We start from the raw sequence: 72089 nt of genomic DNA on the forward strand, positions 1-72089 counted from the left end.
TATGTTTTCTCTCTTACTTCCCTATCCCCCTCACCCATTTTCCCCTGACATGATCAAGTTGGTTCAGGTTTTGTTTGTGCCTAGCTTATGAATCTCTGTTGCCGGAGGATTAGTGGATCTCCATGGACTCCGATTTTAACACCATCCAAGGGGTGGCTCAGGCTATTAATAAGATACAAGAAGATCTTGGGTTGCCTTACAAGAAGGAAGCCTTTTGTTAAGTAGAATAAGAAGATTTTGTAATGGTAAAGAATATCCAGAAATCAGTAGCTCCAGTATAGCTTTGGTTTTGGAAATTTCCATGAAATCCAGAGATATTTTGGCAACTCTTAACATAGGAACTGGTATACCCAATATAAGGACATGAACGATTCCTCCTTAGAAGTATGCATGAGGTCTACACATGGTTCAAGCATTTTTGGCTCAATGTCACCTACATTTTTTGAAGAAGCCACAAGCCATCCATGTTGACTTTACAAACGCTTTGTGTATTCTCTCGAATGTAACCGAAGAAACTATTATCTAGGCCATTCTTTGATTAATATAAAGAGACTCCCACTGTCCAATTTACTGAATTTTTGACTAGCTTCATTAAGATGTTTTATCAGTGTCAGGCTACTCAGTCAGCTCATTTAGGCCTACTGACAATTAGGCAAGGGAACAGAGACATAGGGCCATATGTATCAAGTTAATTTTTAGTAGCAAACGCTGCGAATCGCAAAAAACAGCGTTTGCAAATAAAAAATCGCTATTTCCAATGCATGAAGCAAAATCGCATCACAAAATGAGAAATCGGCAATTCCGTTTGTTGCGAGACCCAGAATTCTGTGAATTCCCTAGCGATTCCTTATTTAGCAATTTCTCAGTTAGCGAAATTCGCAAACAAGAATTCGCAAAATAAGAAATCGCTATGGAATGTATGAAAAAATCGCAATTTGCGAATTCACGAAAATCGCAATTTAGAGAATCGCAAATACCACCAAGTAGGAGCAGGTGGTAACCAGGTGCAGACTATTTAAGAAGTCCCTGAATGCAACAGACTCTTTCCACAATGGCTGGGCTGTACGTGATAGCCAGGAGGCTGTGAGCCAGAGCTGCTGCACAGAAGAGGAGACGCCAGGAGAGGATATTCAGTGCGCGCATTACAATGTTGCAGCTCACTGAAGAGGAGATCTATACACACTACAGACTGGATGAAGAGAGTATCCTTGATTTAATTGAGGAACTCAAACCCTTCCTTGAACACCCCACACACAGGACACACTCCATCCCCACCCACATCCAGGACCTGTGCTCACTGCACCTGTTGGCATCAGGTAGTTTCCAGGGGGTGATAGCCTCAGCAGGAGGGTTATCACAGAGTGCAGTTGCGCGCTTTTTCCACACGTTCCTTGATGCCATGGTACAGAAGCCTCATCACATTCACTTCCCAAGCACCCCACAGGCACTAGACCAGACCAAGCAGGAGTTCTATCAAATAGCCCAATTTCCCCACGGCATTGGAGGCATATATGGGACACGTGTTGCAATACCCCCCTCCCAGAATGAGTACATGTTCAGGAATCACAAATCCTACCATTCCCTGAACATACAGGTGGTGTGTGATGCCAAACACATCATCACGGACATTGCTGCTAAATACCCAGGCAGCATGCACGACGCTTTCCTCTTCCGTCACAGTGGGATACACCGTAGACTCACAAGTGGGGAGTTTGGCGAGGGATATTTACCAGGCAAATGCATTTGAACAGAGGCCACACTTGTTAAGTATAGCATGTGCAGGACAGTGTTTAACCATATTAATCCCACCACACAGATGACAGTGCGTATGCGGTCCGGGACTTCATACTGATGCCCTACCTGAATCCAGCCAACGATGGGGAGCGGCGGTACAACAGCGCCAACATAGCAACCAGAGGCACCATTGAGCGTACATTCAGGATACTCAATAGCAGATTCAGATGCCTACACAAGAGTGAAGGGGCACTACAATTCAGCCTCCAGACCTTTTGCAAGATAGTGGTAGCATGTGCCATACTACACAACATCGAGACCAGGAAAGGCACACCGGTGGAGCTCAGAGAATCGGATTCATCAGATGTGGAGGGGCCTGCTCCAGGACGTATGCCATCTGGTGTAGCTGGTGCAGCTGCTGGGCGCCAGAGGTGAGATGAGATTACACGCAACTATTTCTAGGTAAGAAAATATGACACATTGCTAGATATCATTTGTTAGACTGTTTTATTCCTTAACTTCAGGATGAATGATGTCACACAGCCTGAATGACACCCAAGGTCTCTCCCAATGTCCAGCACATGTTATCGTCACAGTGCAAGTCTTACATCAGGAGCAAGTGTACATGTAAAGTGGGTAGCTGCACCCATCCAGTGGTCACATTTGGTACACCTCAAATGCGGCGCTATCGTGAGGAAGCCCCTGTTTGGGGTTGCACAGTGCCCTCCTCACTAGGCCTACTGGTACGGCCACCATGGCGCCTATCCATGGTGGGCGGGGGGGTGATGATGCTCCTTCCTGACTGTGCATCCTCATCTGTGGGAGTCAGGACTCCTGGCCCAGTAGTGCGAACTGCCCGCAGCTCGTCTACTGCAGATGTTATTTGGACCAGTGCCCTTGCAACGTCCTGGCTGCTGTGTGCCACCTCGCGCTGCATGCAGATACTGTGCCTTGATAGAACATTGGTGGCAGAGGACAGGTGGTTCACCGCTCGTGTGTACAGGTCTAGGCGCTGCATCTCTCTGCGCCTAGCACCACGGTCAGCCTTAAGTTCCGCAAAGAGTGCCTCCAGGGCCCCCGTCATGCCCCTGGAGCCTGCCAGGACTTCCCTCTGTAACAATATTATATTTTTTGCCTGCAGGCGCTGTACCTGCAACATGTGCATCTCCAGTCCGCCAAAGACTGTGTCATCCCCTGGATCTGCAGCACTGCTGGATGTACGAGACCTGAGCCTGGTTGGCACTGGTGGGACTGGATCAGCACGTGCACAGTGTTGTCGCTCTGGCTCTGTTGGCTCAGGTTGCACATAGCCATCGCTGTCCTAGGCCTCGTCCTCCAATGGGGTAGTGGTGGGACTACATGTCTCCTGCGGCACTTTGGAGGGTTGACTGGGCTGTTCTCCTCCTCTGTGTCCTACTCTTGCCCTGCTGCTTCTCTGTTTGGGGAATCACCCTGTCTTCCACTGCCTTTGGCTGTGTTCCAGATGGTGCTGTGGACGTAAATGCACACATTTATTTACTGTTCTGACTTGTACTTGTCAATTATTAAATATCACTGTTTGGGATTACATGTGTCTTGTATTTGCCTTTCCTGATGTGCACATGCTATTGGGGACTGACTATTTTTTCCCCCCTAGGTTTGCAATCCTAAAATCACCCAATCACAGGTTTAATGAGACAGGCAGGCAGTATTACTCATTCTTCTTGTCCGCTTGTCTGTTTTGGTTAATCATTGCAAGGACTGGCTAGTATGCTAAATGTTTTCATGCTTTAATTGATTTGTGTATAGTCCAGCTTTTGGTGTTTCTGAATTTTGAGTACTTATTGTGTACAGTTTCAACACTTGTATATATTGCGCACACATTTTTGTCTGAATGTTTACTTGATTGTTTTGATAAATGTGCCCTTGAAAACATGCTGATAAGACCACCAAATTTTGACAAAAAATAATAAAAATGTTTTTCTAACAAACCTTGTGTATCACTCAGTACAGGCAGGCTGGGTGTCCTCCAAATCATTAGATAAGTAATCCTGACTGGCTATTTTGTTCTGTTTTCGAGAGAAATTCTTTTCACCACTGCAGAGTTCCCTCTCCACCACTCCTTCTCTCTGACTGTGCTCCAGAAACTCATGTGCAGCATGGGTAGTCACACATCCTGGTTGTGATGTCATCAAGCTGCACCTGAGTTTCCGATTAGCAAATTTGGGAAATTCGCAAAATTGCGATTTTTTATGTTATGGAATCGCAAATTTGCGATTTTTTACCTTAAGGAATTGCTATTGAGGGTATCGCAATGAAAATAGCAATTTTTACAGCATTGCTTTTTTATTGCGATTTTACATACATACCTTTTTGAGATTCTGAATTTGCGAGTCGCAAAAAAATCGCTAATTCAGAATCGCAAAAGGAGAGCTTGATACATATGGCCCATAGTTAACATCATTAATTTCCAACAGCCCCACACTGAAGATAACTGAACAAATGGGTCTACAATTCTGTCATTTTATAATAGGCCTCTAGAGAAGCCAAAAGCTGGTGGTGAATCGCCCCACCGATTGAGAACCAAACAAGCATGCCTGTCATTAAAGAGCAAACCCCGGACACACCCCTGCTATCAAAAATTCTAGTTTTCACATATGGATTACGTATAATACCCCTCAGGGATTTTAAATACTACTGCACTGACAGATTGCTGAGCATCTGTTTGCTTCAGTGATAAAGCTTCTTGTAAAAAGCAAGAATTTCCACTTCTAAAAAAAGACTGGTAGAAGCTATTGTTGGCATTGATGGGACAACGCTGGGGTCAGACGTACTGTGTGAAACAAGCCTCTTACTTGCAATGGAAAACGGCAATTTAGAATCTTTAACTTCCGACGTTTTCACCGCCCCAATATTTGTATTAGTTCTCTGAACCACTTGGCTATAAACACACCATCCTGAGATCAACGGAAGGAGGAATACAGGATTATGGGAAGTTAATATTTGAGACAGAATTGTTGGCTAACATCAGAGGTACATTTCAACATATCATTATTATGCTTTGCCAATTATGCTCATCAGAAAGAACTGAATATTTCCCCTACTTATAGGGACTTATAAGTAATTTCAAGACGTATTTAGCAAGAAGAGAGTACATGAATTCCCTCCACAACTAATATATGAAAGTGCAATTGACCTTCAACCAAGTGCTCAGATTTCACATGGCAGAAGCTATGCATTATCACCAAAGGAAGATATTGTTTTAAAAGATTATTTTGAAGAAAACCTGCCTAGAGGATTTGTCCACCATCGGGATTCTCCTGCAGGTGCTGCTCTATTTTTGATACCAAAACCAGATGATGAATTTCAGCAATGGATGGATTATAGATTTAAATGTGATTATCATTCACAATCACCATCCTCTCCCCCTCATTTCTGTCCTCTTAGATGTAGTAAAAGTAGCCAAGGTGTTTCCCAGCTTCGATCTCAGTGAAGCCTACAGCTCGGTCCATAGCAGGGAGGGGGGTACAAGGAAGACATCTTGAAACAGCAAGTGTAGGCATTATGAATATCTGCCCCACTGTCCTCCAGCATTTTGTAAACAACATATTTCAAGACATTCTAGATACTTGTGTTGGAATATTTCTAGATATATTTTGGTATTATTCACAAACTTTGCAAGACCCTAGAAGATTTCTCAAGGAAGTTTTAAATATCTAAAGAATTCCTTATATGCTAAGTTGGAAATGTGCATGTTTGAAACCAACTCAGTTTTGTTTCTGGATTTTTTCATTGTAATAATAGAATTCAGATGGATACAGGAAAAGCACTGTCCAGCTCCGAAGGCAATTAAACAGGTATAAACATTTCTAGGGTTTGCGAAGTCAGATTAATAAAAAATTATAACTACGTTACACAGCGATTTTGTAAGCAGAGTTTCACCTAAAATATCCACATTATGGCGAGAATTGCCATCATTATGTCACAAGTGCACTTCATCAAGCCAGAGATGGTTCAAAACTAACTGGCACCCCCTGCCTGGAGATTCCACAGGCCATTGATAAAGCCAGGAGTGCTAAAGAGACTGAGATAAGGAGGGCGACAGGGATAGGGAGGGTGACAGTGATAAGGAGGGAAGGATGACATGGATGGGGTGGTGACAGACACAGGGACAGTGAAAGTGATTGTGAGTGTCACAGGCAGGGAGTGGGTGATAATGATTGGAAATATGATAGACGTGGGGATGGAGACAAGGACTGGGAGTGGGACGGGGTGCCAGGGACGGGGAAGGTGTTACATATGGGTAGAGTTAAAGGTAATAGGGATACTTAAGCTAAAACTGGAATGTAAGTGTGACAGTGATAGGGAGCAACAGGGAAGATAGGGTGGCGGCGAAGAGGAAGGTGCTAGGTATGTGGCAGGTGACAAGGAAGGGACGGGTGATAGAGTTTGTGAGTGGGAGAGGAATTGGCACAGTGCTAGGGACTGGTGATGTTGTGAGTGTGACAGTGACTCGATTGGCGAAAGGGCCTGTGAGGGTCAGAGGATGGGAACAGTTACAGGGTGTGGGGGGTTGATAGGGACTGGGTTCAGACAGTGATAAGGAGGGTGGCAGTGATAAGGAGTATAAGCACCTGTCACTACCCAGGGAGACACAGGTGACAGTGATAGGGAGGGCGACAAAGATGAGGCGAGTGATAGGGATGGCAAGGGTGATAGGTAATAGGAGTGTGACAATATTTGGACGGTGACTTGGAGGGAAGGGGTGACTGGAAGAAATTGGAATTGTGCAGAGATGGGAGCGTGACAGTTACTGTAAGATGACAGGGGCTGGTAAAGTGACAGGGACTGGTAAAGTGACAGGGACTCAAAGGGTGACAGGGACTGTGACAGCACAAGGGACTAAAAGTGTAACATGGACAAGGAAGGTAACAGAGAGGGAGAGACACAAGGGCGGTGGCAAGGATAAGGTGGGTGATGGGGACTGGTGGGTGTGAGATGGGGAGGGTGGCAGTGATATGATTGTGATTGGCCTGAAGACCTGACTTTTTGATAAATAAACTTTTTCTTTTTCTAGCTATGCATTAGGGAGAAGTTACTAGTGCCTGGACACCTCCAGGTAATCGTGCGCTTTAAAATTTGCCTTAACATAACATAACATTGGGTTGCCTAGGAGTGTGACAGGTATTGGGATGACAAAAGGGACTGGGAAAGTGATAAAGTAAAATGAAAAGGGTTACAAGGATTGCAAGAGTGGCAGGGATTGCAGGTGTCAAAGACAGATAAAGGAACAGGGAGAATGGCACGATTTGGGGTGAGATTGGGACTGGGACTGTGAATGAGGGAAGGTGATAATGGTAGCGAGAGTGGTAGTAACTGTGTGCAGAGATGGGGAAGAGTGGCAGTGATGTGTTATGACAGCGATTGGGACGGCAAAGTGACAGGGACTGGGAGGTGACAGGGATGTAGAGAGTGACAGGGACGGGGAGGGTAAGAATATCCAGTATGGTGATAAGGAGGACAACAAATCCTGAGAGCATTAGAGGTGGGGATGGTGACAGGGATGTGACTGTGATAGGGTTCGAGAGCGAGGCGGGTATAGGGATGGTGCCACAGGATTGGGAGTTCGATAGGACTCAGGAAAATCCACCTGATCCCACTGCAGATGTATCAGCCAAACTAGCCACACGCTCCCTAAAGCCCCCCTACTTATTAGCGAAATCTCTTTTTCCCCTACCCCCTATCAAAGCCCACCTGCACCCAGCTCCTTCACCAGCCACCTTGTTACTTACCAGAGCCATTTCCCTCCACACACCCCATCCCACCCACTAGTAGCTGACTGGCACAACTCCCCCCACAACCCAGCCCACACCTCATTCACTAACCACCAGCTCCTACACCCATGGACTACTTTAGCCACTCGCCTACCTCACCCCTCACAACCTACTTGCTTCCACATCCTCTACCAGTCTTACCTCTACACCCCTGCCTCACCTCAGTAACAATCCACCAGACTCGCTTCAGTCACTACTCACCTGTACCAAAATGTATTGCTAGCCACCTCTTACTTGGTGACTGGCTGTCACAGCTCTATCTCATATCAGTCACTACCCAGTTGCCACCACACCCCCTGCCACCACCTCAGACACTGCCCACTCCAAGCCCCTACCCTACCAACATAACCACCACACCCCAATCCCACCGGCCGCCTGCACTCCTGCCCCCACCAAGGCTGCAATATAGCTGCCCCAGTGGGGAAACACAGGCCCTTGCAGCCCCAGTAGTGCGGGAAAGTGGGGGAGCTCCAGGTCCCCCTTCAGTGCAGTATCCTGGCCTGAGATCTCCTGAGTAAGTCCGGAAGGGTGCCCCTCCATGCACTTTGCAATGGGGCACCCTCAAGTTTCCTTACGGCACTGTTTTCCGGACATAGAGAGAAAATCACCCCAGCCCTGCTGGCCCCAGAGACACCATACAGCAGTGTACAGCTACACTTCTCCCTCGCTGTGCCCCTGGAGATGCCAACACATGTTCCCATCCATCCCCAAAACCCGAGATATCACCTTATTTCCACTTTTCTTAAGCCCCTCTAACCCAGAGGCCCTCAGATCACTGAACATCCAGCATTACCCCCATGCACCGAGCCAGCCTGCTGTGCTCTCCTTATAACTTACACAAAAGGATATTTGCCTGACCCCTTTCCTAGGGGTCTCTGTTTGCCTGTCGGTAGCAGCCCAGCCCCAGAGACACTGCACCTGCTGCTCTATCGTCTTCCGGATGACAGTACCTAGCCGTGCCCTGGTAGATCACGATGCGGCATGCACCCGCACATGCTGGGGTAACCAGTAAGACGACCCACACATGCTGAGGTAACGCAAGAAAACGAAACAGTGATTTGCACAGCATTTCCTTTAATGCGCAAGTAATACATTTGCAAAATGTAAGCTAGAAAGATAAGGACTGGGTCCACTTTTGCAAGGTAATTGCTGACATTTTAGTCTTACATGCAATTTATGTTTGTGTGAATTTTCACAACCCCTCCCTTCTTCCCTCATACTTCGAAGGACACAAGGTTATGGTAAAAGAAAAGGCCGCAGTTTATTGCGTATCACATAAAGCATGGATCAACATCTCACAACGTTCATGGTTGGTCGTTCGGGACCCATGTTTTGTCATAACTTTGCATCTCTTGGTGATCATGTCCCACTAGTCCTGTTCGTTTTAGCAGACAGCCTAAGTCCTGAGCAGAGGTCAGTTCCGCAGGTAAACCAGTGATTACGGATTCTAGGCTTCTCTTGCTACCGACCTCATGGGCGGCTGTTAGACCTGGCCCTGGCTGCAAGTGGAATAATCTTTGACCTCCTTTTAAATCTGCCACTGACATGACACTAAAATAAGTGGTGCAAGCATGCCTAAAACACAGGGCAGGAGACACACACATGCTTTCCAAGAACCGGAAATTCAGATGTCCACATAGGTTTATTATTTAGGAATGTTGAGTATGTGCTGAACAAAGACAGCGTGTCAGCAGATGCAAAGTCCAGTTCTTTGAAGCACTTTTCATCTTCACACCCGCAGGCTTTAGAGTAGAGTTCTTGAATGCGTCCCTCTAGCTGCAAGAGGGAAGAACAAGGAGGTTTATTAGGTTTTACCACTGCATTGCTTTTGACATTTGCATGGTGAAAAGATTTTACCAAGCTTCAAGTCACAGTATGGGCAGCAGCCGCAGGGCAAGCTTCCTTCATACACAGACAGTACAGTACAGCACCAGTACTGCAGACTTCCCTTGCGCGTACCGAACAATTACAACGGGTGCGATGGCAGTACAAGCCTTCCTCCTGCCCACTGCACAGTCCCAGTACAAGCAGCAGCTCTACACGCTTTTGTTAGACAGACAGAAGACAGAGAGCACAGGCAACATGTGCTATCTTCCCTAGCGCACACTCAGAACAGTCACAGAACAAGCAGCATTTGGGAAAGCTTCTGTTAAGCAGAGACAAGACTGAGAGCACAGGCAACAGTGCCAGTTATGCTTGCGCACACTCATAACAGTCACAGCACAAGCAGCAGCTGTACACGCTTCTGTTAGACAGACAGACGACAGAGAGCACAGGCAACATGTGCTATCTTCCCTTGCATCACACAGAACAGTCACAGCACCAGCAGCATTTGTGCAAGCTTCTGTTAGACAGACACAAGAGTGAGGGCAAAGGCAACAAGTGCTAGCTTCAATTGTGCTCAGATAGAACAGTCACAGTTCAAGCAGCATTTGTGCAAGCTTCTGTTAGACAGAAGACAGAGAGCACAAGCAACAGTGCTAGCTTCCCTTGCATCACACAGAACAGTCATAGCACTGTAAGTGACAGTGCACACCCCCACGCAAAGACCAGTCACATCACAGGCAGCAGCACTGCAAGATTGCCTTGCTTTTGAGTATTTTCAAGATTGAATGTAGGATGACCTCAAAGCAGGTAAACAATATGACAAGACCTTGTGGAAAGTAGAAGGAATTTTAAAATGTAAAGGGAGAGAACAAAACCTGCAGAAAAGGGAGGATGCGTTACAGCTGTTCAGTGTACATCACAATATACCTGGCTATGGAATAGACAGGGATGTGGAAGGCTTTCTATACTCTAACGAGAATATTAAAGGTCATATTTACAAGGGCTTATCGCCACAGGAACATGGCTTTTTGCGATGTTCCTGCGGCGATAATCCCTTCACTTTCTTTACAAGGCGGTGTTGAACTACATTAAGTGGCTTAACACCACCTTGTAAATAAGGCCCCCTTCCATGCGACACTTTGCGTGAAAGGGGCGGGTAATTCGCATTGTGGTGGGAATCCCACTGCAACACTAATTGATTTTGACGCTGCCCCCTACTAATGTGGTGTAAATATGGGGCAGCTCCAAAATTAAGACCAAGAAAAACTCGGTCTTAACATGGCGAATTGAGGTAAAAAGTTTAATTTCTCCCCTTTTTTGCTGTTTCTATGTGTGCTGCATTGTGCAGCACACATAGAAGCAGCAAATAGCCATGAATGAGTGTTTATGTGCAGGAAGGTGTCCTTTCCTGCACATAAACAATCATTAAAAAAATGATGATTTGCAACTTGTATGTGTGCTGCACAATGCAGGACAGATAGGAGTTACATATCACCATTAGTGATTGTTTATGTGCAGGAAGGAGCACCTTCCTGCACATACACAATCATTCCCTCAACGCAGACACCCTTGCACTATGGTACAAGGGAGCCGGCGTTGGCGGTAGGCAGCTGAGTTTAGTGCCAGCACTAGGGAAAACGCAGGGATGTGTTGTAACATTGTAAATAAGGCGCGTCCCTGCATTTTCAGAATGGCGGAGCATGGCGTTAGCAGTTTTTTCCTAACACCACGCTTCGCCATTCACTTGTAAATATGTCCCATAAACTCATGAACGCAAAGGGAATCAAAGTATACATTTCAAGTAGGATCAGCATTGAGTTAGTACAGAGCTGAAAAGTCATGCAAAATGTGAACGCTGCTCTACAGATAAACCATAAAATAACATGACGTATAATATTAGCACCAAGGGACAATGCTGGGTACACTAATAGTATAATACTGAGGTATAAGGAAGGGACACTCCCTGGGTGCCTCCAGGTATTACAGTAGTCCCCACACCATTCCATAAATTACAAAGCAACATAAACTACATGAAGTGAGTCGCTTATGACGCACTTGTATACTTACAGCAATACAACCTGTTGATCTTTGTGATGTCGGTTTCGGTGAACTGTCGAGATTGCCCAATAGGGACATTAGGATCAGGCTTGGCCAATATGGTGGGCATTCCATTGCGTGAGAAAGCATCCCTGTAACAAGACACAAGTATGAGCAGATGCAACGCAATCTTCTACTATTGTGCCTTGTCAACCTAGAGGCAATAACCCCTCTGTGAACACTCTAAGTGAAAAGGCTGGTCATCTTGCAAATACATTACAAGAGTATTTGACAAGACTGCATGTTGATGGCAGCGTGTGGGCTGGAGTCAATGTTAGTTTCCATTAATCATGACCACCAATTGTGTTAAATCTTAAGAGCTAAGTACATCTCCATAAACTATAGCAAACTCTCTGCATTGATTTCAAGATGGGGTACAGCTTTCTACATCCAGTAGCAAGGGTGTCCAATAGCCTGATCTCAGATATGTTAGCTTCAGACAGAACTTGATGTCTTTTTGGTAAAGCATAATATTGACCACTCTTTCTAGTAGGCTTTTCCTTGATTTCATCTTCGATTTACCTAAGTGAGATTGCATTTCCTGCACCATTTTCTGTATTACTTCAGGAGACAATGCAATAGTTTGTGACTCGAAGTCAAAGAAAGCTTTATTTGATTGGTGTATCAGACAATCATAAAAGCACATGAAAAAGTATTAAAAAACATATCCACGAGTACATAAGTTAATAATATCCTACAAATGTACACATAGTCTCTGGTATGGTACATGGTTAAAAAGAAGCAGTGTTAAATTGAAAATATTAAAAAACATATCAGGCAATACATTCTTTACAAAATAAATAAACCTACACATAACCAATAGTATAATACAACATTTAAGAAACAGTATTTAATTAAGACAATATTAAATTGAAATCTTTATCTGATTAGAATCGATTAAATATGCATGCTTTTCCTTTGACTCGGAACTTCCTTCAGAAAGATTACAATTCGAAAAACACTATGCTCGTTATCTAGGTGTTGTAGTGCAAGAAGAGCAGGTCGACGTTGGTGGAGCCCAAACAGTTTTAAAACTGGTACTAAGTACATTTTCCTTACATGGGTACAGAATCTACAAAAAAGAACCACATGTATTGTAAATAGGCTGGAGTTATTGTCACAGGGGAAGGGTCGGAGGTTACGAGTCCAATAATTTATTATGGGTAAAGTAAATAGTCTGTGGAATACCTCCATCCTGAATCTGGTTAGTAAAAACCTATTATATACTCCAGGTACAAAAGTCAAATAAAGTTGAAGGCTAAAAGTGGATAAAATCAGCTAGTGGTGCAGGACTGTTTATTTCAGTATCTCGGAGGACAATCTAATAGAGTCCAGCAACACAAGGCCTTCCTTTCGTAATTCTTTTCTTGTTATTGTCCCAATAGTTTTGGGGTTTTTAAAGCAGTCTATAAGACCAAGATCTTGTAAGAAGTTGCGGACCTACCTTATCCATGGGATCATTAAGACCCCTTCTAGTTTCAGAAAATCTAGTAAAATGTCTCTGTTTCATTTAGTCTCATCTTTGGTCCAAAGCCTGTGCCATAAAAGCACAGTCTCAAGCTTTATTAAATCAGAGATGAAGGGTAGTTCCAGCTCTGGGTGACATATACAAGATGATATACTGTTTGGGACAGATAAAATGTACCTTTGAAAATGATTTTCAATACGTTGAATAGACCCTTGCGCCATACACTGCTGAAGAGAAACACGTTGCCTTATTTTAACAAGCTTCGCAGGTGGCTTTTTCAAAGTTTCCTGGCAAAGTTAGTAAGGGCAGATGTTGTTCTAAGGAGTACCAATTTTTTCGCTGCCAAAGTTTGTGCCCAAATATCATTATGAGCAAGAAGGCTTCCCAGATATGAGAACCTTTTGGTTACCCTGATCTTCTGACCTGCCACAAACATATCTTTAGATTTCTTAACACCAGATCCACATTGAATAATAAAAGTCTTAGAGGAGTTTACTCTTTACCCTAGATCTTTCATAAAATGGTAAAAACTGTCTAGCACTCTCTATAGACCTACTTGTGGGCGGGACATCAGCACCGCGTCATCTGCATAAAGAAGGGCTGGAATTGGACTTCCTGCTACCTGAGGAAAATCATTATTATCCTTCAGGAGGGCCTCTTCCAGGCCATTGGTATAAAGATTAAAAAGGAACAGAGCCAGGACGCAACCTTGCCTGACCCCGCTCATGATCGGGAATGCAGCCGAACGCTCAGCCCATTGCAGACGCACGCCTTGGCATCACAATAAAATCGCTTAAGAAAATCAATGATCTAGACATCAACCCCAATAACTTTTTAAAATAGACCAGAGTTTGATGTGGACGACACAGTCGAAAGTGGCTGTGAGATCCACAAATGCTAAAAATAGGTTCCCCTTCTTTGCCCTCGTGTACTTCCCCACCAGGATAGACAGATTTAAACCCAGTTCCACCGTCCCAAATCCTGCTCGAAATCCGTATTGCAGGTTGGTTAGGACGGAGTTATCCTCTGCCCTGTCCTGGCGGCATTCTAAAATAATTGTACCTATAACTTTAGTTACTGCGTCCAGCAGACAGATTAGACGGTAACAGCCGGGGTCCTGTCTGTACCCCTTTTTAAAGATAGGGGCAATAGTAGATTCTACCCAAGTCAATGGGAAGGTGGATCTGTAGCTTGCGGTAATTACCTGAACCAGAATGGGTCCCCACAAGGAAATGTTTGATTTGAATAGATCTATGGGGACCCCATCTGGTCCAGGAGCCTAACTACCCCTGCTTAAGGATAAGGCCCGCTCCACCTCGTCCAGGGTAAATAACAGGCCAGAATAGGGTGGAGGGGACTTCAAGTTACAATCTTCCAAAGTAAAAAACAAATCACACCAGGGTTACCCTCACCACTGTATACTCTAGAGAAATGTTCGATCCATTCTTCATCAGCGATTGCAATTTCAATAGAAGGACCAGCCTCACTTTACAAGACAGGAACTTTAACTACCTTTCAAAAAGCTGAACTGTCATTCGTTATTGAGGCCTTATGTAAGGTCTCCCAGGCCTCATTTCCAGGTTAGTTTTTCTGGCCTTTATAGCTTTTTTATATCCCACTCTAGCACTCCTCACATCATTTAGATTTCTGCGAGTTTTATGTAACGCCTTTTTTAAGAGGGAGTCTGGCCGGGTACACCTGGAATCAAACCATCCATTTGAGTGTCTCCTGCTGCTAGTACGTTTTAGAAGGGATTCTTTTATTTATTTGGATATCACTTAGAATGAGGCCATAATATTATCTAGGAGAGCTGACTCATTCAAACAAGTCCCGATGGCAGATCTACATCTGTCCACCACTATCTTTGTTGTTGCAACCTGGTCCACCATAGCCCAACGCAGGGAATACCCATTCGATCTTCTGATCGCTATGTTTTCTAAAAGCTGGTCATTTTTATCAAATCTAAGTGTTCTACTGAAGGTAATATCACTGACAAACACAGTGGAAAATGATTGCTGAGAGAGTTATCTGAGACAGTTAATGAGTTCAGCCTATGCACATAATTACATGATGTTAAAATGTAATCTATGGTGGTGGGAAAACCGCTACTATTAAATGTCCAAGGCATGGGGATGGATGGCTGACATAATTTGTTTACAAAGCCCAAGTTAAGGCTAAAAATGAATTCATTAAGTTGCTCTTCCAACACAGAATGTCGAAAGTGGGATAAGCATGCCCCTTCTTCAATCAGAACACAACATAATTTATCATCGTTGGTGCACAGTTAAAATCCCCAGCTAGTATTACCATCAAATCTTTTGCCTTATTTTTACAAGCAGATTTCAACAATTTGATCATACCTTTTACTACATTTCCAATTTTATCAGATGGAATATTATTGTAAAAGTTGGTCAGGACTATATAGTGTTTTGTATCTAATTCTAGAATGACCATTTGGATCACTAATAAACATTCTTTATTACCTCTACTTTTAAGTGCATGATATGTATTTGCATAGCCCACCCTTAGCCCTACCACTTACACTATCTATAGCTGGAGTGTGGTACGTCCTATAACCAATAAACAAAAAAAGAGAGGTTCATGTCTCTCAAAAAACCACTTGGATGGAGCCACCAGATTCAAGATATCCGCCGGGGTTTATCATTGTCCTGACGAATGCCTAGGTAAAATCAAACCAACACTAAGGCTGAAACATGTTGACATATTAATTTAATGCTATATCTGAATTAAACCAACCATTACCTTGGCTTTTACAATTCAGACACATAGCACCTTTATATCTGTGTCCTAGGGATCACTAATAAAAATTTTTTTAGATACCCTTTAGACACTTCTTAAGTTTAAGTTTATTCATCCTCACAACACTCCCGTTACACAATACCAGCTCCGCAGTCTTCTGGCGTCGCAGCACACCGAAGAGGCACTAGGTCTCTTCGGTGGGGCCCGATGATGAAGCATGACACTGACTAGGTCGGTGTGTGAGGGCTTTCCTTCAAACCCAAATAGGGTGCGAATATCTTGAATCTGGTGGCTCCATCCAAGTGGTTTTTTGAGAGACATGAACCTCTCTTTTTTTGTTTATTGATATATAACTGGGGATTAAGAGAGTGTTCCTACACTTCCCTACCTCTCCCATTGTTTTTGAACGTCCTATAACCATTCATATGTGTCGTCTCCCTTGACCAGGTTTCTTGAAAGCATAAAATCCTTGAATTGCAGTATAAAGTCTCACCACAAAGAATTATTTAGCTTGAAAGAGATGCCCACAATGTTCATGAAGCAATATTACAAATAAATAGTTTACTAATGTCGGGATGTTAGTAGGGGTTTATAGCCTCTGTGATTCCGTAGGTGTGTTACTATGTAGATGGAAGTTTTCTAAACAACCAACTGGATCCATTAGGACTACCGATTTCGGAACTGTTGTCCCTAAGTCCTCATCTGTATGGCCTTCACCAGTGAAAGTGGGCAAGGGAACAACATTTCCTGCCTTAGCTAACCCTCCATTGCCCCTAACTTCAGACCGAACGGGTAGGGTTTTGGATTGACCATACTCCAATGGCTCCAGTCAATCAATCTCTTCCAGTGAGCTCAAGACATTAAAATGGTTGCTTATTGGTACCAAATATCTGGGTTCCCTGTTACCCTTAAAGTTTTAACCTACAGGCGCACGCCATCGTGGTTTGAAATGGTTGGGCGGTTGGTAGTAAAAGCCCAATGGTAGGATGTTGATGTCATTAGGATTCACAGACTCATTACCTCCCCTCTCCAGGATTGTATATACCAGAGCTCGCAAACTAAAAGTTAGAACAACACAGTCTCCCTTCAAAGTTTTTGCCGAGGTGCCCACCCACCCTATTCTACGTACCATTTTAAATTTTGAGAAAAGGGTATTACTAATGCCAGTCCTTGAACTTAGGAAGTGCAATTATTTATTTTTTAAAGTTGACCAGTGTTTGTAACTTAATTGAATGGTCAAAAGTCAGAAAGGTAGCTAATTAATTATCCGGTGGCCACCTGCGGTCTAACAAAACCAAGATTTTAAGAAAATAAATGCAGAATGAGTTTTTAGCCCTGAGAGAAAATTCTATTTTTCAGTGTCCTGAGGAATTTCAAGAGGAATATTTTCAGTGTTCTTTCTTGTCCTTAGGAGCCTGTGGGCTACAATGGGGATGTGGAATGATACATGACACTATTCTCATTTGTTCACTGTTTACCCTTATACAAGCTTGGTATAGCAGTTGCACCAGAGCGAAAGTGGCAGATACCCCAAGCCCGCTTTTTGTAAAACCCGGTAGTGAGATTTAAGAAGCTTGCTTTACATCTCATTTCCATACTTTATCTGTGCCGTCTAGAAATGTTAGAATGACAGTGAATAATAGGTTTATCAGTTTAGGCGAGTCGGTGAAGGCATATGCAAGTGATATTAAGAGTAGCTCTGATGTTGAGAGAAATTTCGTAACCAACGCGGATTTGAACACACCAGCCATCACCACGCCACTATGGCTCTCTCCAAAATGCCGATGTGACGGTCTACAATGTATACAACCGTTTCATCTATCTTCATGAGCCGCTGGCGTGATAGTACAGCTTAAGCGAAACTGCCATAAAAAAGTCCCCTGATGAAGCGTTAAGCCCGAAATGCATTGGGCAGAAATGAATGAATAATTATGAAAGATGTGCATACTATGAAAAGAATAGTATCAATTTGAAACCAATAAAAAAAAACAACTTCATGAACAAAGCACACAGAAACTTGGAATTTATTTGAAATGTATTGAAAGGTGTGGCAGTTGGGGACGCTTCTCCTACGGGAGATAACATTTTTCGCGGGTAGCTATCAGGAGCCATATTACACAAAGTGCATTGGGTGTGCAACGGGCGTTTGCGCCTGCTTTGCAAGCCCTGGGGCACTTTGGTATTACGTAAGGGGGTGCAGATGCTTGTGCAGCCCAATGTAATACCAATAGCACTGGCACTTGTTGGTGTACATAAAACACCAGCGCTATCTTCAGGGGGCCTTCCCTTATTTGCCTGGGGGCGTGCCCTATGCAAATGAAAAAATCAATTTGCCTCTGTGCCTGTGTTGTATTACAAACGCGAGCACAGAGACAAAGAAGCTGTCAGGAGGCGAACTGACAGTGTGCCTCCAAAGAGAAGCTCTCTGGAGCAGCAAAGGGGGTCCTATGGACCCCTAGACATCCCCTTTGAAAGTACAGGCGGGTGCCGCCTGCACTCGGAAAACACGGAGCGGCTTCAAAGCAGACGCTTGGTTTTTCACTTGAATGCACTGCCCCCAGGGCATCACAAGTTTGTGGCTGCCCTGGGGTGAGCCCATTAATCATAATACTGTGCATTTTCCTTCATTGCACAAGGCAAACTTTTTAAAAGGTGCGCTCAGGGCAATGAAGGAAAATGCCCTGCATGTATAATGCGGCCCCTGGTGCCATATCCAACCCAAGATTCCCAAGATCCGATAAATCATTTAGGTAATATTTCATGATGCAAAAACCGCTGTTCTCTGTTAAGCAATGGCATCTTGAATTTTGTTTCACAAAACGTACCTTGAGTAGTGCATAATTGAAGCATAGTCATAACGTGTTCCTAGATTATTGGTGTTCAGCTTCTGAAAAGCATGTTCGAAGCCTAAGAAAAAATAATTACAAGCCATCATTGTTCATGTTATTAAAATACAAGTTAATCAAGTCTCAGGTTCAGTTTCCAATGATATCATGACAAATAGTAAATGAAGGTACTAATAAGAAGAAGTGTACTTCCACACTGCATATAGTAAGGAATGAGACAAGGAAAGCTGGATGAGGAGGCCTCTCGTTCTCAAGACAACTGAAGAATTCTCTGAAGCAACTGAAGGTCCTGTGCAACTTGGAGTAACCCTTAGTCCCCTTAATGTGGAAGAACATGGGAGGCACAGAGAGAACAAGGAATCTGTTTGCATTGTCGGTGCCATCTTTCTGGGAACATCTTAATCATCTTCAGGAGCGGCTTGTGTTTAGGAAAAGAGGTGAGACAGGGAGGGTGCAGGGGGATGGATGGATGGGGGCACGATAGAGACAAATAGAAAAATTAAACGTACCTGCCGCCCTCCAGGATTGCGATTAACCTGCTCCTCTCCTCTCCACTGCAGGCAGGCACAGGCTCCCAGACTGTCCTGCGGCCAATCCTGAAGCTTCTCTCTTGCATGAGAACAGCTTCCCGAATGGCCTTGGTGCCGATGATTTTCGCTCCCAGACAGAATGGGAGCTTGTGCCTGCTCTCTCCAACCCGGCAATGAAACTGGGATGGCCGGCCAAACCCACATGCACAGTGAAGGCAGTGCAACCCCCCCCCCTTCCCCCCCCCCCCCCACACACACACACTCCCACTCCAGCCTGTCTTCACCCTGGCCCCGCCCCCAAGACTCCGCACAAAAAAAAGAAAACAATAATAAAGTGGGTTATGGGGTGAAAAGGACGAAAAATGGCAAACTACATACTTTGCTGATATCGTCATTCGTGTACTGTTGTAAAACTAGGTTTACACCTACACCATTATGCTGCAATTCATGCTTACGTTTTTTTTTTAACCAGGACCTGAGCTTGCTGGTCCAGCACTACCAGTTTATGTGTCATTGTGGCCGTTCTATTTGTACCTTTTATATTTATCTATCCAATATAAAGATGAACTCTGGAACTTTTTTTGCACACTGTCACAGTGAAAGGCTTGGCATTGCCTCCAGCTAATGACTTCACCATAAGACTACATAACCCTTGCCTTGCCCATATACCCTCGCCCTCACAGCATCTCAAAAAAGCTGATTTGCAGAATACAGAGGTTCACCAAACCCAGGCAAATAAAATCAATATATATTCTATGACATCTACAGGGCACAGAAAAGTTTTAACCCAGCTTAGTTACCTTGCACCATCTAGACTTACCCGGCATCACATTCTGGAGGAAGATGGTGACAAAGCCATCGCGGTCGCTGCGGTTCTGTTCATGGTAGAAGCCCAGGGCATGGATGAGCTCGTGCTGCACGATGCCGGTGGAGATACATCCATTCCTCTGTAAGGACACCACCTGACGACCCCCGATCCGTCCAACGAAGGACCAGCATCTGCAGAGGTGGAAGGGCGCACTGTGATGCCTACTCTTACATTGGCCGCTCGCCTATACTAGACTCTCACCCGGCTACCTGTAGGCCTCACTGCCCCTCAAGACATGGAACTAAGGGTAGTGGGCGAAATATATGTGTCCAAGGATGTCCTTTAACAGGTTCTCACCACTTCAATAATGAAACCCTACGTAAATACTGCATCCCTTTCCTTCTTTTCTAATGTTGTTTTAGTGAACCTCCTTATGGAATAAGTTTCTTTATGTTGCCACTCCTAACATAGAGAGCCCATCGTTCCTCTATTGATAACCCCCATATGCCTGTTACTAACAGTGCAAAGTGAGACCTTCATGTATTGGCTTGTGAATCAATGCAAAACCGTCCCACTGTACCAAAACCTGCCCACACCACTCCGGCCCAGCGGGGGAATGCTCGCTGCCCACTACGGCCAGATCAGCCATGCCGGGATTAGTTGAGAATTCTATCTCTTTAGTATCTCAAGCCCACAGGATCCACAATTCGATTATCATTTATACTCAAGTTGTGTTAGCCCAACTTTGAGTTTACCTGACTCATAGCAGTAAAGCCACACTACGCTTATGCAGCACTTACAACCTTGTTCATTGTCCTTATCTTTTTAGGGCTTCCAATGATTGCTATACAGTTGCTATATATTCTTCATCAGATGTGCTGATGTCAAACAGCATCACTCACATATACACATGCACTCACCTGAGAATCAGCCATTAGACACTGCCATCAACTGCAATCACACAACCTGTCATAAAAATGTCTCATCTGGCACTATGCCAACAATGCCCTATCAGACACTGTGCCATCACATGGGCTGTCGAGAAATACCCATCAAACACTTCTCTTGAAAATGCCCCATGAAAAACACATACTGACCCATTCTGTGGTTCGATGAAGAGATAGTCGCGTTCGTTTGTTCGAGGTCTGAAGGAAATACAGGTGCGTGCGGCGAATGATTGTATGGCGCCCATTATCACTGCTCGCTCATTCGGGGCTAATAGGAACAGAGAATCAGAGAAACAAGTCAAAACACTAGTTGTGAGTTCACAAGATTATTGCAAGAACATGCTCACCTAAAGAGAAGTCTACATTATTTATGACAAACTCAATGAAACTGTTGGCATTGAAGCGCCACTTAAGTTGACCATATGTGATTGCAAGCCAAAGAGCAGGCTAAAAGTCCATGCTATACCTGCAATAGCCACAGCTGGGTATGGCCTGCAGTAATGGCATTTATGGGTCTCTGATTTGCTCATTCATGCCCATACGATCACAGAAATATCCACATCATTGACATTGGTGGGGTTGGATAGTATTAGGTCTTTCGTGGATCGGAGCAAATTAGCAGCCCTGATCCTTTTAGATCTGTCTGCGGCTTTCTACACAGTGTCTCATCGCCTTCTGCCTGCGGCTTTCTACACAGTGTCTCATCGCCTTTTGCCTCACAGGCTGCATGAAATTCATCTGCATTCCTCTACCTTGCAGTGGTTTAGCTCGTTTTCAGGTAAAGATCTAATCTGGTACAGCTTCCCCATTTTAAACCTAGCCCTCAGGGACTGAAATGTGGAGTTCCTCAGGGATCCTCCCGAAGTCTGACCTTGTTTAACATCTATTTGTCACCTTGGACTGTCAAGGGGTTAGGCATTGAGATCTTTATGTATGCTGGTGATACTCAGCTGATTACTTCCATAGATGATAAGTACTCTGAGACTCAGCAAAAACATTTTACATTCAGATACGCAGGTCAATGTTCTGCATTTCCTTTAACATTTCATTACAATTCGTAACTCTGAGTCAACACTTCATATAGTGTAAAATGTTTTGGCATAAATCACAATCAAATAAATACAATTATTACAATCAAAAAATATATAAAAACAAGTAAAGACAAAAGGACTTTACTTGTTTTTATATATTTTTTGATTGTAAGAATGTAACATGTTTTTGCTATATGTGTATTAAGGAATTTTTATCAACACAACTTTTTATAAAAAAATTAATTTTGAGAGAAATAAGTAATATCAGTGTCTTGTAACAATAATTATCTGTGTCACTACAAAGTATGAATAGCTAGCACCTGTGTGTAGACCGATAGGTCACTGCGAAATTGAATAACACAGAAAGGAATTTTCTTTTTTGTTACCAGTAATCCTATGTGACAGAGTTACATTTTATAAGCCAAATCGGGATCTCTGCTCTGCTATTGAGGCTTTGATATACTGTAAACGAATCAAGAAATCCAGAATGGGTGGATTTGGTGAAGGTTAGAACTGGGAGGTAAGAGGTCTACCGCTGGGATATCTCTTAGGGGACGAGGATGCGCTTAATAAATCCTTTAATAATAATACTTTTTATGTTACAGGACATCAGTCAGTCTGAAACGTTAATCAATTATGGGACTGCATGCAAGTGATGAGACCAGGTTTTTCATGAATAATATCCAATTGCAGGAACAACTTAAAATCCATAAAAGCTTGTTAAACAAACAATGACTTATTACTTACAGTAGGCGGGAGAGATCTCAAAGGGCACTAGCACCTGCCCATTGGCAGCGCTGGGCCAGCGGCACCGGTCGGAGGCACATCGGTCTGCGTTTCCCAGGGGGTCCACTGCGATGTCACCAAATACAAGGGGTGGCGAACCAAAGGGAGATTTACCTGAGAACAATGAAGACAGGAGAAGAGCAACTGAGGTTATATTCTGAATATTTCAGCCATCTACTGCAAAAGCTGGCTGGCTTCATGCTTGTTATGAACTCCTTTGCAGTTAATGCTTGCACCCTCACCACTATAGCCACAGAGTACAAGCAGCTTCATGGAAACCTCTTTTTCAAACCCTTCTGCCTGTAGTTATCTGTTTATGAACCCTACAAGGTCCTCTGTTAACATTGTTCCATGCCTGGAGAGCTGGAATATGTCTGCATGTTACTACAAATTGTGAAATAAAAACAGATTCTGAAAGAAACTCACGTTAATGGTCTTAACTGAAGAATTTGCTACAAATCTCTAGGTGAAAGTGTATTCCCTTCATTTCCATAGGATAGGGATGTGGGTGTCTAAAATACCCCCTGTCATAAGTAAGTGGGATATGAATTCTGCTAGAGGTCTTGCAGTTCCGCTGCATCAAACGCATCCAGCCTTCTTCCTCCATAGAGTGACCACACCCCTGCAGGACATGCAAGATGGAGCTGAGATATCAGCCATATGTATGTACAGCCTGAATGTCCGAGGAAATGCATGTCCGTATTATATGCAGTTTACCAGCAGGTTCATTTCCGTACTTTGCACTTGGTCATAACACCGTATATACAGTGTGTTATTTATAGTTTAAAAGAAATTAATCCATAACCTCCCACAGAGTCCTCATAGAATTGTTAATGGTTCTTGAACAATTAAAATGGGCCTGTGTGTCATGCCAAAAAAGCACATGTCATCTGTGTGAGCTTGGGAGCTAGAAAATATCTAACTTCCCATTCTGTTGGTTCCTTGCTGGCACCAAAAAGTGGTGGGGTAAGAGGTGTTGGGGTGGCATTTAATTTAACTGGTCTTGTTGTGTTATCTTGCTTTCACCTATGTTGTTATTCCATGTTACTTTCATTGTAGCCTGTAAGAAGCTTCTCCTGATTCCAGAATGATTAAGGTTTGAGGGTCAGCAGTTGCCGCAGGGAAATCGGAGACGTTGGACAGGCGTTTATGTACTGCCGTTTATGAGGAACAAACTTGGATTTTGATATTAAAGACAATGTCGTGTCTTTACATTTGGTGACTCGTATTAAATGCCAGGAGAACCATGCGGTGCAGTGGCAGAGCTGCAAAAAGGATTCATTGGAAGTTTTATAAACCTTTCCTACTGACAGTGGAGACTAAGTGGTGGTCAGAAATAGTAAAACGGAATGTGGTTTATGGTAAACCCGAGAATACATTAGGACATTTTAGACCTACAGTATTTTTTCAAACTATTTTTATACCATAGATGAGGAAGGAAAGATGTTGGAGGATCAGAAGAAGATATTTTTGCATTTTGTTGGTCCAGAGGGATTGAAAGTATATGAACATATGGTTAAAGATACAGGGGAGGGAGGTGGTGCGAATGTTTTTGAGAAGGCATAAATGGATTTGATCGATATTCTGCACCCAATCTGTGTAGTAGTATGAATGATTTGGAAAACACAAGAGGGCTTATTTACACAGCCCTTGTGCCACTTTTGCATCATTTTTAACATGGGAAAAGTGGCTTCACTAACAGTGGGGGTTCTGTAAGTATTGACTGCACAACACCAAGAGCTTATCATATTCTTTGGTCCTGAAGAAAGCCAATCTGACCCTGAAAGGCAAAAAATCTAGCTGAAACATGTTGACCACATCAAGGATTAGCAGACCCAATTTAAATATCTCACAACTATCCCCCATGATTTTTTAATATTAACCGGGATTCCTGAAAATAAAATCACAACATGTGGATAGGAGTCTCGAGTTAATTTTATTTTCACCTCACGCTGGCACACACACAGCCACAAGATCACTCCATCATAGAAATCAGCTCTGCTATAATCAGGCGTTGCAGCACACCCTGGAAGCCACTTGGCCACCAGGGTGGGAACCCAATGATGAAGCATGTCACCTACTAGGTAGGTGAGTGAGGGTTTGTTTATAAACACTATGGGCCTAATTACAAAGTTGTTCCTGGGACCGACCAACCTCCGGTCAGTGGTCCCAACCACCAAATTAGGATGCGACGAACACTGTTTGGTTGCACTCCTACATTTCCCTATGGTTGCATGCATTATGGCCATAAACCGGCTGTAATACATGCTCCCATAGGGAAAATGGAGGTGCTATTCATCCTTGCACCCTGTCCCAGGCACCTCAAAGTGCCTACCACGAGGTGAAGGGATCAACGGGAGGCACCATAGGTGCCCCCCGTTCTTTAACCAGAAGCTGCACACACAAGGGGGCCATGCTGAGGGCCCCCAAACACACTTTCCGACATAGTTTCCATGTTGCACAGGCCGGCATAAAACCATCCTGGAAACCGAGCATCATAATCCCAAAGGCGGACAGGCCCGCACTTTGGGATTACGAGCCGGTTCCGACTGGCTGACAGGCTCCTTTAGTCCGTCGGAATCTATACGAAATTACCGGTCAGTTTTTAATTCCGACCGGCTGATACATAATCAGCCAGTCAGAATTGAAACCGACGATTGGAGTCGGAAAGCCTCTGACCGAAGGTCGGGGGCTTTCCGACCTCTATTGTAATCGGCCCCCTTGTGTTCTCCAAATCAATGACACTTTGAACAGCAACAAAATAAGGTTACGGAATAGACAGAAAATATACAGGTAGAAGGCTCATGTTTTTGTTGTTGCAATTTTTTTTACTATTGGGAAGGTCAACAAGTATATACTTCTCCCTCTCCCTTGTGGTAGTGGTATAATTTGATGCAAATTCTTAAAGTGGAAACAGGAACTTAACACACTAATTGAATAATATGCTGCGGATCTCAAAAGATAAACACTAGATTGCAAGTTTAGATTCATACAAGAAGAATTAGTAAGGAAAAAAGTTGTTATGCATGATAGAGATCCCCCAATTCAAGAGAGGAAAATAGGGATGCAGACTTAAAGGACATTTTAGCTATAGTCCATGTGAACGGGTCATGAGCAATAAGTGCTGGTGCTGACCACAAGTATATACTAGCTCAAGTCAAGTACTTCCCCTAGCAGTCATCATGGCATCTTGCAGATCTTCTGTAAGCTCTAGCCATTGCTCCCAGCCATCGCCCTCGCTCTTAGCCATCCATTACCAGGACTCACCAGAAGCTTCATTAACTTTCAGGATTTGAGTTGAAGGTTCAGGGTCTTTCTCCCAAGATCCGTACTCCCTCTGCGCATCGTACCATCCTACAACAACAAATCAATGATATTTTAAAGTGAGGCATTGCATAATGGGACTTTGACATGAGAAAATAAAGTGACAATAAGCTCTCCCTCAAGCATTCATATGGCATTGAATCATTACCTAGGTGGTGTTTCTTCTCCCACGAAGCACCATGCCATCCTTTGCCAATGGGCCAACTCTGTGCCTGGGAAAAATAAACATATCTGTGAAATACCACACCTCGCTAGCCATGACTTTAAAACCATTAACCAATTGATGAGGTAGTCGTCAACATCAAATGACAAAGCTCTGGGAATTATTGTGCTAACAAGGCACATATATGCACCAACTGGATTTCATATCACTAGCCGGCTAAAGACTAGACAATAGGAAAGGGACACTAAACCCTTTATCATAGCCCAGAGAGGAGTTAGGACAAGTACTTCTTGGAAGAGGAAGATGTTGCATTTGTCAGGAACATCGAAATGCTTACTGTGGCTTTACCGGAACCATAACGTTTACGCTGTTTCGCACGTTCAATGGCTCTGCAAACATTCAGCCACCATGGATGTATTTGGCACACTTTAACACAAAATCCATTGGAAATGCTTGTTGAAAAATTTGGTGCTTATTTGTCATGTGGTATGAAACCACTGCTTCTGAGTAAGAATAATTGATGAACAACTGCATGGAAAGTTATAAATAAGCCAGCAAAACGTCACTTGCGTCCACATCTGAGCCCTAGCAGGCAGACGCTTTTGTGGGGAATTGACATTACATTTTGCCTATACTTTACCAAAGGGAGAAAACCACCCCGGTGGCAGGCATCTCTTTATGGTAAAGTATAGGGAAAAGTAAAAACACCTAATAAGACTTGAAAAAATTGTTAAAAATATTTGTAATGTTAAACAGTAATGCAAATCAATGTGATATATTTATTTTAAATGTAGAACAAAATAAAAGATGCTAAAGCACTACTAACTTATTTGGAAATAAATATTTAATTAATTGAAACATATTACATTAAATAGAAGTTCGTTATCTAAAGTTTAAGTTCATAAAATCCTCATCTAAAGTTTAAAATATATATTTTTGAATTGTGTACTAATATTCAATAAATGTAATGTATTGAATTATTTAAAAGTATTAAAACTAACACCACTGATACATTAATTTTACAATTTTTAAAATGGTTGTGAATATATTTTAAAAGAAATAAATATGTTTTCTTTTTGGATATTCTTTTAATTTTAAATTACATTTATATATATTAATTAATAGTTAAAATCATTTCATTTAATTTAACATTATTTCCTACAGGCCTTTATTTTAAGTCTTTACCTTCATTTTTTTTCACAGTAAATTTTTAATAAAGTTTTTACACAGCAACAATAATAAGTTTCACACATTATCAAGTATATGTCCTCTATCATACACAGGAGTTTACAGAACAGGGGAAATACCTAATCTTGCCTTACAGAACTAGCAAATATTTCTAATTGCACGTTTAGTTACCAACCAACATTAAACCATGAGAAAATAGGAAAGTGACTCATCCGAGTCAGCTGCCCAGTCCATTTACAAGCATGTCTGTGTACAATTTCTTTGAGCCCTTTCATCGCACAAGCTTAGCTACAAAAGTGTTTTTCAGTGGTAGCTCCAAATCCAATATGTTCCAATCCACACGATACTCATCTTTACTTCAATGATTTTGATGCGAGGTTATTGCAGTTCCAGTGGTTGGCCATGTGTGGTGCTGGACTCACTCCAGTGCTGAATTGGAGCATATTTACTACTGTTTCGGGTCATTTTTGGCTGTAGTAACTTTAGAATGCAGTTTGTAAATAGCAATGCATTTACTCTTTTTGTGTGTGAGTGCACACACCTTTCATATTTCTCAATATACTCCCATAACTTGTTCTTACTCCTCCCTAAACCCCGCTCATTTTGTAGAAACTACATCCCATTTATTAACCACTCCTCTGGTCTCTCCCACATTTACTAATAATTAATAGACTGGCATGCGTGTTGACCGCTCCATAGAAAAGAAAGGAGAATTTAAAGTGTGGATTTACTCTAATAGGTTTGTGAACAGTATCGTGTAGTAGTACCACTAAAAGTACATGAAAATGCAGTTTGTGACTAAGTCTCAACATGAATCCACTCTCAATGCTTAGTACCCATCAACACTGTGACTGTCTCATCTCACATACACAGGGGCTTCAGTGAAAGTCATGGCCCTTGACATCTTTGTCACACTCCAGAGACCCACAGCAAACAACTTACTACACACTCACACATGTAGCAGTCCTTCTCTGCTTACTGGTCAATGGCTGTAGTCATGGTAACCACCATTACAGCATTGGCAAACGAACAGTTTGTTGCATCGTACCAAACCTTGAACTCGATGCAGGGTGTTCTAAGCTCCAGTTCCATCCACACTCTCACCACACCGCAATGTTTACTAATCACTCCAGCCTACATATATAGGATTGCCTCCGCTTCAGAGTCTTATCTACAGCTGATAATTTCAAGAATTAATTTTGTGAGAGTATTGGTGGCCTGTCGACTATCATGAAGGTTAGTGATGCCACCGGGGTTCCTGGACAATTCCAATGACAGCACAGACTCGTTCTGAGCTTCAGGAGCTGACAAGACAAGTGCCAGTTCGGGTTTGTAGCATCAGCAGTGTGCACCTTCTACCACAGCAAGGCCAAAGCCAGTCACCAAAATACGAATCCTTAAACCTTAACCCTGTAAACTGCAGTGCCAGGGTCAGAGCCAGGCTTACCGCTGACTAAATATTCGGACTCGCTCAGCCATGGTATTGTATACACCCCCCCCCCCCCCAAGCCCCCTCCCCCCCACCCCCATACAGCTTTACATTTCTTTGTTTCATTCGCCTCTTTTTAAGGCTGGTAATATCAATGGGGGGGGGGTCTCTCTGTGGTCCTCAATCAGACCAAGCTGACTGCCTCCCAGCAGAGAGCAGCCTGTGAACACACAGCGACCCCTCCTCTCCCTCCCCTGAATCATCAATGTTGTGCCCCAGCTTCTTTTCGCCTGCACAACATTGGGGCCGAGGGGCAAGGAGAGGGTGGTAGGATGATGGAGTGAAAGGGAAACAGGAAAAGTAAGGAACTGATAAGAGGGCCAGGACAAAGCAAGCATTGGCATAAGTGAGCTTCATAACAGATCTACAGGATGCGGAGCCAAGGCCATGATTTGAACCTGGGGCCGCACAGGCGTCGGCGGCCCCTTCTGTAATACCTAAGTGCCCCGGGGGCACACATGCCTGTTGCACCCCTAGTGCACTTTCTATAATATGGCCCCAGACTGCATCACTGCATTGAGACATTTATTAAAAGTAATAGTTATTAAAAGTGAACTTAAAAACATTTTCACCCATCTGCCCCGCCCACACGACAAAGCCATTGCGTAACTAAGAGCCACGTTATTTTTGTGTACCCTTCATGTGGCCTGGGTTCTAACTAAAGATTGAGCAACCTGATAGTCCATTAAAACAAACACAACAGGGTTTTGTACAGCATTTATCCTGAACTTATTTGAACGTGCTCTTGGATTCGATATTGAAGAAAAACATGGTTAGGAAAAATAAAGTATTTGCCCAGGATCACACAACTTGGTTAAGCAGGAAAGCCGGATTGATTGCCAGGTTTCTTGTTACGCATTTGGCAATTCAGCCACTAGATGGAAATCTCTTTCTCTTGCGTATTTGGTATCGGGAGTTAATGGTTTGACGTTAATTCTTAGCCCGTGAGGTGAGAGTGTGGGTAGCAGGTAGAAGCCACACAAAAGCTCGTTTTGGGTTCGACGGTCCAAGGGGCGCTAGAGCGGAGCTAGAGCTGCGCCAGGCGGGATCCGGCGTGGCCTTTCAGCGGCTCGCACACCTCTGCTAGCAGATCCTACCTGGCCTACACCATCCGCCCACTGCCCTCTCTTTGCCCGTTTGATAGGACTGTCGAATTCTGTCCTTAATTTAGTATTTCCCTTTAAAGCGACCAAATCCTACCAAAAGGAGGCACTGAAGCATACATGAAACCCCTCAATCCATACTAGGACGACACATAAGTTAATACATAAAGGAGTTAATTGGAGCGCTTAAAGCGGAGTAAGGTTAACATGAGGCGCTTTGAAAACCAGCTATCTCACCTTTCTGGCGCGACTCGGCAGCGGGCCCCCGAGGGGCGTGGCCGGAAGCAGGGCGAGGGCAGCGCACAGGAGCAGCAGGGTCATGGTTCCTCGAGGTTCGGCCGGACGTCTGGCGCTCTCCGTGACCCCTGCTTTATACCCCTGTCCAGGGTGCAGCAGGAGGTCTCTAGAAGGGAGGAAGTCTTTGGTAACCCTCTGTGTGTCCCAACCGACGGACCCCCCGCTGGCCAGAGCCGTCCTAAATGTGGCGACATTTTAAGGATTTTGGGGGCCCCTGTTCAGAACGGCTTTGAAATAATAATCCAGTTTCGGCTCTTTCGTGCCCTCTTTGCACAGACACAGGCCTACGTTCTAAATGTGTTTACATCTAATATTCAGATATGGTGACTTTTTTGTGATATTGTAACACAGGAACAGCTGACTAATATTACTGCAAATAATCTCTGTGACACCCTTCCATTTCTGATATACGAGGTCCTGTTTTGAACTAAAAGAAACTTTTTTATGGATGAGCATGAAGCATGAATACATTTCTCTGAAAAACGTCTGTAATAGACTGTCAAACATCACCCACATTAAAAAATAAATTTAAGGAAAACGGGATTTAAAACAATCTGTTATCCAAGGTCACCGGGGTAAGACTCCCTACAAAGCAGAGCTGCTTCTGCTGGCGGCCCCCTATTATGCTGGGGCCCTGGGACAGAGCCATTTTGCCCATCACTTAAAACGTCTCTGTCCAAGAGTGGTGCGCAGAGCAGAGAGAGTCTACACGCGTGCACCAGAACTGTTAGCCACAGTCTTCATCTCCAAAAAACATATCACGCGCGTGCACCATCATGCCGCGCAAAAGTTTTAGGTAGAAACGATTTGAAAATAGGAAGTGTGCTTTTTGTAATCCAGTGAAATAAACCAGCAAAAGAGCTTCAGTGTTGTCTCAATAAATGTATACTTCATACAAGTTTACATTGTTTTGCTGAGACATTTGTGTAGCGCTTCATAACCCCTAAGAAGACCCGAGGCGCTTTCAATGGAAGGACAGCACCCTAATCTGTATATGTTGGGCCGGAGTGAGAAGTAATTGGGCTAATATGGACTTTTTTTCTATACCAAGTCGGCAGTGCGATAATTATCAAGTGCGCTTCAGGTGAAGGAGGCCTTCTCGGGGGCGGGGCTCGGAAGTGCCCTAAAACCATTACACAGTATAACCCGGTACTTTGTAAAGCGCGAACTAATCACCGCTAGGAGTCTCAAGGCGCTGAGTGCCTTCAGGAGGATTAAGCGAGCAATTGCCCAGAGTCACAGGGTGTTGGGCTGAGCTTCCGGGTATCAAACCGTAACCCCTAAGCCCATGCTCCGAGTCAGCCGCCCTGGCCGCTGCGCCACACCTCTCCCACAGTATAAAAGGCCACGCTTCTTTCCTTTTCTAGCAAAACTAAATACATTATTTAATAATTGATTATATATACATATGTGTGTATATATATATGCATACATACACATACATACATGTTGTGTCGTGTGATCTATGCTCAAGGGGCATCTAACCCTGACTAGGCCTAGCACGTGGCCCTAGAATAAACTCAGCCAGACACTGGGAAGTAAAGTTGCTTGGTCGGTCGGCGCGTGTCTCTGAACGCCCTCTCACGTGCTCGACCTCTTTTTATTATAGGGCGGTCACATGACCAACTTGTCCGTCCCTCCGGACCTCAGGGGCGGACCCTCGGGGACACAACATTCCTCCTAAAACAAGAAAAACAACAAAACCAAAAACACACTGCAACGTTGCAAACATGGTCTGATCGAGCCCATTGTCTCACTAGCATCGGGTCCGAAACCTTCAGCGTCTTTCGCAAAGGCTAGCGCATTAAGTTCAAACATTGCGGGCACATGTAAAAATGAGAACAGTCTTACGTAAAGTAGTCCCTCAGCCAGCTGGAGGGGGTGGGGTTGGCACGTAGCTGGCGCTGGGACCCTCGCTGAGTCATTGGCTCTGTTCCCGCCTCCACCTCTTGGCTTGGCGCCTCGTTGTCGGCCCCCTCCGGATCTGGGGCCTCATCCAGGGCCTCCGGGTCTCCGCCCACATCCTCACTAGAAGCCGGCTGCTCGGCACGTGGCCTGACCTCGGGCTGAGATGTTGACTCCCCAGGCGGCAACGTAGTTGCACTTTCGGTTTCTCTCTCGCCTTGCTGGCGCCTTGGCTCGCTGCTCGACGGGTGATAGAGTTTGAAGTGAGACACATTGCGAGTCACTTTGTCTCGTCCTCGAGTAACTGTGATGCGGGTGCCCTTCACACCACTGACTCGCCATGGTCGTCTTTCATAACTGAGTCTGAATTTGCCCCCAGTGGCCCGATTTTTTATGAGCACGAGGTCACCTCTTTTGAAGTGGGGGGCCACAGCCCTGCGTTTCTTGCTGATCTGGTCATAGGCAGCCTGTCTCTTCATTTCTACAGTCTGTTCCTTTATCAGTTCAGGGGCCCACTGGGGGTGATGAGGAATGGAGTCCGTGATTACCCGCCCTAGGAGAAGATGTGCAGGAGCTACCCCCGTTGTAGAGTGAGGGGTCTGGCGGTAGCTGCGGAGAAAAGTGAAAATGGCCATCTCCACGGACTGTCCTTTGTCATGTGCAATGCGGATTACCTTGTTTAAAGTTCTCATGAACCTCTCGGCCTCTCCATTGGCCTGGGGCCACCTTGGGGTGATGCGCCGGTGACGGGTTCCTAGAGACGAGAGATAGTCTGCAAAGTCTTGACCCTGGAAGGGCGGTCCATTGTCCGTTCTAAGTTCTTTCATGGCTCCATGCGTGGCAATTATTTTCTCTATCTTGGGAATCACACAGTCGGCGCTGGTGCTGGTGATGATTTCGACTTCCGGGTACTTGGAGTGATCGTCGATCATCACTAGCGTGTGCCGTCCATCCGGAAGGCTGCCAAAGTCCATGCTGACCCTTTCCCACGGGCCTCGGGGCCTGGGTTCCACGATGATGGGGGCTTCGCGGGGGCTGTCACCTGTAGTTTGGCAGGCCGTGCATGTGCGCACCGCGGTTTCCACCATGTCATCCATGAGCGGGAACCACACCTTTGTCCGCAGCCGGGCCTTTGTCTTAACCATTCCCTGGTGCCCTACATGCGCGAGCTGCACCACTCGGCTCGTCAAGGCCGTCGGGATCACCAGACGATGCCCTCGCAGGAGGCACCCCGCCGCGTCTTCGTTCAGTTCAGCCCTCACGTGGTACAGACCGTCCATGATTTTCTGGGCCTCGGGTGTGAGTACCTTCCAGCTCTCCCTGGCCTTCTGCCAGTTGGCGGTCCGGATCAGATCTTTGGCCCGCTGTATGCAGGCGTCCTGAGCCGTGGCGCTCACCACCTCTTCCAGGGATATGGGGCGCGGACATGATCTGGCCACGACCCATCGCACGTAGGCCTCTGTCTCTTCAGCTTCTTCCATTTCCTCTGGGGTGGCCGCCCGGGGGTGTCGTGACAGATAATCCGCCGGATTCTTTGCCCCTGGCTGGTACTCTATGGCACAGTTGTACTCCTGTAATTGCAGAATCCACTTTTCAATTCTGGGGGGTGGTTTAGATGAGGTACCGGAGAACAGGGACAGCAGCGGCTTGTGGTCCGTTACTACTGTGAAGGGTTTGCCGTATACATACAGGTGGAAGTGCCGGCATCCCCAATGAATCGCAATGGCCTCTTTTTCAATTTGGGAGTACCTTTGTTCTGTGTCCGTGAGGGACCGGCTGGCAAAAGCGACGGGGGCCCAGTCTATTTCATCGCGGGCTCTCTGCATCAGGACAGCCCCCAATCCCGCCGGTCCAGCATCCACTGCAATCAGAGTGAAATGTCTGGGGTCAAAAAATGCCAGCGTGGTGTTGCTGGACAGCGCACTCTTGATGTCCTGGAATGCCCTTTCCTGCTCCCGTCCCCAGTTCCATGGCGTGGAGTCTTTGGTTAGCTCACGTAGAGGGAGGGTCAGGTTGGCCAGGTCTCTTATGAAGCGACCACAGTAGTTCACCATTCCGAGGAAGCTTCGGACTTCCGTGACAGTCGTGGGCGGAGGTGCATCTTTGATATCCTTGACCTTGTCCGGATCAGGGTTAACACCATCGGCCGAGAACACGTAGCCGAAGAACCCCAGCTTGGTTTGAAGAAACTCACATTTGTCTCGGTGCAGAGTGAGCCCAGCGCTGCGGAGCCTGCGGAACACCTGTGCCAAGCGTTGGTTGTGCTCGGGAATTGTCCTGGCGTGCACCATGATGTCATCGCTGACATTGATCACCCCCGGTATGCCAGTGATGAGCTCCTGGATGACGTTTTGGAACACCTCGGCCGCACTGGATATTCCGAAACTCAGTCTGGTGTACCTGCGCAGTCCGATGTGAGTGGAGAACGTCGTGATGTTCCGGGACTCTTTGTCTAACACGAGCTGATGGTACCCCGCCCTGAGGTCCAACTTGGAAAACCACCGGGCCCCGGCCATCTCTCCGATCAGGTCATCGATCGTGGGGGTGATGTGTCGTTCCCTCTTGATGGCCGCATTGGGGAGGCGCATGTCCACGCATATCCGGACCGCTCCCGGCTGCTTGGGTTTCCGAGTAACTACGATGGGCGATACCCAGGGAGTGGGTCCGGACACCTTTTCAATGATGCCCGCTGCTTCCAACTTCTGTAGCTCTTCTTCGACCAGTGGCCTCAAATGAAACGCGACTCTCCTGTGTCGCAGGGCTACTGGTTGTACAGTGGGGTCCACGTGCAAGTGTATTTCCCGACCCTTGAATCGGCCAATCCCTTCGAACAGGTCCGAAAAGTCTGTGATCAGTTGTTGCACTGACTCCTCGTGTACCCCAAACGCAAAAGAGACCACTCCCAGGTCTTCGGCTGTCCGGCAGCTCAGGAGCATACCTTGGCCTTCCTCCGACACAAAGATGTTGGCACGCGTGATCTTGTCTCCGTGCCGGACTGCTGCTTTAAACTTTCCTCGAATGCGGAGGGGCACGTCCTGGCCATAGGCAAAAACGGTGATCGGAGTGGAGCGGAGGCTGGGTGGAGTAGTCATGTCTCCATAGAGGGACGCACTCATCAGGTTTATCGAGGCGCCCGTGTCCACCGTTGCCATGATGTCCTGATCAGCTACTTGTATTGCGCACTGTGGTAGTGTCCTTGTGCGTTGGGTGGCTGTGCCGATCATGTGCACCTTGTGTGTGGACCGTTCCCCCTCGTCGTCGTCCATGTCACTGTTACTGGTTCCTCCTTCCGCGCCTTCAGGCTCCGCCACCGCATGTACTGTCTGGCGGGGCTTGCTGAACTTTCTGGATCGACACACCTTTTCAAAATGGTTCATTTTTCCGCACCCGGAGCATATCTTGCCCCGTGCTGGACACTCTGGCGCCGGGTGTCTCGGGCCTCCACAGTAACCGCATGACTGCGCCGAGGCTCCGCCCTGCGGAGTTGTTGTTCGCTTCACCCATTTGGGCTGTGGGCGGACCTGCAGTTTGTTCACCGGTTCCACTTTCATATTGGCCTGCAGAGCTGCTTCCATGTGGGCTGCCCTGGCCTTGGACAGCTCCTTCGTGCGGCCCAGCGTGAGAATGTCTGGGAGGGGTTTCCCCGACTCCTCTAGAATTCTCTCGCGCAGTTTAGCAGAAGCGCAGCCCTGAATGATCTGGCCTCTGATTTCCTCCGTGACATCCTGAAATCCACACGTTAGTGCCAGTTTCTTCAACCGAGAGTGATAGGCGTCCAGCGATTCCTCGGGCAGTTGCCGTGCTTGTCTGAAAATGAACCGCTCATAGTCTTGGTTGGCCATGGGTTCAAAATGCGCATTGAGTGCGTTTATGAGCGTGTGGTGGGTTTTGGGAGTTGCTTCCGTAAGGGTGCGGGCGATGGAATGAATGTCCTTGCCACCAAGATGGAGGATCATGGCACGCTTCTGCTCCTTGTGGACCTTGGTGGCCTCAAAGAATATGAATAGTCTGTCCACCCATTCTTTCCACTTCGGTGCGAGAGTGGACGGCGCCCCTTCCACCACAAACGGCTCAATGGGCGGAATATTGGCCATCGCTATGGACGCCCGGGATAATGTCTGTGGGCAGCCGGGATGTGATCCAGCGGCCGCCGGAGCGCCGGACGCACCTCGCGCGACCAGTCACGCTCCTGCGCGCTGCAGATGGGTGCAGGCCAGCGCTGCTCACCTGAATAGAGCCAGGGATCAGAGTATTTCCTCCAGGCAGGCAGAGCGGGGGTGTGTGGTGGCACGGCACGAGCACCGCGGACACGTGGAAGTGCCCGCAGCCGCCTCACCCCAGCAGGGACACACACACACACCCCGAGCGGGGAATCGATCACCAGCCTCGTCGCCAATTGTTGTGTCGTGTGATCTATGCTCAAGGGGCATCTAACCCTGACTAGGCCTAGCACGTGGCCCTAGAATAAACTCAGCCAGACACTGGGAAGTAAAGTTGCTTGGTCGGTCGGCGCGTGTCTCTGAACGCCCTCTCACGTGCTCGACCTCTTTTTATTATAGGGCGGTCACATGACCAACTTGTCCGTCCCTCCGGACCTCAGGGGCGGACCCTCGGGGACACAACAATACACACACACATATTAGGGTTCATCTATGGTTAAGAAATGGGTCAAACCACTATTAACAAAAAGTAATGCAAGAGAGTTCATGATAGTGGTAAAATTAATATAATATATAGCCTTAAAAGATCTAATGGTGTATTGATAGTGATACAGTCATAGATTAATGTAGTATCATACAACATTAAAAAAGTCCTGTCGCGCTTTGGTAATCAGTGTGGTACTTTTTCTGGACATTTAATGCTAAGTACCTACACAGCCCTGAACGCTTTCATTCCTGTTCCTAGGGAGGCCTAGGCAAAGCCTGTCCTGAACTAATGTCACACATAATAACAGCGCTAGTGCATACGTCCCTGTCGATGCACAGCATCTGTGGAACTGGGGAACCGTAGGAGGTGTTACAGTAGCACAATTGGAGCTGTAGTCAAAAGATTATAGTGTTAGTGAATTATCTGTCTATGGAGGGTGCAAACCCAAGGCTTGGTATGGTAGGTAAGAAGGGGCAGCGGTTACATTAAGCCCTAAATCAGCAGGGGGCAGCCCTGAAAGCAACGATGCAGCTGGCCAAGTCAACCAGTCTAATGGTGGGATCCCTGCAGGGATGGCTTTTGTTTAGCTTTGCCAAGGAAAGGCCAAGGGCCTCCCAGGGCTTAAAGTGGAATGAAACAACTGGGGGGTCTCTCAAAGGGGCGTGACTAATGTAATTATGGGGCGTGGGTTAAAAATACATAACTTAAAAATCTGTGCTTAGCATGGTGTGCCGCCCGACCTGTATTTTGCTGTTTCTGTCATTGCATCCAGATATATGATACAGCAAGAAACATCATACCTACAACAAGTCAGCACTATTGGCTTTGTCAATGGTTGTTAGTTGCATAAGATAAATACGCAGCAACTATGGCTTGTATATATTATTGAAAAAGCTTCCACTTAAAGCCTTGGTAACACCACAACAATGTTGTTGCAGCTGAGTTTCAAAAAGAGAAGGGGTGATCCAGAGAAAAAATGAATCTCTTTGAAGGATTTCCCTTCCCCTCCAACGCACACCTGAACATGCTGTCACTGAAGACGCTGTGCCAGGGCACACAACAGATCCAGAGAGAGACCCGTTTCGAAGCCCCCTTTAAAAAACTGCCGCCGGTCCCCTTTAATAAACTGCTCAGCACCGGTGAGACCCGGCCCACTTAAAGCCTTGGGTTCCCCTTCTCCTCCTCCAGTTGAGTTTCCGAGAGTGAATGAGAGCTCGGCTCATTGATGGATTTCCCTCTAGAGGCCCAAGGCAGACAGAGGGTCTATTATGAGACTTGGCTCTGTCATACTTAGGGACATGCATCCCTGAACAACGGAGGGGGCACTGGTTAAGGGACCCCCGCCCTTGTGGTGTGCTGGCACTTTGTCACCAGGGCCATTCAGAACCAGTCTGGCACGAGACCCAGGGGCAGTCCTAGTAGAATTAGGTCTGGCAAGGGATCTCGTTGGACCAGGCGGCCCCCGCAGCACCTGTATTCTTGATATTCTTCGTGATACCAGAGACATCCTCAATGGACCTGGAGTCAAAGGATGCCTGTCCTTATACTTCTGTCGATACAACAATGTTATAGAGATACACCTAATGTATGTTTTTAACTGTAACAGACATTGAGTGGTGTAAATGAAAAACACATACATACATACATTGTTAGCCCTTCCCTTCTAATTTAAGACCAATGACCTGTGACAAATGGGGTCCATTAATGTTTACTTTTTTTAAATTAGTTTGAATAGATGCAAATGTTATGTGCCTAGCTTTCACGAAAATGAACGCAAACATAAGAACATAAGCAACACTTTTGTTGAATATTTCTTTACGGTTGCGATCAGATGACCACAAACAAGTTTTGGGATAAATAGCAGGAGCAAAGGTAGGATGGCTGATACCTGCAGAGAATGTACAAGGACAGCCCCACCCCCTTTCTTTCTCTCCTGCTTTCTTTGTCCAAGGTGCTGCCTGAGAGGCAAACAAAATGTTTCTGTCCGCAGCAGGCGAGTACCTGAGATTGTACCCAGCTGGTTTGTGTCGCAGCCAGATCGAGAGACCCCAAAAAGGACCCTAATGATCCCTAGATGCGATCTAGTTCCTGTGGGCTCCCACCACATTGTACTTGTGGGTGACATGTCTTCCCCAACTTCATCTCTGAAAAGCCATTCACCTGGAATGACAAGGGTCCCCAGTCTCCTTGGTTTACCATTATGTGTTGATTGGGTAATCTTTCTTTTCTATTGGGTATTTCAACTTGCAAGCTTTTTATTATTTGGCCACATCTTTTACTGTATAAACATAGATTTTTCAGTTATTAACATGTTGTAATATCCAACGTGGTTGGATATTAAAATGTTTCTAGCATCTCTGATAGCTGTGTTATATTCTACCTCTACCACATATCACATCATCTCACAAATACAGAGTGTCTATAACAATGTTCACTCTAGTCAGTCTCCTGCTATGTTATGTGTCAGCCAATATAATTAAAGTTCCTTGAGGGGACATCTTTGAGCGGATATTAATCTAGGGTAAATCCTTTTTCCTTAATATCCCATTGGCTGCTTGCATAACACAGAATGTTACGCTTAGGGTGCTTTAAAGCGCACAGCACAGCAAAGGAAGAGGATGGACATAAAGAGGGCACAAGTCGGGGGTATATGTTATCTCTATATGTATATGGCGTGTTAACCACTAACATTTTGCCAGATACCCAATCCCAACTTGACTGAGTGTGTGCTGGGAACCTGCTAACCAGGCCCGGCACCTATGTTCTTTTCTAAAACATTACCTCTGTACCCACAATTGGCACACCTCTGGGCCACATGCAAGTCCCTTGTAAAAAGTAGCCCTGGACCAAGAGGCTAGTGACCACAGAGGGCCTTTGAGGGCTGCAGCATGTATAATGCCATCCTCAGAGACCCCTCATCTTAACACTCCCCCTCTGACAGTAAGGACTAAACTAAAGAGTCGACATGGCATGCATACCTGTATGTTATGCCCAACCAACACTGTCTGTGGCATGGGTAAGTCACCCCTCTAGCAGCCTTACAGCCCTAAAGGCAGGGGGCACCATATCCAGGTGAGGGAATATCTGCAAGAGCAATATGCCCCCATAGTGTCTGTGCCAGTCACAGACATTGTAAGTGCAGTGAAGCCATTTTGAGTACATGGGCTGGGAGTTTGTTAACACAAACTCCACAGCTCTGGGATGGCTTTACTGAAATCTGGAAAGTTTTGTATCAAACTTTCCAGCACATTAAACTCACATTATTGCCAGTGTTGGATTTAATAACAAATGCACACAGAGGGCATCTTAGAGATGCCCCTTGAAAAACCATCAACTATGGCGTGGTTTCTGACTGGCTCCCAGCCATCTGCCAGCACCAGACAGATTTCTTGGCCCATGGGTAGAGAGCCCTCCACTCTCTGGGAACAAAACACACCCGGGGCAGAGGTGTCAAGTGTCTTTCCCAGGATGGGCAGGGTCCATGAAAAGGGAGCTTCAAAGGCCTGACACCTTTGTTAGTTAGTCACAGCCTTTTGATACAATCAGCAACTAGCTCCCACTGGCTCTGACCCCATTTTGCACACAAGAACCAGCAGGAAAACATAGCCAGGAAAGGAGATGTGCCCACCTTTGTCAGCTTCATCCTTCTGGTGTGGGAGGTGAGGTGAAGCAGACATCCCAGTTGCCGCCAACTTGTACATGGGGGATGCCTCCAATCAGTAAGAGGCTTATGCCTCCTCCCCCTGGAGGATGGCATACTAGGGGAGTGTAGATGCCCTTGGGAAGGGACCCATTGGTCCCACCATGCACACCCCTGTAGCACCCCTAAATATAGTATTTAAGTGAAACCCTGAACCTTGCCTCTTCAGATTCAAAGTGACAAGAAGAAGAAGGACTGAAGAACTGTGCTGCTGAGGAGGATGGCCATGACAACTGCTTTTGCCCTACCCCTACCGGCCTGTCACCTGCTCTGACCCCCTGCGAGCTGAACCCGGCGTGTACTGCAGCCAGCAGCCTCCAGGAACTCCGGGGACCTGACCGGTCTTCTAAAAGAACTCATCTCCCTTGGACATCGGGTTTGTCCAACAGCAACCAAACCAGGACTCCAGAACCAGCCGGATCTGCGAGTCCTCACCACTCTGCGCCAGATGTCCATTGCCCGAGTCTGAGTAGCCCAAAATCCCAGGAAGGTCCCCCCAGCGATCCTGACCGGAGGGGCAGTGTTGAACGACCTCTTCCGACCTTCTCCTTGACGGCTGCAGCTTAATCCTGAAGGGTCCCCCCACCGCGACCGGAACCAGTGAGAAGAATCAGACACAAAAGGATATCCCTGCACCCACAGCTCCCGAGTCCTGAGGTGCCTGACCAATGGTGTCCTGGTGTCCAAAAACTCTTCATCTTCATCCTCCAGTCGATGGTTCCCTTCACCCAGGCTTCTGGCTTATGACGGACGGCCCCTGCGCTGCTGGTGGTGTGGACTTGGTTGCAACCTTGGACTCCCTTTGCCCTGACCTAACCATAGGATCTTGGCTTCTGAGACCGAGTGGCCTGCCCGTGAGCAGCCACCAACCAAGGCGCCCCCTATCGCCATTGGCTGACATTGGTGTCCTGCACTCTGCACCCGGCCACCCTAGTGCTGCTGCTGGTTCCCCTTGAGTGCAACTGGGACTGGGACATTAACCTGCTTAAAAGTCCTGTGTGGTCTACACTGTGTTAGGAGTGTGTTTCATACCAAACTAGAACAGTAATCGAAAAGTAATCGAAAAGCAATTACAAGCATTTTTGAACAGTTCACAAATCATTTCCTCAATTGAACAAGTAATCTGACTGTGCTTACAAAACCAGTGTTCACAGTTTTTTTAATGTCACTTTGTATGAAGAGTTTAACTTACCTGTTATCAAGTAAATCTTGGTTCTAGAAATAAAACAGCAAAATAACTTTTTATACAAACAATTGGTCTGGATTCAGTCTTTGAGTGTGTGATATCATTTCTTGCTTGAGAGTGTACAACAAATGCTTAACACTACCCTCCTTATAAACCTGACTGCTCAACCACACTACCACAAAAGATAGTAAGGTACTATCTACATTATCTTCTGCCATACCTCAAGGGATCCACTGGACTCCGTGTGCACTATACCCTACTTTGGTATAGTATATACAGAGCCAGATTCCTACATTGGTGCATCGGTGATGGGGGTCTACAAAATGTTTGGACCACTTGGTCAACACCTGATCACACAACTACAATCCCAAAAATTTCATTTAGTTCAACTCCTTTGTCAAATTGACAATTTTTCTTCAAATTCTCAGAAGTCTTGTAACAGCCTTGCTTAAGTCCCTCTAGCAATTTAAAAAGTCTCAACCTCACTGTAGTTAGGGGTAAAAGGGTTTAGAAGTTTTTGACTTCTTTTAAAAAGATCCGAAACATGTCTAAAGTAATAGCTGACATAGAGAACATGGTGGATGAGCTCGACATCACCCATTACCTTCATCTAGAGATAGCCAGGTTAAGATCTTTATGCAAACTTAAGAAAATACCTGTGCGGTCACATCCTTCCAAGGTCAAGCTCCAGGCGCTCTTGGCAGAATATTCAAAGAACCACCCTTCTGAGAGGGAAGATCACACCTCAGTAATTGATGAAACGAGTGATGGGGAGGATATCATACAACCAATGCCGGCTTTAGTGCTGGCGGCACCCTGTGCAACAATGTCTGTTAGCGCCCATCAATGCCCACTTCTGCCACGGATTTCCTCACAAGCACCCGTTAACAGTGCCTCTTAAGTTTCCATAACCACTGTCAGATTCATTTAGTTTCATAGCACCACTGATACCAGTGTAAGGTGTCAGAGCACTTTACACCACACACACATTGCACAGAGACATTCATGTGTGTGTAAATCAGTGTATAGGAAATGTTACATCAGACAGTACTACAAGTTGTAGTGTAGTAGTGATATGTCATCGATAATGATAGGCAATATAGTTAAAGTTCTTATTCAGGAAAGGCACAAATTCAGAATTTAAAATGTAAAATCATTGTTAGGGGTTCTCTTTCATAATAAGAATTGTTTTCTACACAAATGAACCCTTTTCACAAGATTAGGATAATGAAAGACTGGGCAAAAAACACATTGCTCTAACAAATATACCTTGCAGTTTGAAGCAACTCTAGGGTGATAGTTAATAGCTCAATGTTCTATATTAGGATTTTGACTTATAAATGACAAGTAACAAAAGGAGCTTTCTTACAGAAGCAGTAACCCACTGACCTATTTACATTATATGCACTTCCTTATCTGTATGGTACACATTCTTAGCAGCAGGCATTTTAACTCACTAGACAACCCTCCAGTCTCTTTCCAGGAAGACGATTAATCACCGGACTTCTCTTGCCATTTTAATTGATGTCTGAGAAATGCTGGAGGCGCGGGACGAGACAGCAGGTGCTTTTAAAATGTTAATACACATTTTCCAAAATGATGCCCCCATCCCAAGTCAACGCCCGGTGTGGTCGCACCGGTCTCACCACCCTAGAGCCTGCCCTGCATCCAACCCCCACTAGTAGGTAGGGAGAACAGGGCCCATGTAGCCCTGACTTCAAGGTTAGCACACACCAACCCTAGAACCCACACAGGTGGGTCAGGTCTTGGTGAAATCACTGACGACATACTCAGTGAAGAGGACAGTCTTCCAGGAAGGTTGACCACATGATTAGACCTAGAGTCCAGACTCCTGGCTCTAGAAAAAGAAATATTAGAGATGGGCTTAGCCCCCATCAATGGTAGCAGCAATATCAAATGAAGGGAGAGTTAACGTTTTCATGACCCTAAAATCCCCAAAGGGATTGCCCACAAATATGAGGAAGCTGGTGACATCACAAAATGGTTCATAGCATGTGAGGGGGCTTGTCAAATGAGGCAAGTGAAGAAGTCACACTGGGGGCGTTTACTTTGGGAACTGTTCTATGGTAACTGCAGAGACAGACTGCTGATCCTCAGTGGGCCAGATGCTGAGTCCAATGACCTCATAAAGGGCGCCCTGATTGAGGGCTTTGGACTCACAACTGAGAACTATAGAATTAGATTATGGGGGCTCACTAAATCCCAAGCCAATCCAGGGTTGACTTAATGGACTACTTTAGTAAACACATTAGATGTTTGGTTGACTGGTAGTGATGTGTATGACTTTACTGGGCTTTACAATCTCCTGATGAAAGATTATATGTTAAGTAATTGCACTAATGAAAAGTTGCACCAGTAGCTGGTAGACCTAGGTCTAATTTCTCCCCAAGAATTGGGAAAGAAGGCAGATCCTTGGATCAAGACAATGGTGTCCAAAACATCCACTAGGTGTGACCAAATAGGATGTATGACATTACAACGCATGCCTTTACAACGCGGTTTTTACAACGAAAACCTTTACAAAGCATAGCGCTTTGGGGTGCTGGATAGTGAAAAGTTTAATTTACTATTCCAACTCCAGTCCCCGTGGACACTAGGGAAGGTGTTGGATAGTAAATTAAACTTATTCCCTATCCTAGAGCGCCCCCCAGCGCAATGCGTTGTAATGGTTTGCGTTGTAAAAGTTACGTCGTAAAGGCACTGCGTGGTAAAAGTTGCGTTGTAAAGGATGTTCCACGACCAAATAAGGTGGTACAAAACCTCCCCAGGGGAAAGGGGATGATCCCCAAAAGATAAAAACCAAGAGTCTTTTAAAGGCATCCAAAAACCTGTTCAGTAGGGTGGGTCCCGGAAGTCTTCCCATTGCATTGGTTGATATAAGGGTAAACATTTAGATCCTCTAAAGGCCTGGCGCCGAAACTGTAAGAAGGTTGGACACCCTACTGGAGATGTTGCCTTTACCAACAAGAACGTCCCTAGTCCCCCTCCAGTTAGCACTGGTGTGGCAAATCTCCAGATGGGATCAACAGTGTGCCCAGAGCAAATCGGGGTTTACACTGAGGCAGTTCTAGTCTCTGAAGAGGAGGGAGGGTTAGCCACTTTGGCTGTCTGGACCATAGCTTGAAATAGTACTTACAATACCCGTTAGTGAATATGACCAGGCTAGAAGCCCTGAGGGATACAGGTTCCAGTGTCACTATTGTGAGAGATACACTAGTTTCCCCAGAGCAATTTCTTACTGGAAAAACCTATTCAGCAATGCTCACAGTGTCACTACTAACCATGCCATGGCTATGGCGACATTGGAATGGGAGGAAGTTGTTTTTGGCCTGAAACTGGTAGTAGTCTCTTCAAAAATCACAACTGCCTATCTGCTTGGAAATTACCTGGAAACCACAGAATAGGCTGAGGTGGAAAGAAAGACACATGCTGATATACTGTAAATCCCTGAGATAGTGTGTGTGTGTGTGTGAAGACAAGAGCACAAACTCGAGAAAAGGAGAGTTGGAGCCTGAAAGGATGGCCCAACCTTCCAAGAGAAAGGGTAAAAAGACTGGGGGACCAGCTTCTACACAGCAATACGCTCAGGTCCCCTCTCCTCAGGGAAATGACTTGTCAGCCCCAGAGGGAACTGAGCCCATGGAACTTGGACATTACCAGGTTGAGCTCTTGGGGCCCTGGGGGACCCTCTAGGGGACGGCTGTACCTTGGACTGCAAGTCTATACCACTCTTGAGCGCCTTCGACAGCAAGCTGCTGACCAGAAAAAGGGAGATGTCAGTGGCTACCACAAGGTCTATTGAGAGGAGCGACTCCTGTACAATAACACCAAAGTCTCCAAACCTGGTGCCACCAGAAGAGCGGTAGTGCCTCAACTGTATAGGGAGTTCTTGCTCACTTTAGGCCATGACATCCCCCTAGCTGGGCACCTAGCCCAGACCAAAACTTGGGAAAGGCTTGTCAGCTATCTCTACTGGCCCCATATGTCCAAAAAAATGAAGGCCAGCTCCCATGTCACCTGTCAAGCCAGTAGCAAAACAGGTGGACATCCAAAGCCCCCCTTAATTCTACTACCATTGGTTGGGGTTCCCTTTAAAAGGATTGGTGTTGACATAGTGGGCCCACTGAAACCGCCCCCAGCCTCAGGAAACAAATTCATACTGGTAGTAGCAGATCATGCTACCAGGTATCCGGAAGCAATTCCCTTAGGACTACTACAGCTTCTGCAGTAGCCAAGGCCCTCGTTGGTGTCTTCACCACGCTAGGGTTTCCTAAGGAGATTGTGATAGCACAGGTACCAACTTCATGTCTGCATACCTGAAGCAAATGTGGGATGAGTGTGGGGTGAACTACAAATTCACAACACCATACCACCCACAAATCAATGCTCATTGAGAAATATAACAGGACATTGAAGGGCATGATGTCCTCTTGCCAAGCCTGCTCTTTGCTTACAGGGATGTGCCTCAGAAGGGTGGTAGGGGTTTCCCTCTTTGAACTTCTGTTTGGTCATCCTATGAGGACACAACTTGCACTTGTAAAAGAAGGTTGGGAGAGACCTCTCCATGAACCTAAGCAAGATGTACAGGACTATGTGCGAGCCCTTTATTTCAGGATGTGTGAGTACATCGAAAAGGCATTTAAAAATCTTGAGGCCAACTAACAGCTCCAGAAACTGTGCTTTGACCAAAAAAGCAGCACTGGCGAAGTTCCAACCAGGGCAACAGATGTGGGTTTTGGAGCCTGTGGCACCAAGGGCCCTCCAGGACAAATAGAATGGCCCTTACCCTATGCTAGAGAGAAAAAGGGAGGTCACCTACTCGGTAGACCTGGGCACTACAGGTGTCAGGAACTAGCAAGGCGCCTACCTAAACTGTTAAACTACATCTCCCAGAAGTCCTGGTAGTGGGAGTGGCGCTATAAATAGAGGGGCGGGACCACCTGACATTGCTCGTGATTTTGTGCTATCTGTGGTTAACGTGAATCGGAGTCCTTAGTTTTTGGCAGCGCTTCCTGTTCTTATCCTGGAGGTACCGAAGAGCTGTATATTTCTGGTGTCTGCGGCGAAGGAGAGAGGTTGCGCCTTTGTTTAAGCAAACGAACAGCCGTTCAGAATGCGGCCGGCGTTCTGGGATTGCAAGCAGAGCAAGCGGAGCGAGTACAATTTTGGTGTCTGCGGCGAAGGAGAGAGGTCGCTCCTTTGATTTAGTAAACCACCCTCCGTTCAGACAGCGGCCGGAGTTCTTGAATCCCATGCTGAGTAAGCGGAGCGAGGTCGCCTTCGTTTGGGAGGATTGCAATTCCAGGACTTTGGGCTGATAAAAAATACCGGCGAGAAACGCAGACCGTGAGTAAAAGCAGAGTTGGGACTCGAAACAAATCCTGATAGTTTAAAGGCAGCGCGTGGTGTTAACGCGTGTCCTTGGGAATTCTGTTAAGTACTTGTGAGATTCTTTTGGAAAGAGCCATTGTTTATTGAACTTGCACGGCTGTGCAGGATTTCTTGTTTCTGGTCAGTGGTAGAACGGAGCGTAGTGGGAGGACTTTTCTACACGCTACCGTTCAGAAGAAGGTCACTAGTGTCCTGTTCTTTAAGTGCCAAAGCGGAAGGTAGTGGGGCCCTACACCTTGCCGTATTTGGAGAACTGAATCCTACTGGAATCTTGTGGAGTATATTATTTCAGAGCGGAGGACAGTGGTTGGATGCTACGTCTTACCGTGTTTGCATTGGAACTTTTATTGTTGGTCCTTTAAAGAAAACTTTTTTGCTTTACACTTCTTCTTGATTTACACTTGGGGAATGCGGTGTGTCAGGAAAGCAACATAAGGATATCACTATAATACAAGGAGGGGTAGGTTTAAAACTGATACCATAAAATACCAGGGGAACTTCTTTCTGTTGCCAGAGTATAACCTGTTTTCTTGTGTTCTTTAGGGACCAGAGGTACTGATATCCGTGAAATGTTATAAAGGGGAAAGGTGGAGAACAATTCACTCACAAAGGTGAACATGGCTGACTTATTAGCGAGAATACAATGAGAGTAGGTTGAGTAGTGAATAACGTTAACCTGTGTGTTCCGTTCTTGTCTTTCAGCTGTCCCTTCCCTGCAGTCCCCTTCCGTCCCCTCCTTGTTCTGTTTTTCCCTCGCCCTATCCCTCGAACACCCTGTGTGTATATTTCAGTGTTGGTGTGGTCGGGAGGTGGAGCCCTATGTGCTACAATCGAATCCTGCAGCGTGGAGCCTGACAGAATCACGAGCCCACGAATTGCATTCTGCCTGGTCCGGTTGTTGTACATAAGGCCACCTTGGAGGACGTGATGCGGGCTTTGGTCCTGGTTCAACAGGAGTTGGCATCATCCAAGACCGAGGCTGCTGTACTTAAAGACAGGGTAGAGCAGTTATCCAAGAATCCTTTTTCCGCTAGTCCCTCTCAAATACAAGTTACAGTTCCTCCCCCTATTCCGTTGGCTACCCCAGAAAGGTATGCAGGTGATCCGCGTAAAACACAGGTGTTTTTGACTCAGGTGATGCTCCATTTCTCTTGTAAACCGGCTTCCTTCCCCACTAATCACTCAAGGGTTGCCTTTGCTATTTCGTATTTGGTGGGGGATGCCGCTAACTGGGCAGTACCTCTGATAAAGAGAGACGATGCTATCTTGTCTAATTGTACAGCATTCAAGAACGAATTCGAAAAGGTTTTTGACAGGAGGGCCACAAACTTCAGTGCCGATAAAGAGTTGTTGACTTTGCGTCAGGGTAGAAGTGATTTAATAACGTACCTAACAACTTTTAATCGATTGGTGGCTGAAACTGAATGGCCAGAGGGAAAAAGAATGTCTTTGTATTATCAGGGATTAAGGGATGAATTAAAAGATGGGGTGGCGCATACAGATCCCCAACCCACTACGTGTGTGGACATGGTGAATCTGGTTTTAAGGCTGGAAGGTAGACTGACTGAGCGGAGTGGAGATAGAAGAAACTGGGACAGGGGCCACAACCGTATAGTGAGTACCCCTCCTGGAGCTATAGAGACAGCGGAGGAAGGGTCAGAACCTATGGAAATAGGAGCTCTTAGACCCCCTCTGTCCAATGATGAGAAAGAAAGCAGAAGAGTACTAGGCCTTTGTATGTACTGTGGCAAAAAAGGGCATTACGTGCGTGAATGCCCTTCTAAGCCCAAGAACCCCTCTAGTTGGAATAAGAATAAAAGAATAGCTGTTTCCACTATGGGAAGGGAGACAGACAACTTGTTAGCACCTTCATCCCGAGAGAAAGAGATACCTGATTGGAGACTCACTTCCCTATCTTCACCTGGGATAGGAGTGAACGAGTCACACCTGGTTCTTAACATGTCCTTAGAGTGTGAGCAGAAAATTCATCAAGTCAGGGTTATGTTGGACACAGGAGCCACAGGTAATTTTATTGATAATGGGTTAGTGTCTCGCTTAGCTATACCCAGAGTACCTAGAGATATACCAGAGGAGGTTTTGGCAGTAGATGCACAGCCTATAAAATCAGGTCTAATAGTTGAGAAAACAGCTGAGGTAGTGTTGTCTATAGATGTGTCAGAAGGGAGACATGTGGAAAAGATAACGTTGAACATTATAGAAGCTCCTCAATATGAAATCATATTGGGGATGCCGTGGTTTACGTACCACAACCCTTCTATAGACTGGAAAACCCGAACAGTGCATTTTTTGTCTGGGCATTGTCAGGAACATCTGGTGTCTTATGCATCCTCATCTTTAGCGGTAGTCGCATGTCAGTTCAGGGTGGCCACATTGGCAAAGAAAGAGGTGGTCACCGTCCGCACTGGGTTGGGAAGTCAGAAGACAGACACATTAACCCGACAGACACTGCCAATCAAGGAGGGAGTGGACGATAAACAGTCTATCATTCCTAAAGGGAAGGTTAATTGCATGATGAGGGCGGAGAGGTCCAGTGAGAATGCGTGGCATAGTTCCACTGGAATGTTCCCCTTCCTAGCTAATTCCGGAATTGACGCCATCACATTGCCGGTTGGTATTCCTGTTGATCTCCATTTTCAGCCATTTGTTAAGGAAAAGGTATTAATACTGAAGAGGGTTCACAAGGGGGTGCAGGTATGTTTGAACAAGGTCCAGGAGGAGTACATGCAAGGGGTGGTTTGTTCCGAGGTGCCTGCTCCTGGGGAGGTGCGGACTTTTCATCGAAGGTTTCCTGCTAAGCCTGGTCCTAGGAGGCGCTAGGGACGGGGACATACTGTCAGGAACTAGCAAGGCGCCTACCTAAACTGTTAAACTACATCTCCCAGAAGTCCTGGTAGTGGAAGTGGCGCTATAAATAGAGGGGCGGGACCACCTGACATTGCTCGTGCTTTTGTGCTATCTGTGGTTAACGTGAATCGGAGTCCTTAGTTTTTGGCAGCGCTTCCTGTTCTTATCCTGGAGGTACCGAAGAGCTGTATATTTCTGGTGTCTGCGGCGAAGGAGAGAGGTCGCGCCTTTGTTTAAGCAAACGAACAGCCGTTCAGAATGCGGCCGGCGTTCTGGGATTGCAAGCAGAGCAAGCGGAGCGAGTACAATTTTGGTGTCTGCGGCGAAGGAGAGAGGTCGCTCCTTTGATTTAGTAAACCACCCTCCGTTCAGACAGCGGCCGGAGTTCTTGAATCCCATGCTGAGTAAGCGGAGCGAGGTCGCCTTCGTTTGGGAGGATTGCAATTCCAGGACTTTGGGCTGATAAAAAATACCGGCGAGAAACGCAGACCGTGAGTAAAAGCAGAGTTGGGACTCAAAACAAATCCCGATAGTTTAAAGGCAGCGCGTGGTGTTAACGCGTGTCCTTGGGAATTCTGTTAAGTACTTGTGAGATTCTTTTGGAAAGAGCCATTGTTTATTGAACTTGCACGGCTGTGCAGGATTTCTTGTTTCTGGTCAGTGGTAGAACGGAGCGTAGTGGGAGGACTTTTCTACACGCTACCGTTCAGAAGAAGGTCACTAGTGTCCTGTTCTTTAAGTGCCAAAGCGGAAGGTAGTGGGGCCCTACACCTTGCCGTATTTGGAGAACTGAATCCTACCGGAATCTTGTGGAGTATATTATTTCAGAGCGGAGGACAGTGGTTGGATGCTACGTCTTACCGTGTTTGCATTGGAACTTTTATTGTTGGTCCTTTAAAGAAAACTTTTTTGCTTTACACTTCTTCTTGATTTACACTTGGGGAATGCGGTGTGTCAGGAAAGCAACATAAGGATATCACTATAATACAAGGAGGGGTAGGTTTAAAACTGATACCATAAAATACCAGGGGAACTTCTTTCTGTTGCCAGAGTATAACCTGTTTTCTTGTGTTCTTTAGGGACCAGAGGTACTGATATCCGTGAAATGTTATAAAGGGGAAAGGTGGAGAACAATTCACTCACAAAGGTGAGCATGGCTGACTTATTAGCGAGAATACAATGAGAGTAGGTTGAGTAGTGAATAACGTTAACCTGTGTGTTCCTTTCTTGTCTTTCAGCTGTCCCTTCCCTGCAGTCCCCTTCCGTCCCCTCCTTGTTCTGTTTTTCCCTCGCCCTATCCCTCGAACACACTGTGTGTATATTTCAGTGTGTTGGTGTGGTCGGGAGGTGGAGCCCTATGTGCTACAATCGAATCCTGCAGCGTGGAGCCTGACAACAGGCACCCCAGGTACCCTCCGAATAAAATACATTGTTTGGTATACCTGTAGGTATTTTTACTATCACTCATCTGGTTCCCTGCATGACCAGTATTTGCTTTACAATAGAACTCCCATTACATCTATGGTTGAGTCCGCCCGGGTAGCACCATCTTACCCGGGTGTAGATAGGTGCCTATGATGAGGGAGGTCCTGATAAGTGAGTGAGGCGTCTTTGGATACCCCATCGACCAAAGATTAAGCGGAGGGAGACTATCATATCCTAGTAGAATTCTATTTCTTCTCCATTTTTTATAGAAAAAAGGCCTGAATTCCTAACGTGAATTCATATGGCAGCGGTTGCTTATATGTGATAAGACAAAAAACACAGTCAACATGGCACACTTCCATGAGTGCCATGCCCACCAACACTGCCTGTGGCATGGGTAAGTCACCCCTTTAGCAGGCCTCACACCCCTAAAGGCAGGGCACACCAAATCCAGGCGAGGGAATATTTGCAAGAGCAATATGCCCTATTCACGGACATTGCAAGTGCAGTGAAGCAATTTTGAGTAAATGAGCTGGGAGTTTGTCAACACGAACTCCACTGCTCCATGATGGCTTTACTGAAGTCGGGAACATTTGGTATCAAATTCCCCAGCACATTAAACCCACACTAATGGCAGTGTTGGATTCAATGAAAAATGCACACAGAGGGAATCTTAGAGATGCCCCCCGGAAAAACAACCAACTCTGGTGTGGTTTCTGTTTGGCTCCCAGTGATCTGTCACCACCAGACAGATTTCTGGGTAGAGAGTCCTCCGCTCTCTGGGGCCATGATCAAAGCACATCCTGAGCAGAGGTGTCATGCCTTGCCCCACAGTATGGGATGGGTCCTCGAAGATGGAGCTTCAAAGGCCTGCCACCTTTGTTAGCTACCCTCAGCCTTTTGCTGTTATCAGCAACTGGCTCACACCAGTCTGACCCAATTTTTCGGTGTGAGAAACAGTGGGAAAACCTAGCCAGGAAGGAAGGTGTGCCCATATTTGCCAACTCTTCCCCTCAGGTGGGGCAGGCGAGGTGAGGCACACATCTCATTCTCCACCATCTTGTAGATGGGGGATCCCTCAAATCAGGAATAGGATTATGCCCCCCTACTAGTGGAGTGTGGCATACTAGGGTGTGTAGACACCCCAAAGAAGGGACCCATTGGTCCCAACCTGGCCACCCCTGTAACACCCCTAAATCTGGGATTTTGGGCCACCCATGAACCATGCCTCTTTAAATTCGATGTGACAAGAAGAAGAAGGACCTAAGAGCCATGCTGCAGAAGAGAAGGACAACAACAACTGCTTTGGGCCCCACCCTACTGGCCTGTCTCCTGCTCCAAACCCCTGAGAGCTGAAACCAGCTTGTCCTGCAGCCAGGAACCCTGGGGACCTGCCCTTCCTTCTAAAAGAACTCTTATCTCCTGTGGACACTGGATTTGTCCAACCTAAGTGAGGACCCCAGATCCAGCCGGATCCGCGAGTACTCACCACTCTGCATCCAACACCCACGGTCCAAGTGGCCCAACACCTCAGCGAGGTCCCCACAACGATCCTGACCTGAGTGGCAGTGTTGGGCAACCTCCATTGACCTTCTCGACGCCTGAAACCTAATCTGGAAGGGTCCCCCCAACCGCGACCAGAACCGGTGAGAAGAATCCAGCATGAAAGGATACCCTTGCACCCGCAGCTCCTAGGTCCAGAGGTGCCCGACCAACTATGTTCTGGTATCCAGAAACCCTTCATCTTCAAACTCCAGTCATTAGTTTCCTTCATCCAGTCTTCTGGCTCCAGCCTACAGTCCCTTTCCGTGTCCGACGCCCTCCATTGAAAAGCATTGGGCTCCCAACACCTTCTGAGCACCCTGTACCTGGCCGTCACTGAGCTGCTGGTGGTGTGGACTTGGTGCCCACCTGGGACCCACTTTACCCTGACCTTAACCCTAGGACCATGGCTCCTGAGACTGCGTGGCCTGCCCTTGAGTAATCTCCAACCAAGGTGCTCCTAGCCCAATTGGCACACATTTGTACCCTGCACTTTGCACCCGCCCGTCTTAGTCCACTGGTGGTGCCTCTTGAGTGTCAACCTGAACCTTGGAAAACTTTTGTTCTACCCCCCAAAATTCCAATCCTATTGCCTTCACAAGAATTAACCTGCTTACACATGTCCTGTGCTGTATCAACTGTGTTAGGAGTGTGTTTCTTGCAAAAGTAGAAAAGTTATCTAAAAGACATTGAAGAATAATCAAAAAGTAATTACAAACATTTTTTAACAGTTTACACATCATTTTCTCACTTCAAAAAAGTAATCTGAATGTTTCTACAAAAACCAGTGTTCACTGTATTTTGAAAAGTCACATTGCAACAAGGGTTTAACTTACCTGCTACTAAATAAATCTTGGTTCTATAAATTAAACAGCAAAATAACGATGCAAACAATTGGTCTGGATTAAGTCTTTGAGTGTGTGATATCATTTCTTGCCTGAGTGTGTACAACAAATGTTTAACACTACCCTCTGATAAGCCAGACTGCTCAACCACACTAGCACAAAAGAGAGTGCGGTATTATCTACTTTAGCCTCTGCGATACCTCTGGGGATACACTGGACTCTGTGCACACTATACCCTACATTGTTATAGTATATACAGCGCAGCTTCCTACAGCTTTCTACCCACTCTTTTTACAGGGTGGACACTGTCTACCGTCACGAAGTTATGCCCCACAGAAATATACTAAACTCGTCCTGGGGACACATTGAGCAGCTTTGAAAAATGGTAAGTGTGTTCTCCACAGAAATTCACATCAGTTTTTCAAGATTAATATCCATTCTTTCCAGATCGTGGTATGGAGGACAGAGACATTTTAATTGCAGTGAAGTTTCTTTATTTTTATTCATAGAACAAGGACAGCCGACACGTGTTTCGCCCCCTCTTGGCGATTTGCGCCGGGGCTTTCTCAAGGCTGTTGAAGAGGATAAGAGAGAATATTTTAGTTGTGTGGTATGAGAGCTAAAGGTTCACATCTCTTATTCAGAACCAATCACTATTCATCATTCTTTTGCTTAAACTGAGATAAGAGAACAAGATATGTGGGTGAACATACGATACTCACCTACACTGCATAAGCTGTCAAAAGTTGACATTCTGTTCAGCAGGTATCTACACCTCTTATAAATGGCGCCCGTTTTATCGAGCTGAATGGGATACCGTTTTGAAAAAATCCCGTAGTTAAATACCTCTTTTTCTTTTGCTCAAACTTAACTGCTGTTACACATTTAAAATTAGCACAGTGTCTTTTTTCGCACGTTAATTTACTCCTTTAACCACAATAATAAATAACAATCCTAAACGTAGATTAATCAAAGGTTAACCCGCTCTTGAGCTTACCACTTCCGGGTCGGTCCCTTTAATTACCATGTTCCCGCGGCTGTGGGAAGCGCTGGGATTCAACCCAAGAACCACCATGTCGGAAGGACTTTAGGAGCAGGGGCATCAGCCTAAAAAGTAAGTTTCTTGTGTATGCCGTCCAAATTGTTTTATGCAATTTCTGCAATCACGGATGTATACCATCCCCCTCTTTCTGGGACGGAAGCGTCCAAATTACCGTATACTCGAACAACACGCCGACACATTTGGCGTGTACAACTGTTTCAATTACAGCTGCACGCCGTCCCGTTTTTCCGCGTGTCGCCAGCACATTAAATTGCTCACGTTTCCTGCTCATTTTTCGTATAATCTTAACACTACGAGCTGCACTGCTACCCATCAACTATAGATTATCTATACAAACAGACGCACTTATCTGGGTGACACTGCCTTTTAAAAGCAACCTATATGTTTGTACAGAAATGTGGCGCAGCATTTACTACATGTCTATTTGACTATGCCACAATAACAGCAAGTTAACGAACTCAGTAATACCTGTACCGCCATGTAAATAATGCCCGTTTTTTGATAAATCAACAAATACAGGAATGACTTTCCTTTTTACAACAATGCTAAAACAATGTAATGAATATGTGTAGATCGGCTACTATTTTTTAATCATGTGTCTTTTGAATATAGGAACTAAGCAAACTCCTTTTAATAGAGGCTACTCATGACTTTGTTACATGCACGTTATAACCTAATGTTAGTTACTAGGACCATCACTAGCTTGAACTATTTGCCAATATATGATCCTTTTGATGGCAGTCCTCGTGATGCAGGGACAATAGCCATGTTTAAACTTACTGAATAATAGACACTACTCCCAATGGGTTAGATAAACTTTATGATTTATAGTAACCAGTTTGTAAGATAGCACGAACTCTGCTATTCACTTCTGCATTTTTTGTAATGTAGATAGATGTTTTTATATATTGCAAGCTTGTTTGTACTTCTCACAATGTTTTATCTAACATGCTATGCGAAAGACCGACTGTCAAAACAATTGTATTTATGAATTGTTCTGTTTGAATTGACAGAAAATGTTTTATCTTTGAAGAATTATATTTTCGCATTTGGGACACTGTAAATATATGGAAACCACAACCGTTTACGTGAATAAGCCAACCTAGGTATTATGATTGTATTCCATTTACCACTGTACCTTTCTCTACCAACTTATCATTTTCTGTTCTGGTACTTTGGGACCTTTTTTTCTGGATTGAAAAACTGAATATCGTGATACCTTTCCCTACGCTTACTAGATCTTGCCGTCCTTCTAAAAAAACTCTAAAAAAACACTAATATTGCTTCCTTCTGAATTCTCTTCTGCGCGGTTCTGGAACAACTTAAATCACTGCATTTGACTTAAGAATCACCACTTTTCTTTGAGCATGTAGATAAGGCTTTTTTTCGCTATGACACCACAAAATCACCCTAACCACTTCCTCACACTAGGTGTTTTCTCTGTTCCTCTTGGGGTCAACTGCTCTCATACCACACAACTAAAATATTCTCTCTTATCCTCTTCAACAGCCTTGAGAAAGCCCCGGCGCAAATCGCCAAGAGGGGGCGAAACACGTGTTGGCTGTCCTTGTTCTATGAATAAAAATAAAGAAACTTCACTGCAATTAAAATGTCTCTGTCCTCCATACCACAATCTGGAAAGAATGGATATTAATCTTGAAAAACTGATGTGAATTTCTGTGGAGAACACACTTACCACTTTTCAAAACTGTCTCCTTACTTGAAGCCCAAGAGGTCCAGAGCTTCGAGTGTGTCTCCACCCACCCATCAATACTACTTATTCAAGTGTTGTTCAAGCCTTGAAATCCTTGGACCTTTGCTACCCCATTCACACATTGAGCAGCACCTGCATGTTGTCTGCTTTCATTCCGAGCAACAATGTGTAGGAGGTGTTATTTTAAAGGCTGAAGTTAAGGGTCCATTAGTCCTCCTTTCAATTGAGTATCCAGACTGGGAACTATCTTAAACCACACACCTACCTGCAAACGCAATTGAGGGGAAACAAAGTCTCACAGCTAATTATTTGACAGGTACTTAAGAGAAGCATGCTTTTGACTTTGTTCAGTCCCTCTTTATAACACATGTGCTTCCACTGTAAGAATTCCAGATGTATTGGTCTCTCTCAGTATTTACTCAAGTAACAATTTAACCCGTTACCTGCGCTGAACGTTCCGCGCTAGTGCAGAATGTTCTAGTGCGCGGGCGGGGCTGCGACGTCTAATGGACATGCGCAGTACTACCGAGGTAGTGCACGCGATGTCCGTTGGATGTCGCCAGCAGCAATGGGGTTAAATGCCACTATTTTGTTTTATTTATTTTATAGTGCGACTCATCCCAATCCAGTGTGTGGGAGCAATTTACATTAGGTACACATTATACATTAACAATAAATATTATGTGTGTAAACCAATTTACAAGATATGTTACATAAGACAGTGAGGGTTACAAGGTGTTGGAGTCAGATGTTCTTCGTAGCTCACTGTGCTCTAGAATAAGAATAACAAATTATAAATAGCAAGTAACAAAAGGATCTCTGTGTTAAAAGCAGTAACCCACTTACCCATCTACATATAATAACAATTGTCAACTTTGTATCACATGATGTGCTTTGCAGGAAACATTAACCCTCTATGCTACTTTAATTCAAAACTGGAACTAGAAAAAACACAGATCTCTGCAGCAAGTGTCTTAACAGCAACATATATTTTAAAATGCAGACTTTGCAACCAATTAGGCAGAACATATTTACTCCCACATTTCTCCTTGCTGTCAAATTCTTTGTGGTGGAGTTAAAGAACAATATATATATATATATATATATATATATATATATATATATATATATATATATATATATATATATATATATATATATATATATATATATATATATATATATATATATATATATATATATATATATATATATATATATATTCTTCCCACCACCGCTGGTTAGGAGAAAAGCTGGCGTGGGCGGTCCTGTTGCAGCCACCAGCTGGCTGTGTAAATTCGTTCCGCAACGCATCAAAGATTATGATGAAGACAGGACACCCAGAGCTGCAATTGTACAGGAGTTTATTTGGCAGATGACAAAAGTTCCACGACACGTTTCGCCATTACGGCTTGGTCACGCTCGTCTCGTGGCGTTGGTTGCCATTATTTAAACACCACACCCTAGTGCATATGATAACATCACGTAAGAAATGTGTCGGCCATCTTGTAACATGTGAAATTACTATTCAGTTATACATTGACTGGTGTTCTAATCCGCAATATGCCTGTTTTGTATATCAGTTGGGTCACAAAACATAAGACGGTCAAATTCAAATAATAATCTGCCACAGTATCAAATTGGTCAAAATATTACAAAATATTTACAGTGCGGTGCAAAGTAATAAACATTGTCGTCTTTCCACAGTTTTGATAATCATCGCTATGCTACATTCATAATCATGACGAGCAGAACTAAAATATCGCTCAACAAGAGAACATCGTATTATTCAAAGTTGCATTCCATTTGACTCGTCAGTAGTAGTCATGTTGCTATGGAAACATGCCACGTGTCATAGCTACGGCAATGTTATGGTCTGGGCTGTACATGCAAACATAAGTAAATTGTCTTTGAGTCAATAACGCCCCAGTGGGCAAATTGAACCCCCATTGTCTTTGCACTATGGCGCCCCAGTGGGCAAAAGGGCTCAGTCCTTGAGTAATATAGTTTCATGAAAATTAAGTATTGCCCCAGTGAGTGTTCAACCTATGGTCTGAGTTCATGAAATCAGTAAGGGATAATTTCTTGTACAAAAAGGATTTCCATAGCTTGAACACATGCTAAGCTTGTATCAATTGTGTTCTCTTGTTGAATCAGGTGCTTTGTATATTACAATCATGCTTTGGGTCTAACCATTATATCATTATGCCTAAATGTTGTTGTGATCGCGCTAGCAAAGTGCAGCATAAACAAACAATGAGGTAAATACACAGCCACCAATCACGGGGCAGTTCATGGCACACATGAAGTGAGCGATATTTTAGTTCTGCTCGTCATGATTATGAATGTAGCATAGCGATGATTATCAAAACTGTGGAAAGACGACAATGTTTATTACTTTGCACCGCACTGTAAATATTTTGTAATATTTTGACCAATTTGATACTGTGGCAGATTATTATTTGAATTTGACCGTCTTATGTTTTGTGACCCAACTGATATACAAAACAGGCATATTGCGGATTAGAACACCAGTCAATGTATAACTGAATAGTAATTTCACATGTTACAAGATGGCCGACACATTTCTTACGTGATGTTATCATATGCACTAGGGTGTGGTGTTTAAATAATGGCAACCAACGCCACGAGACGAGCGTGACCAAGCCGTAATGGCGAAACGCGTCGTGGAACTTTTGTCATCTGCGAAATAAACTCCTGTACAATTGCAGCTCTGGGTCTCCTGTCTTCATCATAATCTTTGATGCGTTGCGGAACGAATATATATATATATATATATATATATATATATATATATATATATATATATATATATATATATATGCACAGATTTTGTGTCGAGTTTGAAGCACTTTTTAGCACAACTCCGATGAAAAATCTCATTTGTTAACCGTTGTAATGTGCTCAAATGTACTCATGATAGACCTACTAAATTTATGTGTGAGGTCCTAAGATCTGATGTCACTTCTTGTACTGTAACTTCCTGTGAGGTCATGGTTTGTGATGCCACTTCCTTTGATGCCATGCTCGCCGACACATGCTGTGATGTCTTGCGCCATTATGTCACTTACATACTGCCTAACTTGATTAGGCCTCCCACTTCTTTTTGTAGGGACTTGTGCTCTGGACACACAGCACATGGGAAAAAAAGAAAGAACGAGGGAGGGAAAAGGGAAACATGTAAATAGCTCAATGTCCCTGTTAGGCTTCTTCAACAGCAGAAAGTAACAGATGTGAATGCTTGAAATAACTAGAAAACATATAATCACTCTGAGTGCATTCCATATGGACATTTGTTGTCTCATTTACGACACTACAGAAGACGAACACCCATATGCTAAGCAGTCCTTGTCCTGATGCAGTCGTGAACTATCCAGCCAAACAGGACATGTGCTCTCCGAATGGAAAGACAAGTTACTCCTGATGTACTTAGGTCTTGTGAAGTCTCATCAGTAAGGTGCAGGTTAGGTTCCTATGGCACAGCAAAGAAGGAAGAGATGCCTGGGCATACCCACACCTCTTAAGGAGAGCCGCTTAGACAGTAAACAGGCGATGGAGGGCAATTCATGAACTTATCTGAACCAGTGTTAATTACCCTGTGTCAATTCCATACAATCGCCTTTTAGCTTGTTTGTGCCATTCCAGAAGAATGACAAACTACAAGCCAGCCTGCCATGCTCCATTAGGAACGGTCCTGCCAAGGTGTAGGCCACATCCCCAATGAACAAGAGCACAAGCAGCCCCACCTGGTTTTAACTTTGTTGAGCCTCAACAATGTGTGCCAGCTTGAGTGCCTATAGCACAGCAAGCAAATGACCCTTATCTGGGTAAACCCACAACACTTAGGGCAATTCTAACAGCAAATAAGTCATTGATTCCCTGGTAATTACACTGGGGGCATTACATAACACTGTTTGTTATCCTTGTCTGTGCCATTGCAGAACTGCACCAACCATGTGCAAATCAGACTTGGTCCAAAGCTGATGTGAACAGTTCTGCGTTAGCCCCTGCCCGCTGAATGGCAACACAACAACCATAGACTGGCTTCAGCCTTGTTGGGTCTCATCAGTGCAGCCCAGGGAGCCAGAGGGAAGGACTTGCTCCTTTGAAGCACTACAGGGAAGAGGAGAAGGGTGTAGACAGAGTTGCCAGGAGAAAGGAAGGGAATGGACGGGAAGGGAAGGGAGAGGGGACAGTATGTGTTTTCGGGCTGGTTGCTTGCATGACCTTTGTGATGTCTCCAGAGTGTTGAGGGGGGACCTAAGGATTAGCTTGGAACGCGCCACTGACTGACCCATGTTTTGGAATATGATCAACAGACTGCAAGAACCACCTCAGACAAGAATACATTACAGGAGGATTTGTAACCTTAAGAGAACTCTGCCTATCCCAATATCCACTATACTTAGGACACGGCATCCAATGCTGACACTTCCCATGATACCCAAGCCATTAAGATGTTTGAGCATGCGCGCTGCTCTTGCTTGCTTTGTACAATAAAGAAGTGACATTAAACGCTCTCCGGGCTGCCTGAGGCTCTTGCTAAACCCCGAATATATTCCGGCCAACACCCCGAGCCCCCAGTTTATCAACAGCCCTTCTCTTTGCTGTAAAGAACCAGCGCGCGCTCCTCTCTCACTTATGTAAATAGACACTTAGCGGCTTCTGATTACAAACAGGAGGAAACGAAAGGAGGTTGAGAAATTCACAATTGAACAAGCGCCTGAAACCACGTCCACCCACAGGGCAGTTTGCAAAATCCCCAGTCACGACGAGGGAAGCTGACTACCGCCCGCAGAGCATGACGGGTGCACAAAACATTTCTCAACACCAACTCTCAGAAGGGCATCTGAAACCTGCCGGTCAGTGTGCCCGGGTTCACTACCCAGAGGTTCGCGGCCTGTAGAGTCAGGTGACGAAACATGCAAACTGTGGTGAACACACCTCGCAAAACGTGACCAGCACCAACGAAAGGGCCCATTGCTAAATGTGTGCAAGTGGATACAGGTATAGGGCACTTGCACAACTATTTTGGGACCAGGTTTTATTTTTCATCATCAGACTTTGACACAGAGCAAGAGAGAATAAGCTGCGAGAAAGTTAGATGAAAAAAAGAAAGGAAAACAACGAAAAAGCGAGAAAGCAAGGATGCAAATAAGCACTGGCAAAGTCAACACATTTTAATACGAGAATAGGCCACAAAATAAAATTGAAAAAGAAAATGCAGCACCTAATCGTGGACGCTGTTATCCTCACAATAATTTTTATTACATTAAACATTAAGTCGCTTCCTAGTGATGTTTAGAAATAACATCCATTTCAGTTGTACCATGCATTTTATTATTATTCCTTGTGAAGGTGATACGAATATATCACCATCAAACCAAACTCTCAAATTGCAGACACAATGTTTTCTTGTCACTTAAACTTCACGAAGGAGATGGAAAATAAATTCTCGTCTAACGCAGCATCCAAAGTGCATGCAATCAAAATAGCCGGCTGTTAAAGTTCAAAATCAAAAAAATAATAAACTAAAGCACACTTTGAACCAACTTTGTCCCTGAAGAGAAATGAAATATTTTTAGGCAGACGGGAAGAATATGCACAGGCTTTGTGCAGTCGCTCAAAGTGAAGGGAGCCAAGGGTTAAAGTGTGCTGACACATTGCCCCATGCAGTATGCAGGAAGGAGGCGGAAGCAGAATGTGAATGACAGTTTAATAATAGTTTATCAGACCAAAGGATGAAGCCCTCTGAATAAAAGCCCCTCTCCCTATGCATGTTACATATGATTCTTTTTGGAAAAGCAATAGTCTGGCAAAACAGCTAAATCTGCCTCGAACTCAAAACCTACAGAACCTGCTGAGTGACAGGGCCGGACTGGCCATAGCGGCCATCAGGCGTTTCCCCGGAGGGGTCCGGTTTTGCAGTGGTGGGGGCCGGTTTTGTTACTAGGGGCCGGTTTAACAGCAGTGTTGAGATATCAGCCCCCAGTAGCAAAAGTAGCAGTGCTTCACACTTGCACCCCTCACCAGCCCCAAGGGGGCTGGGCTTACAAAATTGCCAGAGCTGCTTTGGGTTCCCAGCCCGGCCCTGCTGAGTGAGACAAGACGTGTTGGCGAGGAAAAAGAGGCACATGGCTCAATCAAAAGTAGTCTTCCTTAGTACACAGTTCGCTCCTAAGAAAAACTTTAAGCCCCTGAACATAACATTTTTTGTAAATTATTTTTTAAATCTTAAACACTGGCTGCTCTTTAGAAAATGACCTGAGCATAATGAGTGTAGTGCGCCGAGTCTTCTCCTGATGCTGTGGCACATGTAACATTGGCAAAAAGAACACTTGATGGACAGAATGCAGAAGAATGTCATACACTCACCCCAGTACAGAGATCTGGGCCTAAATCCATTGTTTTTTGCTCACCTTGCCATTCCAGATTGGACCCAACCATATGCAAATCAGTCTTGACCCTGCACCTAATGGGAACAGTCCAGCTCGAACTGCCAGGCCAGATCCTCCCTGGACTGGAAACAAGCATACTAAGACCAGTTTTGGGCTTTCAGCCCTCATTAGCCAGGACAGCTTGATTCCAGTGTCATGGAGAGCACAGCACCCACGACTGGGCATACCCGTCCCACCTGGGGTGACAAATGCAAAAAGAACAATTGATGGACAGAATGCAGAACAATGTCAAACATTCACCACAGTACAGCGATCTGGGCCTAATACCCTCATTTTTTTGCTCACCATGCCTTTTCAGTTTTGGACCCAGCCATATGCAAATCAGTCTTGACCCTGCTCCCAATGGGAACAGTCCAACCTGAACTGGCAGGCCAGGTCCTCCCTGGGCTGGAAAAAAGCATCTCAGGCTGGGCTGTTCCCATTAGGCACAGGGTCAAGACGGATTTGCATATAGCTGGGTCTAAACAGCGGTGGCAAAGTGAGCTAAAGAATGATGATGGATTTAACCCAGATCTGCGTCTGGGGGTGAGTGTCTGAAAAGTTTCCGCACTCCGTTCATCATCTCCTTGTGTTTGCTTTGTTCGCCCTAAGTTGGCAGGGTGAGCCCAGACTTTGGTACCTTCAAAAAGAACAAATTCAAAAAGAACAATTGATGGACAGAATGAAGAACAATGTCATACATTCACCCCAGTACAGAGATCTGGGCCTAAATCCATTTTTGCTCTTATGCCATTCCAGTTCGGACTCAGCCATATGCAAATCAATCTTGACCTTTGCCCACTGGGAACAGTACAGCCCGAATTGCCAGGCCAGGTCCTCCCTGGACTGGAAACAAGCATCCTAGGACCAGTTTGGGGGTTTCATCCCTCTTCAGCTTGACTCAAGTGGCATGGAGAGCACAGCACCCATGTCTGGGTATACCCGTCCAACTCGGGTGACAAATGCAAAAACAACAATTGATGGACAGAATGCAGAACAATGACATACATTCTCCCCAGTACAGAGATCTGGACCTAAATTTTGCTCAACATGCCATGATGATACCTGGCAGGAGAGACACCACGATCACCTGCCTGCTGTACCTCTGGTTGCCACTAGAGGTCACTGTTCTGCATAAGAGCTACTTGGTGATTTTACGCACACAAATGCACTTTTAGGTGCTACTGCTGGAGCTTTCCTTGCTGAGGACACCTGCTTTCTGGACCTGCCGTCCTGCTTGCTGAGGTCCACTGCCTGCTAAGGACTCCTGCCTGCTGAAGCCGCCTGCCTCCTCGAGCTCCTTGCCTGCTGAGGTCTGCCTTCTGGGGCTGCCTGACCAGCTGGAGCTGCCTGACTTGCTGGGGCTGCTTTGACTGCTGGAGCTGCCTGCCTGCTGTGGACTGCCTTCCTGCCTGTTGTGGACTGTCTGCTTGCTGTGGGCTACCTGCAGGAGCTGCCTGCCAGCTGGGGATCCCTGGCCAGCCTGAAGGAGACCCTGCCAGCCCCCCTGAGACACCCATAGTGCTGGAGCTAAGGTTCGGCCTGCATCCTCCACACACGTAAAGGGGGACTCGGTCTAATAGTCTTGAGGATTACCTACCTGCTCCCAGCTCCCTGAGGAATCCCTCTTTTTATGGGCACAGCACAGCAGAACAGCAAGATGAGCAGGCCACTGAATCCATGGTTCCACAACACAGCAAAGCTGCAGAGGAAGGTGGAATCAGATGGCTCAACACCACATCTAAGCAGGAAGATCTTCAATGAAGGATGGGTTTCGCAGCAGCAGAAATCTGCTGCATAATGTCGGATGCACCCAAAGGCAGCTACCTGCTTACGTTCATGTCTGAACAAATCTACTGATGGATTCAACCCAGATCTGTAACTGGCGGAGAGTGTAATTTCAGCGCTCCATTCATCATCTCCTTGTGTTTGCAGGTCCACTGGTAGCATTTGACTTACAGGCCCACACTCAGTGCACGTTACCAGGGGCTTAACAGTAAATCAAATATGCCAATCATGGAAACACCAATCCATAATACCAATTTACAACAGGAGCACTTAGACTGTAACACAGGACAGCAGTGAGAAAGTGCAAAGAGACTCTAAACCAGCAAAAACAGAGTCAAAACCAGGAGGTCAGAAAGTAAAAAGACTGATCTTTGGGTGATGGCAATTAACTGGATTAAGAAATTGTGGAAGATCTGCAATAAACAGATTAAAAAGTAAGAGGGTTAGCACATATCCTTGTTTGACGCCCTGTGATGTTGGGATTTTCCTGGACAAAAATGAGAGCCATCCACTAGCTTGATTCGGATCCAGTTGTTGGTATGCAACTGAATTATATGGTCTAAAAGTTTTGAGGGGATTACCCACTTTTTTAGTTTGACCCAGAGCGCCTCTTAAAATGCCACCTTGAAAGCAGCAGTGTAGCAGTGAGTACGAGGAAATTGCCTTGTCCATAAGAATTGATAAAGCTAGTAGATTAGTTAGTGTACCAGACTTTGCTGTGAAAACTGTTTTATTTTTTTGGGACAAGCCCATTCAGCTCCCCCTACTCTTTCAAGTCATCCAAGAGAAGGCTGGAATAATACTTAGCCTTGTTGTTGAGTAGCACGACCAGCCAGCAGTTACTAAGGTCTGATTGAGAGTACCCTTTGTGGATGGGATTGATTATTCCCCCGTCCACAAATCTGGTATGGTTGCGCTCTGCAAGCAATATTCAGAGCTTGGTTAACCATCTAACCCAAAACAGTGTTTAAAAGCGTCTGTGGTAAGGTGTTGGGCCCTGGGGCCCCATCTGTTCTTGCCTTAGATATTACCAAATAAAAACTGCTTGACAAAAGATGAAAACAAAATCAGAGCCGCACCACAGACATACAGACATATAACCAAATTAGAAAACAGACGTCATGGTATCATAATTAGATTGAAAGAGCATCTGTAAATGCAATGCATATGTTCCTCTTCCTCTTTATTAATGTTTGTTCTGTTCATAAAAAACATCAGCTAACGCGTTTTGTCCTTTTTAACATAGGACATCTTCAGTGCAATGTCATTGTAAAGCGCCAGACAAGCTTGCTAAGTGCACCATTAGATAAGGGCACTTTCCAATATATATGCCATCTGCTGGTCCTCAACATATAGAAAAAACACTCCAATCAGAAGATGAAGTCATTCAAGAAATCAAATGGACAAATAAAACAAGTGAAGGTCAACCACGTGGTGTGATAACCATGATTCAGCATTAAGCGTGCAGGTCCAATTGCGACTAGCACTCAATGGCTCTTTTCACCAAGACACACTTCTATTGCAGTGCACATGATTGGGTGGAGATTCACCACCATTGAGTGCTAGTCGCAATTGGGCCTGCACGCTTAATGCTGACACATGGTTATCACACCACGTGGTTGACCTACACTTTTTCATTTGTCCATTGGATTTCTTGAATGCTACCATGCTGCCAAGCAGTATTGAACTTGTCTTGAAGACAGGCATGGAACAGTTGCTATCCAGTATCTCTCTTTTCACACTGCCGCTCCAGATATCTGCCAGTGATCACAGAAGCCAGTAGCCAATGCAGGACAAGAAAAGAGCAGCTATGATGCTGCCAAGCACTATCAGAAAAGCACCAATTTGCTGTCAATTTAGTTTATATCTGTCATAGTGAGCATGCAGCTTTATCACACCAGCTATTCATGCAAAGAGATATGAAAACTATAATACATGTCACTATTAACCACCTTGATTTCCTACAGCCAAGTTCCTGCTGTTCATCCTATTGTCCTCTAATCCACTCTAGCAAGTATCAGTGAACAAACTATTCTTTGTACCTGCCAATTCAGAGGTCTGTAAATCGTATCTGTGGTACTGTCAGCCCATTCTTTACTTTATACTAGTTATGCATCAATTTACCCTCAAGTCAGTCTCGTCATAGGAGAATTCCACAATCACCACAAGAACCATGTGCTACCGGATGGAATTCTTGATGGGGACCAGGGAAACTTTTGGCATCTTTATATCTAACCAGTCATGCAGCTGTTTTACCACCCACTCAGTGCTCTCTTTTTCTCAAGGAACCCGAGCAGCAGCATCATAATATATTACATGTCTGTCAGCCTCTTGATTTCCTGCCATCAAAGTACTACTTGATACCCACTAGACTCTTCTTATCAGTTAAGCAGTATCAGAATACCAGCCAATATCTTCGTAATTGTGAGTAGCATCTGCCCAACTTACCTCTCTCTGAACGTGCTAATGGGAAACAAACATATTATTGATTAACACAAGTACTTTACCAGTGATGTGCAATATTTTCTGTAGAAGAAGGAAATGATAGTAAATCTGGAAAAGGCCAATGGCTCCACTGCTCCACAGCTGTGGAATTAAGTATACCATTGTCATCCATATTGCAAGACTGAGTAATACTCTTAGGAACAAATGACAAAGCAAACTTGTTTTGAACATTTTCCGGCAATCAACTTTCCTATTTTATAAATTATTTGATATTGATAGTAGCTGATTTCAACTTGGCGAACATAATTTCCATTGTTGTATACTATTTGAAAGGTTCTTAACTGATGCTGCATTATCTCAATCGTGTATCTGAAGATACTATCAGGAATTTGATAAAATGTTTTAAGAGTACTTCTTTTGTATCTGTAGAGGTATTCCAGTCTCTCTCTGTGACATAAGTAACCAAAAGTCATCTGCATCATCATGGACACCCACCCCCCATTTTCATTTTTTTTATTGTATTGCGATATTCCCACGGTACTCTTATATGTGGCACTCCATCGTACCATGGGTGTGAAAAACTGGTTTGTTGGTTGGAGGGGGTGAACCTTTCTCATGTAGTGGCCACAATCCTTGTCAGGCAGAACCGCAAAAGTCACTAATTTGACCTGTGCTTAAGCCTCTGATTGCTTGACACAAAAGCAATCAGGCTTAACTTAGAGGCACGGAGCAAAGACAGCATTGCAGATTATCAGCTATGTAGCACAAAGAGTAGGGCGGACATCGCTATAGCATGATGATAATGTTGGTGTCTGGAGCTTTGCTTTGCCAGTCACTGTGGACTGTCATTGCTGTACCGCAAAGTAGAGATCCCCTGTTGCTGGTGGTTGCTGTGTTAAAGACTGCAGGAATCGCTGTTAGCATGAGCTAAAAGCTATTTTGTCTTGGCAGCCATTTTAGTTAGCCATGTGCTTTCTCCCTGTTCCAGAGCCTTGCACATGCTCAAAAAGGCCTAGCTGGTAGAATGCACCTGCTCTTATTGTATAACTGTAAGGCTGTTCTCACTGATGTAAGGAGAAATGTCTCTCCTGCCACTCTGTTGACGAAGTGATTTTTATGTATCAATATATGTATTTGTGTGCACACTTGTACACTTGCACACTTGTACTGTCTCTTTTTGAGCCTTCATGCTAACTCAGTAATAAACTGGCCATAAAAGGCCCCTGTTCTCTGTACTCCTTAGACTATCTCCTACAGTGGCCTGAGGGTATTGTATGAAGCAGTGAGGTTAATAAATATTTCTTTTCATATTACAGTTCCTTGCCAATTTCTTCTTTGTTGGTTTAAGGACCAGACGCATCAGTGAACCCCTTAAAAGTTTTTTATTTCTACAAAATGGCGGCCGGACGTGGGGCTCATCGGTGAAGCGGCTATCCTAGGAAGTGGTCTTGATGGGAGACAGGAATCTACTGAGGAGGATAGGACAGGAATCTACTGAGGAGGTACCCTGCACACGGAGATTCTTTGTCTCTGCAGACCCATGTAGTTCTGGTTTCTATGATCTGGCTCTCCAGGTGTTAGCCGCTCCCGACTGAGATCCTCTTTGGCGTGAGTATTTTAAAACGATCGTTAGGTCACTCAAAACTTGGCAGTGGAGGCTGGAGATTTGTGCTTGGTAAGGTCATCAACATTTGTTTGCTTGTTGGGCCAAAAACGTGATTTACGTGATTTGTTTGGATATATGTAAATTGCAATTTATGCAGGCAGGTAATGAGGAGATTTTTCTCTAAACTGTGACAATTTGAACGGCACACATTGTGTTAAGTGGCACTCGGTGTATAATATTGTATATGCTAAAATATTTTTGGCAAGCCTGTTTCAAGAGCATATCGAAGAATGTGCTGCTTTCTCGGAGGTACCAATGTGAATCTTGAATGAACTCAGCCGGTTCCCCTAGAGGGGATACCTAAATAGGTAAAGATATATTAAAAAAGATACTTCTACATTGGTGACTGAGTACACCATGGAACTAAATATATACATAAAAAGGATCCTGATCTGCGCACTTAGTAACATTCATAAGTGATGGTATGCAGAGTGCTTTTTGAGTGTTCTGCCAGCCAAACTGGCAAATTTGGTGTATTTTGGCTTCTTGAACATGGAACAGTCTTTCGGCTGTTTTGGTGCAGTCTTCTGTTTTTTTTTTGTTTAATATATTTTATTTCTCCCCCCCTTTTTCTCAATATACACATTGTATTACATATCATACATTTGTACATTTGTACATTTTCCAATCAATTTTTAACATCCATAATTTTACATTGTCTGGTTTCAGATTTAACCAATACAAAATAACATAAAGCACAAATTAAGCAACCGGTAAAAAAAGAGTTTGATAGAACCTATATTACATATCATATTACGTTATCCTATAGTGCCATACTCTCTTTCCATTTCGCTATTGGTTCCCAGATTTTTAACCCTAGCCTTCTTCCCCTTTTCCCCTTACGTGCATATATTGCTTTCTCAAGGTTGTAGCTAGCTAATAAATTTGCCAGCCATATTTGCATTCCCGGGGGTATCTTATCTAACCATGCTCTTGCTATTGTCAGTCTCAGAACTGCAGTGGCCATAAACATAAATTCCTTGTGGTCAAGTCCGTCCTGATTGTCTCTCCCGAACAGAATCCTCATAGGTGACAATTTTATTTGTATACCAAGTGTATTACGAAGAAAATCTTCTACATTTTTAATCAAGGTATACAGCTGGGGGCAGGTAGCAAACATATGAATTATATCTGCGTCCCCTGCATTACATCGGGGGCAGGTGGTGCCAGTGGAGCCTCCCCACTTAGCTATTCTAGCGGGGGTGTGATACAATGAAAATAGAGTCTTGTAGTGCTGCGATTGCAGGGGACCCTTGGTGCAGTCTTCTGGACTAATTTTGAGAGCTCTTCATGTAAGTATGACTTACAATTAGTATTTACAAATGGTTTGGTTAGACTACAGTCTGTGAGCTGTCTCTTGTTTTTGTCCTAAGTGTGGATTTTTGGGTTGATTGTGTGTTTGAGTGTCTATGTGGTTTGTGGTTTGACATCGGTGGGACTTGTGTGAGTGAGTAGTGATTGCACTCTTTGTGTAAGAATGGCTAACCTTAAACGAGCTGTATTGTGTGTTATGAGTGTATGACCCCCTTCTTGAAAATGTCTGGAATGAGGTCAATTTGTTTGTTGCCATCATTCTGTTATGCAACATGTTTTTTAATTAATTACATTAAAAAAATCCAGAAAATGAATTATGTAACATATGCTAAATAGCTGCACGCTACCATTAAAATTGAAAAAGTAAGACACTATAGATGTGTGCAAATTACTACACTGGTAAAGATAAATTAGAATTCACATTCAATAGGAATAAAATAGGCCTCATAGGAAGAAAGAAAAAACGAAATTGTGTGCTTTACATAACTAGGACTCCATACAAAATGTTACAGCATTTATCCTTATATATTAATGTTAAAAAGGTATACACATCAACTGAGTGAATTGGTTATTGCTGAAATAAACACATTACAAAACGATAGATTTTGAATGGCTTGAAATGCCTGATTCTTAAATAGACTGTTACCGTGCTTCATTTCAGCATTAGAAAAAGAGCTTTCAAACAGCTGTGTTTAAGCTGTCTCAATGAGAAGAAGCTGTCTGACACAACAAATTGAAATTAAACTTTTCAAGACATTACAATACAGCAAAGGGTTTTTCTACTGAGAAAGGCGTGGAAATTGAAGCCTGCTGGTCAGAGCACAGCTGAGTCAATAACAAATGGCTATTACTGGTCACAAGCCACACAGGAAAACTGCTGGGTCAACTAGATCTTAAGTTAGTGCAAACATGGTATGAATGCGTGCATTATAGACCGCTGATTTTAAAAGTTAGAAAAGACAGTTTCATTATTTTGGATAACAGAGAAAAGATTAAAAGTAGGGATTTTCTTTCTTATTGCCTTTTTAATAAGCACATCAGTGGATATGATGGTATAATGATTACTGTCCTTTAAAAAGTGACGCAAACTTTTCATGTTTCAGTAAGGCTTCCGTGCTTAGTGTAATAAATAAATGCATTTAAAGATGAAAGGAAAGGAATGAGGCTTGCTTTTCATATGTGGAACCATCAAAAGGGTTGGTGATCAGTATTTTTAAAAAAATAAAAAATTTGAGTATATGACTTTTTTAAATTAATAATTGCACTGAATTCAATTTTTGTATCTTTATTAATCATACTGTGAATAATATATAACTCATAGCATCAAAGTTGAATTCAAGCAGCGCAATGGAAGAGTAAAATGAGAAATTTCACTTTACCAAGGCATACAAAAACTCATTTTATAAGGGTGTACCTTATACATTTCTGATTCCCCATTCCTGGGATATGTAGAGGAGACCCTGGGGGTCCCTAGTATGCCAACACATTGTAGGTTATTCATTTTTAAGAGCCCCTACCGCCTAAGTAGAATTTGGGCATAATTTACTTTTTCAAAGCAGTTTTTGCCACTCAGGGCAGTTTCCAACCTGATCTCAGGCTTCAGTAATGCAGACATGCAAGTATAGAACAAACAGCTGACCTCTATATTGCTTGACAGCACCCACACACTGCACATAAATGAAAATAAGTATAAAGAAACCGGCAGAAGTTTTTATCCTACCTTTTAATTATTGGCAAACAGGTACGGAACAGGACTGCCTTTCAGCTGTGAGTCTCCAGAGTTACTTTGAATTGGAAAAACCACATTGAAAAGCCTTGCACAAAAATACGACAGCTTGTAAGGATTAGAGGTTGAGTTCTGCATTTAGCAACCTAGCAGAGCTAAGGGTAGGTTTGCTTTGAC

General features: G+C 44.8%; 1 protein-coding gene across 1 annotated transcript; it reads right to left on the reverse strand.

Annotated features, from left to right (window-relative positions):
* Positions 1-9170: 9170 nt before the first annotated feature.
* On the reverse strand, positions 9171-30323 carry LOC147712844 (hatching enzyme 1.2-like). Its single transcript, XM_086920384.1, has 9 exons — positions 30152-30323; positions 26120-26183; positions 25915-26001; positions 22609-22761; positions 20981-21098; positions 19896-20074; positions 18525-18606; positions 11442-11563; positions 9171-9323 (listed from the first exon to the last, which is right to left on the reverse strand). The coding sequence occupies exons 1-9, from the start codon at positions 30233-30235 to the stop codon at positions 9292-9294; spliced, it is 921 nt and encodes a 306-aa protein (XP_086776510.1). The 5' UTR covers positions 30236-30323; the 3' UTR covers positions 9171-9291.
* Between the last annotated feature and the right edge of the window lie 41766 nt (positions 30324-72089).

This window comes from Lissotriton vulgaris, chromosome 5, assembly GCF_964263255.1.
Source record: "Lissotriton vulgaris chromosome 5, aLisVul1.2, whole genome shotgun sequence".
Lineage (NCBI taxonomy): Eukaryota > Metazoa > Chordata > Amphibia > Caudata > Salamandridae > Lissotriton > Lissotriton vulgaris.

Coding starts and splice junctions, on each gene's coding strand:
- LOC147712844 (XM_086920384.1), bottom strand. CDS start 30,235: ATGACCCTGCTGCTCCTGTGCGCTGCCCTCGCCCTGCTTCCGGCCACG. Junction 26,002..26,119: donor GGAGAAGAAACACCACCTAG/GTAATGATTCAA, acceptor TTGTTGTTGTAG/GATGGTACGATGCGCAGAGG. Junction 18,607..19,895: donor CCTCCAGAATGTGATGCCGG/GTAAGTCTAGAT, acceptor ATTTTTTCTTAG/GCTTCGAACATGCTTTTCAG.